Genomic DNA, 72089 nt, shown 5'->3' with positions numbered 1-72089 from the left:
TTCTATCTAGATATCCTTAGGTAGAGTCGAGGCCCTTCTGACTAACTATGTTTGATGAGGCCTTAATACTCTTTAGAAGAAAGGGTGGGATAGTCAGGGTTATGGTTTCCGATGCAGAGAATTATGGTGCCCATATCTAGGTTAGACTAGAGGGGTGTGTGAGCTCCGAGATGCTGAACCCTCAGCCCACCATGATGTGTACCATAGCATAGAGAGTGAGTATTCAAGAATACTAACTAAAGTAGTTTTAAAGCATACTAGCTTGGGCGCAAAGTCCAACACTCAATTAGTGGGCTACTAGAATAGATAGCAGTAGACTTGATAGCTTGAGCATGTCATGAACACTTTTTGTATGGCTTAGTTGTTAGTGTGGCACTGGGCTAGTTAGCTTAGTGTTTGGAATTTGTTTCCTTACGCATGTTAGTCGAGGAGCAGTCCAAGGACATTTTGTCAGTAGCGATCCAGACCCAGTTAGTGCAGAGTACATCTCGAGTTTATCTTTAGAGGGCATGTATATTTATGAACCCCAAATTTTATTTTTTTTTGTATAAGTTGTAACTCATTTTATATTATGGTATGTATGATTTAAACATCATTTTGGGAGCTCCTAATGTAAATTATTTTATTTAAATTGTAGTTGATTTATTTTAGTATGAGTGGTTACAATTGGTCATTTTAAAAGAAAAAAATTGGTTAGCCATTCCGGTGGTTCCGTGTGGCAGTTTGATTGGTCGATTGTGTGTCGTACTGGTTTAGGGTGTTACATACACTATATTATTAGGTGCAATTTCAGATGTATAGGGTAAAACTCATCAAGTGGTCTCAGTGGTAAAAGGGAATGTTATTCTTTCAAGTGGTCTTGAATTTGAACAGTTGTATCTACAGGGTATGTGTGTGTTGTCAATAGATTAAGAAAGTTTTGAATAAATATTACTTGTAATCATGTCAAATTATTCATAATCAGGTTGTACCAAAGCACAATTCAAGTAACGAAGAAAGAAAAAGAGTATACCAGAATATTATTAGTTGAATCAAAACTAAAACTGCCTCGGACATTTTTAGGGCTATGAGTAAAAACTTAGAAACACTCATATAGAATGAAAGTATATGCCATTACTTTAAATAATTAAATTAATATTTCATTAATAAATCACATAATACATAATTTGACTAAACGATAAGAATGTCGAACCAACATACAATAAAAGAAACAGATATACAACACACATCACCGAAAAAAGAAAGAAACAACAAAAAGATGGAACATAACCAGATTTATGAAATTCCATAGCTTGAACTCCAAGTAATTGAATTTAGATTGGAGGGATGGAGAAGGATCTTGATTTTGAAAGGAATACTATTCTCCTTCTCTAAGGAGGAAATATGATGATGCCAAGTGAACCAGCTGATTTCATCCATTCCTTGAGAAAACCCAAATTGAGTTCCCATTGTCCAAAACTCATCCATTCCAAGTAAAATGAATTTATTTTAGATAATTACCTTTTCTTTTTTAATTTAAATCGAATTATAAAAAATTATGTTTTTAAATCAAAATGAAACTGAAATGTAAAATAGGATTCAGATCAATTTTATGGTTTTATAGATTTCATTGCTCATCATATCCATTAGGGTTAAGGTCAAAAGGCAGTTGGTAGTTCATTAGGGTTGCAAGGATTGTAGCACTAGGCGCATGTGGCAATCTTATTGGCTTGGGTTTTGGTTTTGGTTTTGGTTTTATTTTATTGATTTGATATCATCTTTCTTTCTCTTTAATATAATTTACCTTAAAAAATCAATGATTGATTCTACCATAAAATGCGAACAAAATAGATCTTCTATTCTCAATTAAATTCTCTTAATTAAAATTTTAAGAAGTAGAGTTTAATATTGAAGGATTGCTTGGTTTTGCACCAGTGTTGAAGAACACTTTATTCGTAGATATGGAGTTAGGATTTTTTATTAAGGTGGATTTTTAGAATTTTAAAGGGGTAAATTTATAAATTTTTAGAGGAGATGAAACAAATTATCAATAGAAAATAAACAGAAAAAATCTAAAATATAGTAAAATTTGAAATTTTCAAGGGACGACTATCTCCCTTCCCACCCGCTCGATCCATCCCTGCTTAATTGGTCTAATAGTTTTACACTAGCAGAAGATGTTATATACGAGAATCTGAGTTAAATTTGGACTAATTTATAATCTAGTAAACGGTTAAGCGTATTCATACCATTCATAGATAAGTCATATAAGAAACAAAATAGAATAGGATGAATAAAATCATTTAATTGAAATGTGGTTGGGAGACTTTAGGACTAAATTGTATTTTTCAAAGTAATTAGGGGCTAAATTTTAAATTTTGACAAATTGGTAATTTATCTAAGGGTAAACTACGTATTTAGTCACCTAACAATCGCTTTGGTTCCGTTTTGGTCAATCAACTATTTTTTCCCTAAAATCATCATTAATATTACGTTTTAATTTCATTTTAATCACTAAGTTGAAAAATTAAAGAAGATTACATAGATATTGTTCAAAACCTAACTTTGACCTTGTTTATGCATTCTGGAATTCGATTTATCTAAACGAAATTCTAACCTTAAACTTGAAATAAATAACTCCAAATTGAAAGCCATTGTTTTAGAGTTCAAAGTTTAATTGTAAATTTCACTAACTCATAGAGAAATTGGTGACTCTTTATCTTTCTCTCTAAATTCTCAAAGGATTCATCTATGACTATCAAAATAAGTTTGAATGAGATAAAGCTTCTTCTTCTCTCTCTATATTATCCAAGTTTTAGGAAATCAAGTTCAAATTGTATTTGTAATATTTTAACAAAAATTACACTAGTTTTAGCTAATATTAGTGTTAAAGTTAGACTCGAATTCAAAATGACACAATTTAATTGGGAAAGTAATAAAACTCGTTTGATTAAAAGTATATAACTTTATTAAAGTAGAGTTACTTTATTTAGTTTCTTTTGTAATCAAGTATCTATCTCTATAAACAAATATTAAAGGTTAGGGTTAGAGATTGGGATGTCCATGAGGACTCCTCTTGTATTCTTTTTTTCTTGGCATTAGTAAATTTTCTCCTCCTCTGCCCGTGGGTTTTCTTGAAAGGGTTTTCTACATAAAACCTTGGTGTCCATTTTATTGGGCGGTTATTATGTATGTCGTTATCTTATAACAAATCAGTATCAGAGCGTACGTGTTGTTTGACTCTATTATAATAATGAAATATTCAAAGTATGAGAAGTCATTGTTGGATCGCAACACCAGATTCAAATTGTGGAAGGTAACAGTACGTAAATTTGTAATAGCTCTCTTATTATGATGAAAGGGCAGAGGAAGATTGCCAAGTTTTATATTATGCAGGATCCAAACAATTATAGAAGATGAATTATTATTTTTCCCTTCTTGGTAAAGGAAGATTTTGTGTTGAAAAAAATAATATTGGGCGTAACAATTTTGGGAGAATAAAAGTGTTCTATTCTATAGGCATAACGGATTTGAGAAGAAAAAGAGAGTTCATTCCTGTGAGCATAACAAATTTGAGAAGAAGAAAATTTAGTTTCGTGTATATAACAAAAAATATAGAATTGCCAATGATGATTGGGATAGTGATGTGCATGATATTCCTTGTAGTGAACAAGTTGCGAGCGAAGTTAGCCCATAGACCTTTTTTGTCTACATGAAGACCAAATCCAAGTTTCGACAAGCTTTGGATTTAATTGGAAATTATTGTTGAAGAATATCCCTCTAAAGGATTTCATGGAAGAAGTGAAGAATATACTCTCAAAGTGGAGAACTCGTTCTTTGAAGTGAAAATTAATTTTATTGAGCTTGATTGTCTCATCGAATTTGGGTGTTTTGTCTCGAATCCTTCGTACTTTCAGAATTCGTGTCAAGATGAAGATTTGTTAAAGTTTGGCTTGAATTCAAAGTGACTCAATTTAATTGAGAAAGTAATAAATTTGATTTGATTAAAAGTATAGAACTTTATTAAGGTAGCTTTTTATAAAGTAACTTTTTACTTTATTTAGTTTTCTTTGTGATCAAATATATATGTCCTTATAAATAGATACTAAAGTTTAGAGTTTGAGATTGGGTTGTTCATGAGGACACTTCTTGTATTCTTCTTTTCTTGACATTAGTGAATTTTCTCCTTTTTTACCCGTAGTTTTTCCCGAAAAGATCTTCCACGTAAAATCTTAGTGTCTATTTTATTGGACGATCATTATGCATGACGTTATCTTGTAACAATTAGTAATAAAATAAAAGCTTACATTTATCAATTTATTTAATAGTTCATGCAAACTCCAACTTCCATCTTCTTTTTAATTTAGTCCTTGAACAATCATTTTCTAAAAATTAATAATTTGCCTATAAAGTTTTAAAAATAAAAGTTTTAGTTTTTAGAGAAATGAATTTTTTGCAAAACCTTATAAAGACATTTCAATATAAATTTAAAGAAACAAATAACCCTATCATAAAACTCATAATAAACTTTAATTAAAGGTTAATGTTGACATTCCTAAACAATATGAATTTTGGTTTTGAGGAGCACCATATAATGTTGACATGGATAGGTTTCATTGAATAAAGAGGACAAGAGTCACATGCATGATCCTAGGGGTGCTTATCGAGCGAGTCGATCACGAGTTGGGTAGTGCTTGACTCGTTCTCGTTAAAAAATAATTTGTTGCTCGACTCAACTCGTAACAACTCGTTGGTCGTTAAGCTCGTTAAAATTGTGCGCGACTCGTGCTCATTAAAAAAACTTGTTGCTCCACTCGTGCTCTTTAATATCGTTGCTCATTAAGCCAATTGCTCAACTCGTTGCTCGATAAGCTCACTAAAATTTTTATCTTATTTTTTACTATAAGTAAAATCTACTAATACTATAAATTAATAGATTAGTCATTTATCATTTTTTTTATTATCTATTAGTTAATTATTAATTTTTGAATGAAATAATTTTTTAAAATAACTATTAAAAAATTATATAAAAAAGTCGAGTTGGAGCTGCTCACGAGGTGCTTAAGCACCCCTACATGATCCACTTCTCAATGCATTATGCAATAATAATAATAATAATAATAATAATAATAATAATAATAATAATGATAGTAATAATAATGATGTTGAAAACATTTTGATGTTTCGATATAACAAATTAAGTTAAATAAATTTTAAGATTTTACATAAGATTTTCTAAAGTATATTCGATATATTTATTCGAATATCAAAATATTACTCCAAGTCTTTCAAAGTTCAATTTCAATCCTTACTAAAGTGTAAAGTTGTGTTTTATACTTAAAATATTTATGAAGCAATTTTAACAAAGTATTTCGAACCAAAACCAAGCCAAAAATTCAATTTTCAAAGAGATGTACCGATGCTCTAGTCCATGCATCGATGCACTCTCAATTAAATTGAATTTCGAATGCATTTAGTGTATCGATGCACTCTATATGCATCGATGCACTCTTGAACAAATAGAAACATCGAATGCATTCAATGCACCGATGCACAAGCTATGCATCAATGCACTCAGGCTATTTTAAAACATCGAATGTGTTTTATGCATCGATGCACCCTCAATGTACCGATGCACTAAGTCTTCCAACGGTCGAAATATTTGAATTTTACACATAGTGTACTGATGCACTATCCTTATGCATCGATGCACACGCTCCTAACTGGTTTTATTAATTGTTTTCACACTTAAACGGCTCTATTGACTCCACTAATCATCCCCAATGTTCAGAATCAATTAAAGGAGTATTTAAACAAGCTTAGAATCCATTGATCAATAACAAGAAACTATGATCAACAAGAATCAAGAGAGAATCAAAGAGAAAGCATCAAACCTCAAGTTTGAGCATTTTCAAGCCTATTTCATTCAATATTCATTTTTGCTTTCAAGAACACTTATTGTGCTCAATTGTATTATTCTTGAGTGTTCTTTCTTTGTTCTAGAATTGTGCAAACATCTTGCCTTATGAGGAATTTCTTGTAAGTTTGCAAAATTTGTATTGTTCTCTTTGGGAGAGAGTATTATCAAGAATTTGGGGTATAATTCTTGAGGGATTTGTAAGGTTACTCTTTGTCCTCAAAAGAAAGACAAATTAGTGAATTTGTGGAAAATCCTTAGTGTGGATAGCTAAGGTAGTGGACGTAGACTTTGGTTGAGAAAGTCGAACCACTGTAAATCGTTTTGCAAATATTTTCAATTTTCTGTAAAAGCTTCCACCAAAATTTTAATTACCAATTCACCCCCCTCTTGGCCATATTTTCCGATCGATTAACTCAACAATTAGTATCAGTGCCTCACTCATTTGAAGGTTTAATCGCCTATTGAGTCGATTCGGGAAGAGTTACATCGATAATCAAGTCATCAATGGCCTCCACTTCAAACTCCAACTTCGGTCTTGATTCATTGCCTGTTAACAAGCCTCCTTTCTTCAATGGAGCTAATTATGCTTATTGGAAGAATATAATCATGTATTTCATTCAAGCAAGTGAGTGACATGGGAGCATGGAATATTATAGAAGATGGATACTTCAAACCTTCCACTCATCCAAGATTGTGGAGTGAAGGAGAAACAAGAATGTTCCAGCTCAACTCCAAAGCCATCCATATTATCTTTTGTGCTCTTGGACCGGATGAATACAAGAGAGTTTCATCTTGTACAACCGCCAAGGAAATATGGGACAAACTACAAGTCACTCATGAAGGCACTGACGAGGTAAAAGAATCTAAAATTAGTCTTCTAACTCATAGCTATCAAAATTTCATGATGAAACCGGATTAAGAGATCAAAGCTATGACGGATAGATTTTCCACGATTGTCAATGGTCTCAAATCATATGGAGAGATCATTCCAAATGAAAAGCTTGTGAGGAAGTTAGGTTACTCACTTCCAAAATCATGGCAATCAAAGAAGACGGATATCATCGAGGCTAAGAACTTAAAGTCCTTAACCCTTGAAGAACTAATCGGTTCACTCCTCACTCATGAAATGATGCTTCAAGATGAGGTAGACCTCGATAAGGCTGATGAGATACCAAAGAAAAAGGAGAAGAAGAAGAATGTTGGATTTTCTCTCAAATCCACAAAAGATAAAAGTGATTCGGATGAAGATGACGATGATGAGGATATGGCATTATTTTCCAAATGGTTCAGAAAATTAATGAGGCCCAACCGAGGAAGAAAATTCAAACGAAATGAAGGCTTCAAAACTGAACCAAAGGAGAATGACTCGATCATGAATAATTTTCAATATATGAGTTGCTAATACCACTAGAGCTAAATTATTTAGCATTTTAAGTGTTTAAAATGGATTTTTGACATTTTTATGCATAATGCATCGATAGACTATGAAGGTGCTTCGACGCATCCCTATAAATGTGCATCGATACATCATGAAGATGCACCGATGCACGCCTTGAATGTGCATCGATGCACAGAGCCATGCATCGATGCATCCGTCGGGTTTTTAGTTAAAAACCTTGTTTCTTCTTCATTTTCTCAAAACCCTTTAAAACGCTCTCAAGTCGTCGTTCATCCCTCTCTCACCCTATACTCTCTATTTTCCCAAAATCAACGTTTTAAAGTCGAAATCTTCAAGCATTACATCTCCAAATCCTGCTAACATCATTAAATCATGTAAAACAACATCTCATTCTCACAAATCCAAATTTTTTAAGGTATTTTTCTAAAAACCCCTATTTTATCAAATTTTGATTTTGGAACTAGTTTAGATTAGTTCTAGGATGAACATTATATCAGGCTTTGATGATATTATGATTCTAAACTATATTTCGCAATCAATTTCATCAAAAACAAACAATTTTCAAAATGTTCTTTGAATTTTGAAATTTTAAAAAAAATTAGTTTAAAAAATTATTGATTTTTGATTTAATTGTGTTGTTTTCATGAAAACTATACGTATTATGATTTTTCAAATAGTTTTCAATATCTTGCCCATTAGGATTCGGTTTAGAGAACCTTGAATTATTGCGGACTCAATTGAGTTTTGGGATTGATTATATTGCATACATGTTTTTCAATTTGCAGGTTACTTATCCCATTCCATTCCTTAAACCATGTCCAACCCTAAACGTCCTAGGTCATCTTCAAGCCATTCTAACAGACCTCCCAATCCTATTCCTCCTCAACCTCCAAATCCAAACGATCCCAATATGACCATTCTAAACTCATGTTTTAATATGCCTAGTCGTCATAGAGAAGAACTCTACCATATGTACATGGATTCTTTCCGAACATACAAAATCCGGGAAGAACATATTCCCTCTGTTCAAGCCATTGTAGATATCAACTTTGAATACCTACAGACTCTCAAATCCTGGAAGTTTGATAAATTGTTTCACCTTAAACCAATTTTCTATCATCAGTTGGTCCGCATTTTCTACTCTAATGCGGCATGTATCCAAAACGAGCGTCAAACTGAGACTATAGGAATCAGATCCTACCTTTTAGGAAAATATATTCATATTGATTCTGAAATGATAACTAAATAGTTTGGGCTAGATGAAAATGGTTTATATAATGAGAAAGACACTGTGGCATATCACTATCTTCCTAATGCTAGTGTTAGTACCTTACGTACACATCACGATCATTTTTGGCATTTAATGATCTCTTGGTGGTTTAGACCATCCGGAGGTAGGTACTCCACTCTTTGTGTTAGGGATTTATGGTGGATACATTCTATCCAACATAATAGAAAGATAAATTTACCATAAATCATTTTTAGTGAACTAGTAGATACTATAAATGTTAACCCCTCTAAACATGTCAAAACTTTAGTTTATGGGTGTCAACTTAGTAATATTTTTATCAAACTCAGTCTTAGAGTTTCTCTTGACAATCTCATCCCTCTCCAAAACCAAATCAATCTCACTTCCTTGAAGAAAGATGATTGGAAATAGGATGAGGAAACTGGTCAATGGGTCTTTCGACCCAATAAGCAAACTCCGGGAGCCAGTTCTTCATGAGCCCCTTCTGCTCCTAGCTCTTCTCGTGTTCCTCCTCCTCCGGCACCGGCTGCTGACGATGATCCCAAACTTCAACAACTAATGCAAGATATTGATGATCACGTACCCGACGACGAGCCAGAGTAGCATCAAGATCCGGCACAACAAGAAAATCAAACGCCACCATATTTTCGATCCTTCTTAGAGTCATTTGATCTGAGGTTTGCATCAATGGAATCTTAGATAACTGAGTTTCAACGGGATATACGTGAATGTATGGATGCTCTCACTCTTGAAGTGCGAGCACATTATCCTCCTCTTCCTGACCCTTCGATGGAGTAGATCCTTGTTTGTCATGCTTTCTTGGTTTTAGAACTTGGATTGATAAACATTTTGCTGTTATTTGATTGTTTTTATTTTGGATGATTATTTGTTTGGATTTATGTTTTGGATGCTTGGATATTTGAACTTAATGCATATTTGGTGTGTTTGAATTTTTTTTTTAATTATTGCATCATTTAGCATATGACCAATTCTTACCATTTCACATTTTTTATTATGAATATTGATGGAACTAATGGCTAACCTTTCTCTTGATTGTGATCTTAGCAGCTTAAGTTTTAAATTTCTAAATATCAATTGACTAATTTTTTAAAACCTTGTTTAAAAACGTTTTAGAGTCTTTTTGATTTAACAAAAAGGGGGACAAGTGTTAAGTGTTAAGGGGGAAAAGTAGTAATGGGGAGTAATTTCAAAACTTTATTTCAAAAATCTTAAAATTACTAAAATGTTTTGTTATATCAAAAAGGGGGAGATTGTTGAAAACATTTTGATGTTTCAATATAACAAATTAAGTTAAATTAATTTTAAGATTTTACATAAGATTTTCTAAAGTATATTCGATATATTTATTCGAATATCAAAATATTACTCCAAGTCTTTCAAAGTTCAATTTCAATCCTTACTAAAGTGTAAAGTTGTGTTTTCATATTGATTCTGAAATGATAACTAAATAGTTTGGGCTAGATGAAAATGGTTTATTTAATGAGAAAGAGATTGTGGCATATCCCTATCTTCCTAATGCTAGTGTTAGTACCTTACGTACACATCACGATCGTTTCCTGCATTTAATGATCTCTTGGTGGTTTAGACCATCCGGAGGTAGGTACTCCACTCTTCGTGTTAGGGATTTATGGTGGATATATTCTATCCATCATAATAGAAAGATAAATTTACCACAAATCATTTTTAGTGAACTATTAGATACTATAAATGTTATCCCCTCTAAACATGTCAAAACATTAGTTTATGGGTGTCAACTTAGTAATATTTTTATCAAACTCGGTCTTAGAGTTTCTCTTGACAATCTCATCCATCTCCAAAACCAAATCAATCTCACTTCCTTGAAGAAAGCTGATTGGAAATAGGATGAGGAAACTGGTCAATGGGCCTTTCGACCCAATAAGCAAACTTCGGGAGCCAGTTCTTCATGAGCCCCTTCTGCTCCTAGCTCTTCTCGTGTTCCTCCTCCTCCAGCACCGGTTGCTAACGATGATCCTGAACTTCTACAACTAATGCAAGATATTGACGATCATGTACCCGACGACGAGCCAGAGTAGCATAAAGATTCGGCACAGCAAGAAGATCAAACGCCACCATATTTTCGATCCTTCTTAGAGTCATTTGATCTGAGGTTTGCATCAATGGAATCTCAGATAACTGAGTTTCAATGGGAGATGCGTGAAAATATGGATGCTCTCACTCTTGAAGTGCGAGCACGTTATCCTCCTCCTCCTGACCCTCCGATGGAGTAGATCCTTGCTTGTCATGCTTTCTTGGTTTTAGAATTTGGATTGATAAACATTTTGCTGTTATTTGATTGTTTTTATTTTGGATGATTATTTGTTTGGATTTATGTTTTGGAAGCTTGGATATTTGAACTTAATGCATATTTGGTGTATTTGAATTTTTTTTTAATTATTGCATCATTTAGCATATGACCAATTCTTACCATTTCATATTTTTTATTATGAATATTGATGGAACTAATGGCTAACCTTTCTCTTGATTGTGATCTTAGCAGCTTAAGCTTTAAATTTCTAAATATCAATTGGCTAATTTTTCAAAACCTTGTTTAAAAACGTTTTAGAGTCTTTTTGATTTAATAAAAAAGGGGAGAAGTGTTAAGTGTTAAGGGGGAAAGTGTTAAAGTAAGGGGGAGTAATTTCAAAACTTTATTTCAAAAATCTTAAAATTACTAAAATGCTTTGTTATATCAAAAAGGGGGAGATTGTTGAAAACATTTTGATGTTTTGATATAACAAATTAAGTTAAATTAATTTTAAGATTTTACATAAGATTTTCTAAAGTATATTCGATATATTTATTCGAATATCAAAATATTACTCCAAGTCTTTCAAAGTTCAATTTCAATCCTTACTGAAGTGTAAAGTTGTGTTTTCATATTGATTCTGAAATGATAACTAAATAGTTTGGGCTAGATGAAAATGGTTTATATAATGAGAAAGAAATTGTGGCATATCCCTATCTTCCTAATGCTAGTGTTAGTACCTTACGTACACATCACGATCATTTTCTGCATTTAATGATCTCTTGGTGGTTTAGACCATCCGGAGATAGGTACTTCACTCTTCGTGTTAGGGATTTATGGTGGATACATTCTATCCATCATAATAGAAAGATAAATTTACCACAAATCATTTTTAGTGAACTAGTAGATACTATAAATGTTATCCCCTCTAAACATGTCAAAACTTTAGTGTATGGGTGTCAACTTAGTAATATTTTTATCAAAATCGGTCTTAGAGTTTCTCTTGACAATCTCATCCCTCTCCAAAACCAAATCAATCTCACTTCCTTGAAGAATGCTGATTGGAAACAGGATGAGGAAACTGGTCAATGGGTCTTTCGACCCAATAAGCAAACTCCGGGAGCCAGTTCTTCACGAGCCCCTTCTGCTCCTAGCTCTTCTCGTGTTCCTCCTCCTCCGGCACCGGCTGCTGACGATGATCCCAAACTTCAACAACTAATGCAAGATATTGACGATCACGTACCCGACGACGAGCCAGAGTAGCATCAAGATCTGGCACAGCAAGAAGATCAAACGCCACCATATTTTCGATCCTTCTTAAAGTCATTTGATCTGAGGTTTGCATCAATGGAATCTCAGATAACTGAGTTTCAATGAGAGATGCGTGAACGTATGGATGCTCTCACTCTTGAAGTGTGAGCACATTATCCTCCTCCTCCTGACCCTCCGATGGAGTAGATCCTTGCTTGTCATGCTTTCTTGGTTTTAGAACTTGGATTGATAAATATTTTGTTGTTATTTGATTGTTTTTATTTTGGATGATTATTTGTTTGGATTCATGTTTTGGATGCTTGAATATTTGAACATAATGCATATTTGGTGTGTTTGAATTTTTTTTTTAATTATTGCATCATTTAGCATATGATCAATTCTTACCATTTCACATTTTTTATTATGAATATTGATGGAATTAATGGCTAACCTTTCTCTTGATTGTGATCTTAGAAGCTTAAGCTTTAAATTTCTAAATATCAATTTGCTAATTTTTCAAAACCTTGTTTAAAAACGTTTTAGAGTCTTTTTGATTTAACAAAAAGTTGGAGAAGTGTTAAGTGTTAAGGGGGAAAAGTGTTAAAGCAAGGGGGAGTAATTTCAAAACTTTATTTCAAAAATCTTAAAATTACTAAAATGTTTTGTTATATCAAAAAGGGGGATATTGTTGAAAACATTTTGATGTTTCGATATAACAAATTAAGTTAAATTAATTTTAAGATTTTACATAAGATTTTCTAAAGTATATTCGATATATTTATTCGAATATCAAAATATTACTCCAAGTCTTTCAAAGTTCAATTTCAATCCTTACTAAAGTGTAAAGTTGTGTTTTATACTTAAAATATTTTTGAAACAATTTTAACAAAGTATTTCGAACCAAAACCAAGCAGAAAATTCAATTTTCAAAGAGATGTACCGATGCACTAGTCCATGCATCGATACACTCTCAATTAAATTGAATTTTGAATGCATTTAGTGTACCGATGCACTCTATATGCATCGATGCACTCTTGAACAAATAGAAACATCGATTGCATTCAATGCACGATGCACAAGCTATGCATCGATGCACTTAGGCTATTTTAAAACATCGAATGTGTTTTATGCATCGATGCACCCCCAATGTACCGATGCACTAAGTATTCCAACGGTCAAAATATTTGAATTTTACACATAGTGTACCGATGCACTAGCCTTATGCATCGATGCACACACGCTCCTAACTGGTTTTATTAATTGTTTTCACAGTTAAATGGCTCCATTGACTCCACTAATCATCCCCAACGTTTAGAATCAATTGAAGGAGTATTTAAACAAGCTTAGAAGTCATTGATCAATAACAAGAAACTATAATCAACAAGAATCAAGAGAGAATCAAAGAGAAAGCATCAAACCTCAAGTTTGAGCATTTTCAAGCCTATTTCATTCAATATTCATTTTTGCTTTCAAGAACACTTATTGTGCTCAATTGTATTATTCTTGAGTGTTCTTTCTTTGTTCTAGAATTGTGCAAACATCTTTCCTTGTGAGGATTTTCTTGTAAGTTTGCAAAATTTGTATTGTTCTCTTTGGGAGAGAGTGTTCTCAAGAATTTGGAGTATAATTCTTGAGGGATTTGTAAGGTTACTCTTTGTCCTCAAAAGAAAGACAAATTAGTGAATTTGTGGAAAATCCTTAGTGTGGATAGCTAAGGTTGTGGACGTAGACTTTGGTTGAGAAAGTCAAACCACTCTAAATCGATGTGCAAATATTTTCAATTTTCTGCAAAAGCTTCCATGGAAATTTTAATTGTCAATTCACCCCCTCTTGGCCATATTCGTCGATCGATTAACTCAACAAATAATAATAATAATAACATATTATATTTGAAAATTGGTTTAATAAAATTTATGTTATATTGAATATTTGTTAAATATATCAAACAATTATATATTGTAGTTAAATTGATAAATGAATAGAAAGATTATGAATAAATCAAAGGGATAAGTGAAAATAATTGCCTTTTAAAAACTTTAAATTATTATATATTATAAATATTTTTATTAATAATTTATATTAAATCATATTTATAAATTGGTTTAATAAAATTTATTATTATATTGAATATTTTTTAAAGGTCCGTTTGTTTTACGGAAAATAGTTTCCGAAAAATGAATTCCGTAAAATAAGTTAAATTTTCTGAAAATCATTTTACGGTGTTTGTATGATGTTGTGTAATTCATTTTCCACTGGTTTGTAAATTCTTTAAAAAATCTCTATTATAAACATCAAATGTAATAAATATTAAAAAAATAATAATATAATTTTTTAAAATATTAGAATAATTTATTTAATATTATTTATATTAATATTATTATTAAAATATTATATCTACAATTTTATAAATAACAATTTTATAATTATTATATTTTATAAAATAAAATAATTATAAATTATATAAATCATTTATTAAAATAAAATTATTATAAATTATATTATTTATTTATTAAAATAATAATATTATTAAAACATTAAAAATATAAAATTAAAATATGAATATTATTATATTATATTTTAAGGAGTATATATTAAATATTCAAATTAATTCAATAATATTTTTTTTATAAAATTAATAAATAATATTAATTTTATTAATAATGTATTATATATTATTAAAATAAAAGTATAATATTATATATTATAATAATATAATTATTAAAATTATCAATAAATATGATTTAATAATTAAATATTTTATTAATATGATACTAAAATAATATATTAATATTAAATATATAAAATAATAATGTGTTGAGTGTTTATGCTTTGAAGTGGAAAGTTCGTAAAATGACTTATGAAAAATTAGATAAGTCATTTTCCAAAAAATGCAAAAGAAATTCAGTTGATCAAGAAAATAAATTACATTGAACATCTGTTTTCCGCTAACCAAACACTGGAAAATGAGGAAAATATTTTTTGAAAATCCAATTATAAGGAAACAAACAGACCCTAAATATATCAAACAATTATATATTATAGATAAATTGATAAATGAATGAAAAGATTATGGATAAAGTACAAGTTAAAGTAATTCTCTTTAAAAAAAATAAATTGTATATATTTTAAATATATTTATTAATAATATATTTTCATCTTTAGTATTTATATTTTTTTATTAAATCTTTAGTATTTTATAAATGTACTTAAAACCTAAAAAATTACAATAAATCTCTTCACTATTAAAACCGTTGACTCGTAGTTCTAATATTGAATAATTTATACATAAGTAAAATTATATTAATAACTAGTTAAACACCAAACATAAACAACTATGGCCGCCCAAAATTGATGAAATTAAAAGCAAAAACCTAAATCAGCGTCCGTTTCCTACATCAAAAACAGGCATGCCCCGATAACATTAATTGTTGAGTGGGTTTCAACTTTAAATTTGATTTATGATTGATTTGATTTTCAATCAAATTTAATTTTGCAAATTTTCTTTTAAATTTGATATTATAGTGTATAAAAAAGTTATTTTTCTATATAAATATGGAGTTAATACAATATATCATTTGTTCATAGACTTTCAATAATTGGAAAATGAACACATATAATCCTTCATATGTGATGCTTAAACATGGTACTTTAAGAGATAACAAGAAATTCCTTAACCATTAACATCACTTGGTTCGTACAAAAAAAATTAAATTTAAATATTAATTTTGAAAAAAATAATATAAATATTACTTAAAATTAAAATTAAAGTCACTTATTATAACATACAAATTCTACAATCTGTATACTTTGTATCATATCTAAAATATTTTAATGTAAAAAATTAAGATAACTTTGAAATATTCTCTCTATGAGTATGATTAGAGATGGACACAGAACTCGAACTCTTTGGGTCAACCCGACATGACCCTATCAGGTCAGATTATTTTAAAAACTTATTGGGTTCAGGTCCGATTTTTTAAAGATTATGTTTCGGTCGAGTCGGATTCGACTTTAGGTTGAAAAATATCTGATTCGACCTAACTCGAAAAAATATAATTTTTTTTATATATTTAAGAATAATTGCAATAACACTCTTATATATAAATATATATGTACACACACAATTAAATTCATATTTTATTGAAAATAATAATATTTTTATAAATATATTATTTAGGGTCGGATCGAATCAGGTCTGAGTTTTATTTCAAAAATGCAGGTCAGATTTCGGTTAAGTAGAGTGTGTATTATCTTTAGACAGGTTCGGGTCGGATCGGATTGATCGAAACTCGACTCATACTCATCCCTAAGTATGATGGTGAAAATTTTCTAATGATGTTGTTTCTTAATTTTTAATTTTATATAGTAAATGATCATTAAAAATTATTGAATTGTTTTAAAATAATTTTTAGATTTATTAAATTATTATAAAATAATTTTTAAATTTATTAAAAATTATTGTTATTTGAACTTTACATAAGATCATTTTGTAACAATTTTAGAAGCTTAATGATAGTTTTGTAACATTTAAAAGATTGTTGACCAATGTTTTTTACATAACTTAGTGACCTTTAATATATTTCATTTTATAAATTTTTGAAGATAAGCTTAAAACTTCAATATAAAAATGATTAAATTAGATTATCACTATCCGGAGGGCCTTTTTCATTTAGAAGAAGGGGGGAAACTTAAAATAGAAAATTAATTTTAAAAAAGAGACAAATAGTACCATTGACAAGGCTTAAAATGTAGGATATTCATTTAATAAATGCTTAAATGGAACGAAATAATTAAAATAAATGCAAATAGTAAAATTGAAAAATGGTAAAAACACGGCAAGGCTTTATGGATGGACAAAGTCCTACGAATTTATAAAGGTGATGGAAGTGTTGGTGGGGGATTAGAGAGGCAATATACATGGGATAAACATTTGATTTAATTCGAGTCAAATTAAAAATTAAGTAAGTTAACAAGTCATATTTATGATTTAAATTTTATTTAATTTTTTAAAATTAAATCAAGTCGAATTGTTCGTGTTTTTGTTTTAATTTAATTATAAATATTTACAATATTATAGCACTATTTGATTTCAATTCAAACGGTTTACTATAATCATATATCATATATCATATATATATATATTTGTTGAAAAAATGGTTTCTTAGAAAATTTGAGGGATGCTTTCAAAGGATAAAGGTGAAGATTTGAATCATAAAATGAAGATTTTATATTCTACTTCATAAGTTACAACGGTATATCATATGTTCAAAATAGTTGAATGATGAATGAAAATTGATGCTCAAAGTAAGTTATTTGTGCATTATATTGAGAAATATGGAAAGCTTATAATCGACATTGGTGGGATATCAAGTGTGGGAGGTCTTTAATTCATACATTACTTTAGGTACTTGTTACCTTAATTCACAAGATAAGAATATACACATTAATAGCTCCTTAATTCTCAAATATTTATTGTTCTAATATTCGAACTTTTCAACAATTCTTCAATATGAATCTCCTATTTAAATTGTGTAAACCTTCTAGATAAGTACATACAAAAATATTTTCTCCTATTTCAAACATTTTCGGTGATTGAAAAAAAAACTCAGTTACAACTCGCTAATCAATGCAATTGTGCTACTATTATGTTCATCTTGTTATTGTATCATGGGAGACAGAACATTTTCCAGCACCGTAAGAGCATACAAATTTATTTTAAGAAAATTGTATAAATAGACCTCAACTATTCTTTCAATCTAATTCCATGACTACAAACGAGTAATCAATTTCTAATTTGTCTTTATTTTCATTTTTTTTGTTTGTTTCAGTTATATTTTATTTCGCTTATTATTATTGTTTATTTCTCAAATATTAACGTTTTGTCTAACAGTTTCTTTATGTTTTTATATGTGATATACATATATATCATACATAATTGAGAAATATTCGACTTAAACTTGAAAATCAATTCTCTAATTATTAAAAATTGAGTTATTCGAGTTTTATTCTATAACTTGACTCAAATTTTAAAAAAAACATTTCGAGTCAAATCGAGTTTATGAAATTACGAGTTGAGTCAAGTAAATTTTTTTTTAATTTGATTCAAATTTTGTTCACCTCTGCACTCGTCATACCATCATCAAAGAACTTACAAAGAGCCATTCCCTCTAAAAAAAGTTTTCTCTAGAGCCTTTTTTTCTTCTTTGGTTGGCAGGCAACGACACCTGCCTTGGTGCTGGACCTGCTGGTCATTAACCACCTTTGTTTTTTTTTACTTTCTTATATCATATCTTAATTTTTTTTTTAATTTTCAATAACTCTGTCTTTATGTGATACTTTCCTCTGTTTTTTGACACATTTATGGTCTTCTTTATCAGTCATTTGATCATTTTTTATTTTAATTTTTTAGTGTAAGATTTGTTGTCGCATCGACTGATCAATATGACACTTATCTGTTATCATGTTGATTTTCTCTGCTTTCGACTATCGTATTAGTTTTAAATACACGATTTATGTTTGAAGATAGTTTTCTCATGACGCCCGACTGTGATTTGCGATGGTTGGTGGTCTTTCAATAGTTTGATTCTCTATTGTGATCTATTTATCAATACAATCAGATATGTTTATATCTATCTTTTGTTTTTAGATGAATTTTTAACATTTTTCTTCTATGATCTTAAGTGGCTAGTTTTTATGTCAATTGTTATAAGAATAAGTACTAATTATGTGTTTAGTTTACATTTATGGTTCTAGATCTTTCTGGTTAGATATTTTTTTCTAATAAACTAACGGTTTCTATTTACATAAAAAATAAAAAAGTATGAATTCAATACTTCTTTTATCTTAACAAATTCTACTTGTTTGTTTTAATAATACAACTATTGATAGTCTAGCAGTTTGTTAATCCAATGGGAAATTGACATTGTTCTGGGAAATCTGGACTCAGTGGATGATGTTGAATTTGAGAGCGTTTATTTGCAGATACCATTGGTGAACGCCATGGTAGCTGCAATGATGGCTCATGCGTCGCACAAACCGCCACACGAATCGATTTATCAAGTTGGCTCCTCAGTCCAGGACCCCATCAAGTGCTCTCATCTCCAAGACAATGGCTTTCGTTACTGCTCAAGCAAACCATGGATCAACAAAGACGGATAGAAAATTTATTATGGTAGACAAAGGGTGGGGCTAAGTACGGGCAGTGCATGGGAACTCAAGGACAGGTAGGTGAGGGTCAGCCCCATGAAAATTGACTGCCTTTATTTCCAATTCTTATTGCAGCATTTGTTACATACATGTATATGTATTATTCGTGTTGTTTAATCTAATTGATTGTTTTTAATGACAAAAAGCGGAACAATACTTCACTGAGCGTGGAGCCCTAGTTTTCGTTTTCCATTTTCTATGTTCCGCTTGTTCTTTTTATCTTTTTATCTTTAACGGTGGGGTGATATTAGTTATCGATAGTCGATATTTATTAATTTTTATTTTTATACCGTATCTTTAGTTTTATCTTGTTTTTTCGGTTTATAATAATTTTATCTTTATGATAAGATTTATGTACTTTTAGGACACGTTTTCTTTTATCTTTTTGGCACATTTTCGACTGTGTGACCGTTGTTTTTGTTTATTATTTTTAGAATTGGATTTGATATAATCACAACTGATCAAGATTATACTTATTTGTTATCATACGGATCTTCTCTTCTTTGGACCCTCATATTGGATTTAGATATATGATTTATATTCGTGGATAGTTTTCTCAAGTAGCTCGACTCTGATTTATGATTTGCCGTTAGTCTTGGGGTAGTTTGATCCTCTTTTATGATATGTTTGTTGATGCAGTCAGATCTATTCGTATCTATCTTTGGTGGATTGTTTATTCATGTAGTTTACATTTATGGTTGTATACTTCATTGTATTATGAATATTTCATCTTTTTAATTAAACAAATCGCTTTTATAAAAAAATAATAAAAAGTATAAACTATGTATTTAGTCACTCATTTTTTCTTGCCTTTTCATTTTAATCAATTACCTTTTCTTTTTTTTAAATAAAACATATCTAATGTTATGTTTTAGTTATGTTTTTGTCATCCACTATTAAAAAAGTAAACAAAATTGCTGACATGTCAGCTTTTATTTTATTTTTTAATGATGATATGATATTATTTTATGATGAAATGTCAACATCATCGATAATCTTTTACGGTAGGTGACTGAAACAAAATCAAAATATAACGTTACGTATTATTTAAAACAAAATTATTGGATTACCAAAATGAAGCTTTGAAAATATGAGTGACTAAATATGTAGTTTATTCATTAATTAACCAAATAGTCAAATATATTTTTGTTTATATTATCTTACTTTATACGAGTTTGAATCGATATTTAGTTTGCAAATATAATATCTCTACTTAATTGGAAAAAGAGAGAAGCAAGAATCATGGAGAGCAATTACCTGTCCCAACTACTTTCGTGTACGGCATCACATAATCCCCCCCCCCCTTCTCTCTCTATATCTAATCCATCAAGTGAATGAGGCCCCTCATTAGATTTCCTTTAAAAGCCAGCCTCACTTAAATCACCCTCTTCTATACTTCGCTAATAATTTTCTTTATTCCATTCTTCTTCCTCTCCTTGTCCTTTGCCATGGAACTAGGAAGTGTTCTTCAGTTTCTTGACAACAAATCTATTCTGGTCACCGGTGGAACTGGGTTTTTGGCAAAGAGTGAGTAAACTTTTCATCTTAATTATTATACACGTATCGATGTCACATGAATGTTGTGTGTATATTGGTTTTGGATGCAGTTTTTGTGGAGAAAATACTTAGGGTTCAACCTAATGTGAAGAAACTATATCTACTCGTAAGAGCAGCGGACCATAAATCCGCCATCCATCGTCTGCACAATGAGGTTCTTATCTTTCGGAATATTTAAACTTACACAAGTGCACTATATTTTTAACAATACGGTGATTGGTTGTGCTAACAGATCATAGGGAAGGATTTGTTTAAAATTCTGAAGGAGAAGCATGGGAAAAACTTCACTTCGTTTATATCAGAAAAGATCGGTGTAATCCCCGGGGACATGTCCCGTCAGGATTTGGGTGTTGAAGATTCTGGTTTGGTTCAAGACATTTTCAAGGACGTGGATGTTCTCCTTAACCTTGCTGCAACTACCAACTTTGATGAAAGGTGCAAACAATAAACTCTTCATACATTTCCCAAAAAAAAATCATTTGTAATTTTGTTTTGGTCGGATGTAGATATGATGTGGCACTTGGCCTCAACACAATGGGAGTTAAATATGTTGTGGACTTTGCCAAACAATGTGTCAAACTACATGTGCTGGTTCATGTATCCACAGGTTGGTAACACAAATTAATCACCCCAAACTTAAGGGTTTTTTTTTAAAGGTTGATTATAAGTTAATATATGCAAACGCAACTGATTGAACTCGAGATCTTTAAAGAGAACGATACTTCTTTTAACTAATGAGATCATTTAATAGGTTCAATATGTAATCGATATGAAGATTTTGTCTTATATAATTACATTTATTTTGGGCAGCATATGTATCAGGAGAGAGGTCAGGGCTTATACTTGAGAATGGGTACAATATGGGAGAAGCACTGAATGGGGTGACAGGCTTAGACTTCGATATGGAGAGGAAAGTGGTTGACGAAAAGCTTAGTGATTTAAGATCACAAGGTGCTTCCGACAAGGATATCACTCTTGCCATGAAAGATTTGGGCATTCAAAGGTTCCTCCAATTCTATTTTCCCTTTTTTTAAGCTCTCAATACAAATCACTTATTAAGCATTAATTGAAATGAACCGTCGTTTTCTAAAAATTAATAATTTGTATACCAAGTTTTAAAAGTAAAACATTGTAGTCTTTAGAGAAATGATATTTTGCAAAGCAATTGAACTTTTATACAGATATATTCCATGTAAATTAAAAGACACAAATACCCCTGTCATACAAACTCATAATATGATTTTAAATTGAATTTCTGTCACGCAAATAAAACTTTGTATTATTATTATAATAAGCACTGTCCCGTGTTAGTCAATACAATAAAATAATGTTTACCAAAAACACATGATAAAATAATTTATAGTTTCTTTAAAAGAATATTTATGAGATATATCTAAACAATATATATTTTTGTTGTTGAAATAAAATGTTGTGTCATTGAATAAAGAGGATAAGACTCACATGCATGGTCCACCTCTCAATGGACTGTGTTCATTCATTAAAGCTTATAAAGTATCTATTTCTACACCGAAATAATAATATTTATATTATATTTGATTATTGGTTTAATAAAATGTGTATTATATTATGTATTTGTTAAGCATGTCATATGGTTTTTGTAGCTAAGCTGATAAATGAATGGAAAGACATTAATAAGTTGGTCAGTTGTACACCAAACACAAACAACCCTGGCCGTCCAAAATTGATGAAATTAAAAGCGAAAACTTAAAACAGCAGCCGTCTCCCTCCAATAACATTAATTGTTGAGTAGGTCTCAACTTTAAATTTGATTTGATTGCTCAACCCAATTGAATTCCTTTCATAGATTTATATTCCTAAAATTTATTTATCAACTAATTTAATTTCAGATTTAATTTTATATTTTTTTATTTTTACTTTCGATATTCAATTTGACGTTATAATGTAAAAGATAAGTTGAATTTAAATATAAATTTATATTTAAAAATTAAAATCGCGTATTGTATAACATAACAACAATACAATCTATATATCTAAAATATTTTGACATAACAAATTAAGATATATTCTCTCTGAGCAAGATGATGGTGAAAATTTTCTAATGGTGATGGATCATTAATTTTAGAAAAGAGACAGAGAGAACAATTGTTCCCCTAGAAGCATGGGGACAAGGCTTGAAATGTGCAATACTCATTTAATAAATGCTTAAATGGAATAAAAAAAATATGCAAATAGTAAAATTGAAAATGGTAAAAACAGGGCAAGGCTTTATGGATGGCCAAACACCTACGTATTTACAAAGGCGATGGGAGAAATGGTGTTGGGAGAGTTGAAAGGCATTGTTCCAGCACTCATCATTCGCCCTACCATCATCACCAGCACTTACAAAGAGCCCTTCCCTGGCTGGGCTGAAGGAATCAGGTATTTAATACTATTAAGGATAACCACTTTTGCTTCGTTTTGGTAATTTAACTACTTTTTAAATCATATATAAGATTTATTTTTAGTTTTATTTTGGTCACTATCCTTAAAAAATTAACAGAACTTACTATGTGATTTTTTTCCTTAATGATTACATGACATTTATTTACTTGTAGTAAACGTCAACATCACTGTTAAATTTTTAACGGTTGTTGATCAAAATGAAACAAAAAATAAATGTTATAAACAATTTAAAAAAAAGGTAGGTGACCAAAACGAAATTAAAGTGATATTTGAGGTACTAAACTTGTAGTTTACCTATTATTAACAACACATTTGGCTTTGAATCCCCCCTCCAAAAAAAACACTAATTATATTTGTTTGTTTTAATAATAGGACCATTGATAGCCTAGCAGTTGGTTATGCTAAAGGGAAATTGACATTCTTCCTGGGAAATCTGGACTCGGTAGTTGATGTGGTGAGTTAACCTCCACTTTTTACACTAAATAGCTCCCTCTAATGCATGTCCACTGGTCTAAAGCAGGATTGAATTCAAAAACGTTGTTTGCAGATACCAGCAGACATGGTGGTGAACGCCATGATAGCAGCAATGATGGCTCACGCGTCGCACGAACCACCACCCGAGACGATTTATCAAGTTGGTTCCTCGGTCCGGAACCCGATCAGGTACTCTCATCTACAAGACTATGGCTTCCGTTACTTTTCCCACAAACCATGGATCAACAAAGACGGGAAGCCTGTCGTTGTGGGCAAAGTCACAGTCCTCAACAGTATGGATAGCTTCCACAGATACATGGCTTTTCGTTACTTGCTTCTTCTCAAGGGACTAGAATTGGCAAATGCAGCATTCTGTCAATTCTTTCAAGGCGTTTACAGTAATCTAAACAGGAAGATCAACTTCGTTATGAGACTGATAGATATTTATAGACCTTACTTGTTCTTCAACGCTATGTAAGTCTCTCTCCATCTATCTGTTTATCTATCTAAAGATATGTTGGTCTTTAGTTTTCATAATCGACTCTCTTTGAGTACAGTTTCGATGATTTGAACACGGAGAAGTTGCGAATGGCAGCAAGAACAAGCCTGGTGGAGAAGGATATGTTGTATTTCGACCCCAAACGCATTGATTGGGAAGATTACTTCATGAACATTCATATTCCCGGCATCGTAAAATATATTTTCAAATGATTCGAAAACAAGGAATATTAATTTGGTTAATAAGGGTTGTATTTCCTAAATGCTTTATCAATTTCATGGTTTTGATTAGTGTAAGTCATGGCATGGCAGCATCTGAATGATTATGTTTAGCTGTCAACAAATTGTGTACCAAGAATACCTTATCATAAAACTATATTTCATCATACTATCGGCCTAATATACCTCAATCGTCATGAATATTTGTTCAAGTTTGTGGAGTTTCAGATGTTCAATTCCCGACTCGGAACGCCATTTTTCAAGATGTACCAAACCGGATAACAGAAAACCAATGGTGTTATAGGGGATGAAGTTGCTCATACGGAGGATTTGAAACAAAAAAATGGAAGTTTGTTTCGATTTGCAGATTCTACAAACCAAACTGCAAGAACTACTCCGGTCAGTTTGAAAAGGGTTTCAGGTTTGCCACTTGTAACAATAGTTTTTTAATCAGGGGGATCTCTCTTTTCTTTTACCTGTCATGGATGTGCTTTTATCATCGGACTTTTTCATGGTTTCCGTTCTCGCCTGCTTCTGATATGGGTGACTTACAGCAGGGTCCATCATCAATTTCACAGGTTTTACCTTCATCTTAACAAGCACCTGGCCTGGTAATGCAAAGCCAAGTTCTTGATATCTCCTCGTCGCTGTTGCATACAATGGGACATGCCATGATCCTTTCTCAGATTCCTGAAACAGAGATTCATTTCTTTTATATTCCAATGGAAAATACAAGGGCTAATTTACAAGCTGTTCGACAATGGCAAGAAATCATAACATTCTCCAATATGAAAATGCAACAGAAAATAACCATCGACTGCCTGAATGACGATAGAGTATGCGGGTGGCATCTGAAGTTTCAGGGTTCCTTTCAGAAAAGTATATCGAACCTGCAAATGAAACACAAGTCAATGTATAAAGTGAGATCCCCATTTAACAGTTATCACAAATAAATTCGAGCCTTCCCTCATGAAGTCAAACAAATGTAGAAATAGAAAGCCATGTCCAGAAAAAGAATTCGACCATTTTGCCTACTTTGCAGAATACAATGGACCGACACTCCGATAAGAAGAATGTCTAATGCAGAGTAATAGAGTAATTGAACCTACTAGTAAAGTTCAAAGTTTCAGCGTGTTACACATGATACAATCATGGGATAAAGAGGCATTTCTGGTTCAAAAACTTGATGAAGAAAAAAAATAAGAAAGTGCGACAAAAATAGGAACGATATTGCCATGTGTCAATTAGGATTTCAGACAGCACAAACCTGGTGTCTTTCCTTCCATTTGAGAAAGAAGCTGCTTCCTAGGAGTTCAAAAATGTGATCTCGCATTTAGTCATTTGTCACAAGCAGACATCTAAGTTTTACAGCAACATAAAGCCAATACCTGTAGATAGAATAATTTTGTGGTCGTGTTCAAATTGCAATGAGTGCTGACTGAAGCAAAACTGTAATATTAAACCAGATATCTCAAAGTAATAAATGAACCAAATTTTTTTCTCCAATGTCCATACCAGTCATCATTGGAACCATGAGGCGTTGTATAAAGAACACCATTAGCCATCTATTCTTCAACCAGCTTTCTAGAGGAAGGATTTTCCAAGAGGGCACGCACACGTTTATTAAGCAGAATGACAAGTGGTCATTTATTCCCACTTCTAGTATACATTTCTTTTACGACAGCATCAAGCTGTTCTATTGCAATTTTTACAAAAAATGTACAACAATTAGCAACACAAATTGAGAGACAGAAGATACAGTGCAATATAAATGCAAAGTAGACAAGCCAACTGTTGGATATACAACCTGAAGAACACTGAATCCGCCCTATGCAAAATTTTGTTGGTAGAGCCCAGCATTTGCTCCATCCATTATGGCTTCAAAATTGGCATTTTTTCCAACCAATCCTGTATTAATAATATATAAATTAAAAAGTAAGAAGAAAATAGAAAAACAGTAAGAATTAGGCTAAACGGGGTCCAGAAATATCAATATATAGTTTTAGTCAAAAATATGCCTCATTTATCTTCTGGCATTTTCTGGTTCTTCAAGCAGTGCATAAGTTATAGATTCACATCTGTTGTGCATGATTGATTATAAATTTTTTATCCTTTGCTCTACATTAATAAGCAAGGAAAGAAACATGTCACAACATGCATAAACGTCTGCCAACAAGAGACTTTTCTAACAAGTTATAGGAAAGTCGAGAAATGATTAATTTCGGCAAGTTTTTCCCACAGATAATGATCGAAAGCAAATTCCCAAGGATGCTCTAAAAAAAATTAAAACATAGCCATTGGAATTTGCATAGTACAAAGAAATTTTAGTAATTGCATTTGCATATATTGTTCACTTAGCAACAAGCCTAAAACATTAAACATTTATAACAGGTTGATTGTATAGAACTGGTACAGATTGATTGTATATGGAAGATCAAGCGAGACTAGTGCGGACAGTCTTAAATCCGAAATCTAATTATACAAATACAAAAGTAAAAGAAGATTTTTAAAAAACCTACAAATTATAATAACTACAAACACCAAGCCTTCACAAATTATATCTTGCAGATTGATCAAAATAAAAAACAAAAGTCTCAACCTACAAGGGTCTACACCTATCAATCTTCAAACCTGTTATTGAAGTTTCATTCATTCAATGTGCTAGCTATCATACAAGTGATAATAAAAAGCGAAATAACATTGCCAATGTGTTCCTCACCTGAAACTCCCTAAAGTTAGCCTTAACCTCCCTCTCCATAGCCAAGCCAGCAACCGAAAGGCAAACTTCTCTGTCTCGACATCATCGATATCAACACAATCCAGCTTCTCTCCACAGCAGCAACATTGACCATTCGGCTCAACATTCCCTTTCCTCAACACCCACTTCCCTTCCCCAATCAACCCCAACCCATGCCACCCTCCACCATTCCTAAAAATCGATTCTTTCACCGAACCACGTCATATTTCGCTCCCTCGGAACCAATCTCACTCGTTTTAGACAAAAACCAATCCTCTAAAATCTTCCCTGTTTCCTTACTGATCCACCTCACGCTCCTCCTCAGCTTATGCAAATAATTGTAACCCTCTCTTCTCTCCCCGTATCCGCACTAAGTTTCAACAAAGCAGCAATTTGAGGTTCCTCCAAGCTCAATCCCATGTTATTTATTTCCTCCTCAACTTGATAAGCCTTGTCAGCTTCCAACTTCTGACAAAAACAAAACAACGTAGGCTCATAAGTACGAAGCCGAGGAGGAACCTGATAATCACCCAACGTTTTAACAATTTCAAAAGCGTAATCCCCATCGCCTTTGGCCGCGGCTAAACGGGCAATGGCGGTAACAGAAGCTCCGTTAGGATGGATATTTAAGGCCGACATATGCTCAGAAACCCGAAACTCATATTGTAAAGCGAGATCTTTGGAGTCGGGGTCGGTGGCAAAAGTGGAGCAAAGGTAAAGCAGTGCGTTGAAATGGTTTTGGTTGAGGCGAGTTTCGTTGGAAATGGCAGACCCGTAAAGCGAAATTGCTGCTTTGAGGTCCTTGGATTTGGAGCAAGAATGGAGTTCATATAGAAAATTGGCTTCTGGGTTTTTCAGGGTTTTCTTTTTTCTGGTTGGATTAGTTGTATTTTGGTGATGGCTTGGGGTAGCCATGGATGTTAGCTTCCCTGATATTAAACCCTAAAGAATTCCAAATTCAGAAACGGGAACAACCCTAGCTTCCACTTCGGTTGCCGGGATTTTCCTGAAGTTGCCGTTAAGTATTTATAAGTTAGAGCAGCTGGGCTTTCAAGTAATTTACATCGGCCTTTTAACTCTAAACTTCCAAATTATTATGCCTAGCATTGAGGTTTCAAGTTTCGACAGATGATCAAACTAGGATTTACTTTCATGTTTTGAAAAAGAAAAACTGATTATTGGGTAAACGACCATTCAGGTCAGTTTTATATTAATTTTATTCAATTTTTATGATCAAACTTTAAAAAAATATACTTCAATTACTTACATTATCGATTTGTTACAATTTTTCATTGAGTTATTAACTCTCGTCATTTTAATAAAGTGGCACGTTAAAATATTGTCAATTTCTAATTTGACATTTAAACTTTAGACCAAATATCAATTTAGCTAATAAATTTTGTTTTCATTTATTTTGAGTAAACTACACAAATGATTCCTTATGTTTTCTATTCGTCTGATTTTGGTCACCGACTCAAAAAAAGATAGTCTAGGTCTCTTACTTTATCGGCACGTCCACTTTTAATCTCTCAGTCATCAACTTCGGTTAACCCATTAATAAAAGGAAGAGGAGGAGGAAATAACATAAAGGACCACTCGTGTAGTTTATCCATTTATTTTTCATGTCCTTTGAAAACCCTAAAAACTCATCCAACCGAAAAATCTAGCTAAACAGTCATATGCTACCACTATCTATGGTTGTTGGACACAAAATCTCCATTCGTATTTGACCTCATAAATGAGAATGCGATGTTTGTTTCGCTAGAAAATACCTCAAATTCCATAATCCGCAACCAGATCATGTTGATTTCAAAATATATAGCTCTACTTCTCAAGATCCTTCAATCCATCATTAGGATTGGTCCAAATGTAATTGGAGTTTGTCACATCCAATTCTAGGGTTAGAAGTTTTACGAAACAATGTGAAACTGTTTAAGTGAAATTCAAACTATAGTATACAAATTGGAAGAAATGCAAGTTTTAAAGGGTTTAATTGAATAAAGTGTGAAATTTAGAAGGATAAATTTAGATGACAATATGATTTGGAAGGATTAATTACCATAATGCTAAAGTATAGGGACCCCATTGCATAAAATTTGAATGATTAAATATTAAACCAAATAAAACTTGGAACTTGATGTCTAAATTAAAAGTTTAAATACTAAAATGGATACAAAATAAAACTATAAAACAATTCCGTAAATCCTAAAAAGTCCAGGATCACACCTTACAAATTAACCCAAATAAGGTCATATATATATATATATATATAGATATATATCTTTTACTGCAACAATCTGGAGATAGGTTATTCAGTTGGCGAGCTAAATCTTTATCTTTAGTCGGTCGAATTATCAAGGTTAAATATGTATTAATTTTTTTGCCTTCACATACGATGCAAGCATGTCATCTATTTAAAGATATTTGTGATGATATCAAAAGTCTGATTTATATTTTTATTTAGGGTCACACTAAGGATAAACATTGGGTTAATCTTGTACGGTGAGAGGGCGTATGTCAACCAGTGAATAAGGGTGGATTAGGATTTAGGAGTGAGGAAAATGCAAGCTCAAATTAAACTTTCCTCATGAAATTGGCGTTTTATTTGGTTTCAAATAAATATTAATATGAATTCGGGTGTTGCAATTCAAATATAAAATCTGGAACTCTCTCCCAAAGTCAACCCTGCTTCATCTTGTTGTAGTAAAATCACTATTGAGCTCTAGTGGGGCGGATAGGCCAAGTTGAAAGTGGGATAGATTTTTTTTAATTACCAACAGGGAGAGGGTTCAGCAGCACTTGTCAGATGATATTAGCTGTGGCTATTTTGAGACTCTTTTAGAGTCTACATCGTATGTTTTTCATGAATGTGTGATCGCTCAAACTCTTTGAAATAAGCTTGTCAAGCCATAGTTATTTGATGAGTTTATCCACACGAATATCGTGAACTCAATTTGAACATCTCAACAATCGAGTTGTTTTCCATGGTTTACGAGGATTGAGACTTTTTATTTGGTTTGGTTTTATGGTGTCTTTAGATACAATGAAATAAAACAGTGTTTGAATCCAAGTTTATGGAAATGAAGAGTGTCTTACAGAGTAGCCATAAGTTAACAATAGAGGTTATTCATACTCTAGCGCTGCACACTACTGATCGTCAAAGGTGTTTTGGACGCTTAATTAGGTGGGAGCCTTCACCTATTGGGTGGTGTAAGCTCAACCCCAATGGCCTAAGAAAATTTATATCGGGATTGGTAATTTGTAGAGGTGTATTATGCGACATTGGTGGTGGCCGGATTGGGGGGCTTACGAAAGATATTGGTTGTTGCTCAATCTTAGATGTAGAACTCCGAGTGTGTTTTAGTGGTTAGGTTTTGCATGGAGAATGTAGAGGAGGATCGTTGTAGAAACCATTAGTAAGGGTATTTGATCTTTGCATCAGCAAGGTGAGGTAATACAAATTGTTTCCCCTATAATTTCACATATTGTTGCATTCTTGAAACGTGAGTGGCAGTTAACGTTCAACTATGTATCTCAAGAAGAAAATATGGTCGCGTACAACGTGATAAAACAATCGTAGAATCTTCCATTTGCAACTCGAACAGAGCCTATTAACCCAAAACTTTCAATATTTTGTACATTTTTTCATCACTTCAAAAGTAGGGTGACAACATTACTGAGAGCTTTCCTATGTGAGCATGTGTGTGCATAGATGAAAGAAATAAACTTTCATAAGTATACTAGCTATATAATACCGATTACATAAATAGATATACATGCACGATATTCATTCCCATAACAATTCCACTAAATACTGTTTTGGAACATATAGCTACTCGGCTATATACATGCACAACATGCTATTCAAGCATGTTGATTAACCGACAATGGGAGGTCAAATTCGAGCATGTTCTTCGACGGGAGACTTGAAAGAAATAATTCTCTCGAAATCTCTCCCTTCAAAGCTAACAGACCCCTTCAATATCATATTTCTAGAGCCTAACAACTTCAATATCGTTGGCTCCGAATCGGAACCTTTGAAACTGATGGATCTAACAGATGTTATGACTCTATCATCACCAAAGCTAATGGACTTCACAGTGATTGTTAGTTTAGGGTAGAAGTAACACTGATGGGTAGCGGCCTGAAAATGGCGGTGACCCTTGTGGTCCTCCGAGCTGGAGCCATGTGTTCTGTGATGAAGAGTCCCGGGTCACGCCAGATTCAAGCTTGTTTCTTCTTGGTCCGATAATGAGCCTTGCAATTGGGTGGGAATTGCATGGAATGGTGGAAAAGTTTCAATTATAAATTTGCACCATTATAATCTTTTTAGTATTTTGAGTCCTTCTATTGCAAAGTTGGACTCCCTTTCTCAGATTAGGCTACAATCTAACGATCTAAGTGGTTCGATTCCGAATAACTAGACGAGTTTGAAAGCTCTGGAAACTTTGGATCTGAGTGACAATAACATATCTGGTCCATTGCCAAAATTTAATAGCACCGTGAGTCTTGTACTAGCTGGTAATATTATGTTGAATGGTGATAAGGAGGCCCCTTCCACCGAGGACAATGCACCGGCCAAGAATTCGGATAATCCTACCGATGGCCAATGTACCTCATCAAAAGGTCCAGGTTCAGTCCGACTGATTCTTCGGTGGACTCAACGAAAACTAAAGGTTTCAAACGGAACACATTTGTTTCGATTGTTGCTCCGGTTGTGAGTTTTGTTGTTCTTGCCGTTCTTTGTTCCTCTATGTCTTTACTGTTGTAAGAAGATGCAAGGCAGTAAGTTGGCTCCTTATATGGTGGTTCATCCAAGGGATATGTTTCATTCGGACAATGTGGTTAAGGTTGTAGTTGTGAGTAACACAAATGGAAGTGCTTCTGCGCAAACCCGGAGTGGTTCTGCAAGTAGAAACAGTAACAACATTGGGGAGTGGTTCTGCCCAAAACCAGATAGTTTAATTGAGAGAGTGTGTGAGGAGGATGAGGAGGAGAAGAAGAAGAAAGGAAGGAAGGAAGGAAAAAGAAGAAGAAGAAGTTGTTGCTGCCACATCATAAAGTTAATGGATGCGTTAGCAAAAACTAACAGGAACAACGATAAGACTAAAATGAAAATGAACTACAGGTTTGATGATTTTATTGTGAGTTTCAAAAGTTAGGTAATCAAAATGAAATATCTCTAAAAGTTTGGGTACTATTTTTACCCTTTACCTTTTTTGTTTTTAAGAAAAGGAAAAAAACGCGTTTTTAGCTGTGTGTTCTCATTTGACATTTCTATCACTTCAGTTCTCACCAAACAGTCTTCACTCACTCAGCTCAAGCATGCCCTTTTATCATCTCTGCCTTTATTTGTACGAAAATGTCTAAACTGAGCTCATATCCTGTATCTCACCGCACACCCAAAACAAACCATTCTTCTTCTTCTTCTCTGTGAACATCTCTTCCTAATACCCTAAAATAATCACAGCTTTCTTTCTTCCTTTTCTTTTCAAAAGCCAGATCTCTAATATTCATCCCCATCCTTAAAAGCTATGACCCACTAACAGTTTCTCGCCTTTTTTTCTTTTCTAATGTCTACTTCTGACCCCGAAACCCGACCCAAACCTTCAACTGTGCCTCCAGCTCCCGATGCGACTCCCATTCCGCCTTCTTCTTGGGCCCAGCGAACTGGGTTTAAGCCCAAGTTCTCCGGGAAAACAAATGCCAGTGACTCCGGTCAAATAGCACTGCCTCCCAGGGCTAGAGAAAACAATGACCAGCCTGATCTTGAAGCGGGTGGGGTTCGGCCAGCACCACCGGCCGAAAATGGGAAGCAGCCGGCGAGTGATAGGGCCCGGCGGATAAGAAGAGGAGGGAGGCTGATGGGTCGAATAAAGGGAGCTCCGCTTCCGTTTCCGCTGCTGACGGGCATACAGTTAATAATGGGCAGCCGCCACAGCCGCCGCAGCCGGCTAGGAGGCCGTCTAGGAATGAGGAAGTGGTGGATGTTTTGCCACAGAATGTAGGTGATGAAGGATTCGTGGGAAGGCACTTACATATGAAATATGAGCTGAGAGATATTACTGGTCTTGGTAATTTTCACTGTTGTTTTTTCGTTTCTCTATTTTTATTTTCATTTCTTAAAGTTGGTTGAGAATGAAAGACTTATCGTATTTTTTAATCGTTTTTGGAAATGGGAAAGAATATATTGCGATTGGCTTGTACATTGATGACAATTAGATTCTATTAGAACTTTAAAATACTGTGATTTTTGGTGATTTGAAAATATTCATGTTTCATCTGTTTCTTTTTCTTTTCAGTTCCTATTGGTCTTTACGGATTCCAGCATTACCTTTCAATGTTGGGTTCATTGATTCTTATCCCGCTCGTTATAGTTCCGGCAATGGGTGGCACTTATGTGTGTGGTTAAATTTTGTTTTTATTTCAATTCGAAGGACATTCATATTGGAATGTAGGCTCTGGATGTGGACTGCTTGTCTGATTGGATTTAGTGGTTGTAGGAAGAAACTGCAAACTTGGTGTCGACAGTACTCTTTGTGTCTGGAGTGACCACACTATTGCATTCGTACTTTGGGTCACGGTTGCCTCTGATACAAGGTTCATCATTTGTTTTCCTGGCTCCTGCATTAGCGATAATCAACTCTCCGGAGTTCCGAGGACTAGATGGAAATGTATGCTTCTATTTTCTGGTCATAGATATGTTGGTAAAAGTGTTACTGTTTTTCATTTATCCACTCATTTCAACTTGGCAGAACTTCAAGCATATTATGAAGGAGTTGCAAGGGCCAATTATTATAGCTTCAGATAGTGGACTAATGTCATTATGCTTGAGGTATATTTCATTTGCTATTCTTCAAAGTCAAATTCAGCACTACTATATTATTATCAGTCTTTTTACTGTTGAGAATTGGGAATACTGGAAATATGAGTAATTGGATAGAGTAGCTAGGCTGACCATGAGTGTTATAATATCAGCAGTGAAGGGTTCTTTAGAAAAAAATTCTATTGTGAAATATTATTGTAGAATGCCTCTTCGTATTGTCTTTTCATCCTTAAAAGCTTTGAAATTTATCTTTCTTTTATTTAGATTTTTTAATTTTAAATTATTTGGAATTATTTATCAAATTTTCTTTCTTTTTCTTTTGAAACTTTTAAAGGGGTTTTCCTTTTTTAAAATCATATTGATGGTTAGGACATTTTTCCACACGTCTATTTTATTGGGTGTTCTTGGGCTTGATGGAATGAATGTTTAGGTACTTAATAATTAATTGCAAATTTTAGCTTTTTAGATATCAAACTGACAGAAACAGAATATAGGTGCCGGCTCTGTTTTTAATCCTTCTTTATATATTTTTTCTTCAATAAATCTCAAATTTCAGCATAAAAGTTGACAATGAAGTCCTACTATAAAATGCATATGATGGTAATGACAACCTGTGGTAAAATACTTTGTAACAGTTATTTGCATTTGTTCTTTGGGTTTGAACATATAAATGGTTGAAATAATCGCAACCCTTACTTATTTGAACATTCATTTACTCTGATTAACTTTGCTTTGATTTTGAAATGATGAGATTAGCTTCGCCAAAGCAGACATAGGTCAATAGCTACCCTCTACCTCTATTCCAAGTTCTGCAACTTTAAAGTGGCATTAGAGCAACTTTATCAAGGCTACAAATAGGATGAATCAACAGAAAACTTAATGCAAACCTGATTATGAAGCAGCATATATTGTAACTTTTTGGCAAAAAATCAGAATAACCTTCTTTAAACATCACATCAAATGACTTATATTAATTTAGCTGTTCGATCATAACATACTAATTCTGCATGCACTAAAATCTGTCCATTGAATGGTAAGTATAAACCAAGTTCATTTGTGTTTCTTTTTTCAGGTTAATTAACCCGGTAGTCGTTGCACCTACTATTGCTTCTGTTGGACTTTCTTTTTATAGTTATGGTTTCCCCATAGTGGGGAATTGTCTTGAGATTGGTGTCATTCAGATGTTGTTGGTTATCATATTTCTCTTGTAAGTTTCTGAAGCTGTTTTACCTTTTCTAAGTTTTTGTTCCTTTCTAATTACTATCGATCATTTTACTGCTGACTGAATACCTAAATAATTACAATCTGGACATTTTGTTTCTTATTCGTGAGATAAAAACATCTGAAAATGTCTCCATTTTGCAGTATCTTCGTAAGATATCTGTTCTCGGCCATCCCATATTTCTAATCTAGGCTGTAAGTTTGCAACATCATAAATCGGCAGGCTTTGTTTAAGCTTTTTAATGCATTGGCGCATGTATTTTCTGACCATGATATCTATTTTTGCTCACTGCCAGGTCCCGTTGGGTCTTTTAATCACGTGGGGAGTTGCTTTCCTTCTTACTGAAGCAGGAGCCTATAGCTATAAAGGCTGTGATTCCAATATACCTGCCTCAAATATAATATCTGAGCATTGCAGAAAACATGTCTCGAGGATGAACCACTGTCGGGTTGATACATCTCATGCTTTCAAATCTTCCCCATGGTTTAGGTTTCCTTATCCATTACAATGGGGAACTCCTATCTTCCACTGGAAGATGACCATTGTTATGTGCGTGGTTTCAATAATTGCCTCAGTAGATTCGGTTAGTTTCCTATCATCTATAACACTGATACATCTGTCGTAGATTCATAAATTTGTTGCAGTTTGAACCCATGTCATAGATTCTAATTCGTTTTTCCTGAGTTGCATCTGCATTACTGGTGGATTCATGTTATTTGTTGTGGGTTAACATTGGTTACTTGGTTTTGAAAGATCCTGGAATTTTGACGCATATAAAAGTGTGAAATAATTTTGGTTCAGACCTATCAAGAGAGATGGGAAAAGAAAAAAGAAAAACTCCTTTAACCATGGTGCTGGAAATAGAGCAGAGTCTGAAACATATGCTATGATTGCTGAATTCTTTATAAGATCAATTTGAATTGTGTTGTGATCTATATCTAGTGTTAAGGTGGTAATTTAAAGGCAGAAAGGTATTAAAATATTCATGAGGAAATATCTAATTGTTGTAATTTCATCTGTTGATTGAGATGTCAGTTCCCTGTTATCGCATTGAAGTGCTAATCTAATTGCATAAGTTCTTATTTTAATCTTATTCCCAAATGTAATCTTATATTCAGTGAACCGAATGCTCGTCAGGGTTTCAATCACCTTTGGTTTAGTTTGTTTAGTTTATCTAACTCTTTATTTTATCAGACGACTGTCAAGTCCTATGACCTAGTATAGACCTAGTGTCTGCATTAGCCAAACTGATTACATGAGGGGACCATCGTACCATAAAAGAATTCAGTTGACCTCAAGTTGCAAAAGATTGAACTATAGAAACACATATTTCTTGGAAGCTTGCAGACGATTAAATTACCAAATATCTCGCATATTCTTGCATGTATATCCCTTTGCATGCCTTTGTATATTCAGTTCTTGAAGTGCCCTGGGGTTGAACTGATTCCTATATTAATCTAACTGACTCTTATCTAGCAGCCAATAACCATAAAAGAATTCATGTCTACCTCAAGTTGCAATAGTTTAAATTATTTTCCCAGATTTTGTAGAAAGACTTTATGTGATTTCAGCCTTTACTTATCTTTGTTTCCATGTTTGACGTTTCTTATGACCCTGACATTATCTGGGTTGCTGAATTTCTTAGGTTGGTTCATATCATGCATCATCACTGCTGGTGTCATCCAGGCCTCCAACTCCTGGTGTTGTTAGCAGAGGAATTGGTCTTGAGGGTCTGTCCAGTATATTAGCTGGTCTATGGGGCACGGGAACAGGATCCACAACACTTACCGAAAATGTGCATACAATTGCAGTGACTAAGATGGGAAGCCGCAGGGCTGTTGAATTGGGTGCATGTGTTTTGATAGTTTTATCCCTCATAGGTATGTTTTATTCATGTTACCTTTTGAACTTTTACGATTGTTTCATGAGCTAAAACTTGTAATAACCTTGTTAATCTATCAAAGCTGATAATATATCCTTGTTTGCATAGATCAAATAGTTATGAGAATTCAAATTAACTTTTAAGACTGCTATGAAGATTCTCTTCTGGTTCATAGTTCATTAGGTCAAATATCGTGGATTTCATATCATAATTGTTAAGCTACAAAACCTTGCTTTTTTATTCTTATGTATCTTGCATGCATTGGTACTTTTAGGATAAAACCCAAGCACATAATGAAATGGGGTTATTTCTAGGAATGTTTCTCAATTTCTTGCATTTGATTGCTAAGTACTTTCTTTTCTTATACCATCATATAATGATAGCCTATTATACATTGATGGTGTTAAGCAAACAATATGGAGAAAAATGTTATTGCATGGGGATAAATCGTGATTACCGCTAGTATGAGGAGCTGGTTAACAGTGTGGTTTTGTTTCTTGGTGGGTAATGTAAGGGAAAGGTGAAGGAAGTCGCCTCATGTGAGAGATGAAACGTGAGCCTCTCTTAGACCAATAGGCCCTGAGTTGATATGAAATGCTTTAATTAAAATTTGGAAATCTATATGCAAGGGTTTGAGGATGAAGGTTAGGGACTTTGAACTCAATTTGGCCTTATTGTAACCCTGCCCTATATTAAAGAAAAAAGATATACTATTGGCAAATATAAATGTTGTCTCATGAATTTGCAATGCCTTAAAAGTTGTAAGTATGTAGCATTCATGGGGAAAAATAAATGCACATGGATACAATGGTTCAGATTTGAAGTTTTTTCCCTCTAAATGATTTTTCTGCCATAATACAGGTAAAGTTGGAGGGTTTATTGCTTCCATTCCTGAAGTCATGGTTGCTGCTCTCCTGTGCTTCATGTGGGCAATGCTTACGGCTTTGGGTTTGTCAAATCTACGTTACAGTGAGGCTGGAAGCTCTCGGAATATCATAATAGTTGGATTATCTTTATTTTTTTCCCTATCGATACCAGCTTACTTTCAACAATATGGTATCTCTCCAAATTCCAACTTGTCTGTTCCAAGTTATTTTCAACCGTATATCGTGACGTCTCATGGGCCTTTCCGAACTAAATATGAATGGGTACGCTTTTTTTAACTTGATTCGACTGTAAATTCGATATTTCATTTTCTATCAGTTTTGTGTACTTGGTGAAAACCAGCAAGCGAACCTTCTACATTTCTTCTCTCTGTCTTTGTAGTTAGCTGCCAAATTTTACCTAGAATCAAGTGCTCTATTCATTAATCTTATTTGCAGGTAAATTACATTATGAACACATTACTATCGTTAAACATGGTAATAGCCTTCATTGTGGCTGTTATACTTGACAACACCGTACCCGGAAGCCGGCTAGAATGGGGAGTTTATATTTGGTCCAAATCTGAGGCAGCAAGAAGGGAATCAGCAGTCGTCAAAGACTACGAGCTGCCTTTTTGGGTTGGTCGGATTTTCAGATGGGTAAAATGGGTCGGTCTTTGAGAATTCATTTTTCTTTTTTGCAGAGGGTATGTAAGTCTAAGTTCATCAGTAGCCATTCTTGGGGATGACAGGTAATAACATAGGTAAATAAATGTCTGAACTGTTCCCTCACACGATGGAACTGTTTTTTGGGGGGCTATTCTGTGTACATTGAAAAGATCAGGGATCAAAGTTGTGTTGTGATTTTAGAATTATTAAGAAGAAAACCCCATTGTATCTAATTTTTGTTCACTGGAAACCACACTTTTGCGTAATCTATTTTCTATTCATATTATTATTTGATCAGCTACTTTCCATGGTATTGCAGGATGATGAATGCTTCAAATAGATTACGGAACTAACATGAAAAAGGGATAATTGCAGAGGAAATGAACTCAAGGTAAAGAAATATAAGCCGTTGTACATAAAAGAATTGACCTAAACCTTCTCTGGAATTTAATCCTTTTGCCATTGTACGTTGTCTTAAAGAATGTAGGTGATTCTGTTATGCCGCAGTTAAAAAACTGCATGACTGATTATTGATCAAGCGAAAAATTTAATAAAGTATCAATCTAAAATGTTAGGTTAATCTAAAAAATTATATGCTTCGATAATATTTTCGGTTACAATTTAAAATATTACATGAGTTTTAAAAATTGATTCAAACTTAATATTGAGGATAATACTTTAGATTACTATCAAAGATGTTACACCTTTTACATAATTTTTTATGATTTTGGTAATATTTTAGGTTGCAATCTAAAATGTTATATGTTTTTGGTAACATTTCAGGTTACAACTTAAAATGTTATGTGAATTTTTAAATTAATTCAAATTTAACATTTTAAGTTGCACCTAAATATATAGTTAGTTTTTAATATTTATATATTCTATTAACTTGGCAACGGTTTTAACTTTTAATTCAGTTTAATAAATTTAATCTATAATTTGGTCAGAATTAGAGATTAAATTTATGAAATTGAGTTAAAAATATGATCAAATTAATAAAATATATAAATATCAAGGATTAAATACATAATTATAAAATATTAATAGCCACGCCATATCTTCCGTTAAATGTTAACGACAAGTGGTTTGATTAACTACAATTAAATAGTCAAATGATTGATTGAAAAAAAATTGAAAGATCAATGACCAAAGTGAAAAAGGACAATAATTAAGTGGTAATTGATCTAGTTTACCCTTTAAAATATAAACCCAATAAGTTTACATTTTTAAGTCAAAATAATATGAGTCAAACTTATCGATTCCCTGCAAAACAGATAGACGCATACAAAGCAATTTTTTATCATTTATTATATTGACATTATCCATTCTTAACTAAACAATTGCATTTTCCAACTGATTTAATATCTAATCCCTTGCATTGGAATTTTGTGGCTGCCAACGAGTTTACCGAAGTTGGCTTTTTTTTAACACATCCATAAGAGTGATGATTTTAATTTAGTTTGTTTAATTCATAAATATCATGATTTAAATTTTTAATTTTATTAAAAATTAAAAAATTTAATTAATAAATTAACTAGTTTTTCATTTTTTTCCTTAAAAATAGGTGACTAACATTTTTTCTGTTAACTTTTAGGTGCATACCATTATATTTTTTTATTTTCTAATTGTCGAAACAATTTTTTCTTAAAATGTGAGATTTTGAAAACCACATCATTTTTTAATTTATCTCTTTCAATTGATTTTTAATTTAAAAACAAATGCAATTTAAAAAATCTATCGTTTCGAAAAATTTGGGATTCGTTTACAATAGAAAAATATGGTTCGAAGTGTCGCCACCAATATTTGATTTGGGTGTGATTGGGCACCCAAAAATATTTTTGTTATTTTAAATAAAAATTAATTTTAATTAAAACAACAAGTTAAAGTATGCGTTACCAAAATCGAGTTCGGGAGTCGGTTACGAGTAAGGAAGGATTAGCACCCCCACAACGCCCTAAATCGGTACCTAGTCGATTAATTAATGTCTTTGCAATGAACTTTACAAATTCAAACTTAATTTGATTTTTGATCCCATAAAACAAAGATGTGAATTTAATAACATTCAAAAGCACCCAAATAAATTAAATTAAAATTACCAAGTCATTTTAGAAAGATAAAGAATGGGTCAATTATTTACAAATATTGAGACCAGATCTTAAAAGCTATAACAACATTTTCTCGATAAATTTAAATAGCCGAACATTTCTTTTTCTTCCATTCCCAAATTTTAAAGTGATAGATCAATTTTTAGGCGTCACTAATGGGATACACTTTTATTTTAAAATCATTAAAAACAGACCTCAAATGCATTATGACAACCCACTTAAAACAATTTTAAATTAAAAGTGTATTACCCTTAATCCAATTATACAATATGTCGAGTTATGCACATGAGGATATCATACAAATTGTGCAAAAAAAGGATGTCATGTCAAAATTAACTAAACAAAATTAAAAATAACATACAACGTGACATACAAAAATTTATATACGTATAATTTAATTAACAGCCATAAATTATGATATTAACATATAATGTACACATGTGACCTAAATATATAAAAAAATAAAAACATGATACGCTAAACTACAAATTTTAAAAAATATGTATATAAAAAAATGACCAAATTTAAATAAATATAAAATTCAGCATACAAATCAAAAATAAACCAAAGACTTAAATAAAAACACACACATAAATAAGGGACCTACACGTGAATAATCGAACAAAATTATAACTAAAATTAAAACTGGAAAAACAACAAAATTAGGACAAACACAAAAGATTAAATTCTAAAGTAATCCTAAAGGTGACTAAAGTGTAAATATACGGCTACAGTACAAGGGCATGAGAGAAAATTATCTTAAAGTTTCGATGGCTAAATACTAATTTACCCAAAAGCTATGATATAAAACTAATTTTACACAACCTAAACTAAATCCAATTCACGTGTACACCCTGCCTCACGCTTCACTCTTCTTCTCCAACCCCCCTCTCATTCTTACACTGCAGACCAGAAAAGGAGACCGGCTACCGCTTCTCTCCTTCAACCATCATCGCCGCCCTGACACCCTAAACCATACACTCCGATCGTCACTTTCGACTACCGGTTAACCTAGAAACGAACCTAACTCGGCCTTAAACTCTCTAATTTTCACCATTATAAAAACCCCTAAACACTAAGACCACGTGCACCTTCAAACTTCTAAGGCCGACAAGTTCAACTCCAAACAACGACGCACTGCGAGGTAAACTATCAAGACCCTTCTCTTCTTATTTTATTTTGGTTTTGTTTCGGAAATTTTACGAAGATTAATTTCACTCTTCTTTCGACATTAGAACACGCACCAAGAGGGGAAAAAATGGAGTCAATACGCCCCCACTTGCGTTCGAACAGCCCAGGTAAATCCCTATCTTATTTCTTTATTATTTATTTCAAATGAAAACCTAAAGCCATGATTCCTAAGAAACTTTTAGACATGAAAAATATAATTTATTTACTGATTTATTCGGAAAAAAATGAAAATTAGCTAAGGAAATGCTACTGTACATAATGATAAAGAAAATAAACCTTGAAAGAATTTGCCTCGAATTACTTTGGTTCGTTGAAACAAGTGAACTCTTATGTTTCCTTTGATCTCCAAAATAGGAGGAAAATCCAGTACAATGTTCTTTTTGTTTTTCTATTTTCTGTAAAGGTAAACAAAAAAAAATGGAGTTTTTTTTCTGCTTTTGCTCTCAGATAATTCTCGATGCCTCTAGGCTATCTCCCCTCTTTGTTTTTGTCTGTGTAATCTATCTAAAGAAAACTCCCCCTTTACAGTTTTTCTTTCTTGCTCCTATATCCCTCCCCGATTGTTTTAATTAACTGCTGATAACTGACCAATTACCATACGTGGCTGAAAGTCCTTTTTTTTTATTGCAGTACATCAAAGCAGTTGCATGGTTAGGCAGCTCCATCCAACCGATCCATTGGTCCGGGCTTGCTCCCAAACCAGGTCTTTATTTGGGTTATGCACGGGTTGGGTTCTTCTTTAGGTCTGCCATTGATTCGAGTCTGCTCTGACATGGCCCCGGACAAATTGAGCATCTACAACTATCCCTCTTTGTTCATTGTCGTATAACGAGAATAGAGCAAAGATCAAAAGATGATCGAGTTTGTCCGGTCATGAAAAACTTCAAAAGGTTAAACCACTCACTGTTACTTTGGCATAAATGAGACTTGAAAATCTTCGAATGATGGGTCCGCTCCTCATTCCTTCAGAGAGTATAAGACTCGAACAATCTTCAGCAAACGTGTCTGCTCCCTATTCGTTCAGGGAGTATAAGACTCGAACAATCTTCAATAAACGGGTACGCTCCCTATTCGTTCAGGGAGTATAGAACTCGAACAATCTTCATAAAACGAGTCCACACTCTATTCCTTCAGAGAGTATAGAACTCGAACAATCTTCAAAAAACGGGCTCGCTCCCTCTTCTATCAGAGAGTATAGAACTCGAACAATCTTCAACAAACGGGTCCACTCCCTATTCTATCAGAGAGTATAGGACTCGATCTTCATAAAATGAGTTTGCTTCACTACTCTTCCGTGAAGGCATATAGATGATTTGCTTCACTACTCTTCCGTGAAGACTTAAGATTAAATTGTTTCGAAGGTCAAACCTGAAAATCAAACATTATCAATCATGAACATATGCTTGAAAATATTATATTTAAAAATTTATAATTTGAGAAAATTTCTAAAAATCCATCTCCATCATGAAAACTTGTCCAAAAGCCATTGGATATTTGAATATGATTTGGCTCAGTTTTCGTATAAACATCAATCTTGTTAAGATCTCAAAACCAGATATCTTCTTCTCGATGCTTCAATATCTTCAATCTTCAACTATCCCTGTGAAACCTGTAGATATTTAAGTCATCATGCAATTATGAATGCCATGATCCTATTCATGCCTAAAATGTATGCAATTATGCAATTTGATGCGTTTTCTTCTTCGAAGGAACTCTATCTCCTTTTGATCTCAATGGAACTCAGTTTCGTCTTGGGCACAGAACATTTGATTAGTTCACCCCAGCTAACAATCTCAATTCCTTATCTAGTTCACCCCAGCTAACAACTTTTGATCAATGACAATCTCTTTGGGTCTTCTTATCATGGCTGTGATTTTCTATTAATTCCAAGGTTTTAGCTTCCTGTAACCACACAAGCTTACATGTTAAAACCATTATCAGCTTCAGAATACCTGCATTTTCCAAAACCTTTTGCACAATAATACAAAATGATCTCATGTACTTCAAGTTAAGCTATATGTTTTAACTTTTCAAAATAAGATGCTTGCAAAAAGGAAACTAACAAGAAAATACATCTCTTTATTTATATAAATGCAGAGAATTTTTAGGTAACCACATGGCAAACTTTTAACTGGAAAAAGTAAATGAACAAAAGAGTAGGCGTCTTCAAATATCAATAATGAAAATGTTTTTGAACTAGCACGCTGTTAGGATGTCTCGAGTATAGCTTCTGTCGAAAGGATCTCCAACATTGTGATGATGCTTAAGAGTGTGAAGCTCGTTCTGAATTCCCAAATCTCCCATTATTGGATGCCCTAAACCAATATTGAATCTCATGTGCATTCAATTTCTCTCCTGGTTGTTTTCATCGAGACTCATTAATCTTTAGTCTCAACCCTGCTCGCCAACTGTCATTGTTACTACCCATATCAGGAGCTCATTCTACTTCCAAAATCAATTCAAAACCCCCACCATGCACGAATTCTGAACTTAAACAAAACTCAAGTCGCCCTTTGCGGGTTTCAACTTGAGACCTCCTTTGGTTTCAAGACACCTTTTGTGGATTTTCATCTTGAACCCCCCTTTATTTCTTTTTCTTTTTCTTTTTTCATCATTTTTCTTTTCTTTTTTCTTCTATTTTCCCATTTTCCCATTTTCTCCTTTTTTCTCCTTTTCATTTTTTTTCATAATTTTTCATTTTTCTTTTCTTCTTTTTTCTTCTTTTTTCATTTTTCATTTTATCATTTTTCTTCAAGCGAAATATCTCTTAACAGCGTCAGAATTTACTGGATAGGGTAATTCCGATCCATCCATTTTAGTTAAGACTAGAGCTCCCCCAGAAAAGGCTTTCTTGACAACATAAGGTCCTTCCCAGTTGGGCTTCCACTTTCCTCAGAAATCTTTCTGAGTAGACAAAATCCTTCTAAGCACCAAATCTCCTTCATGGAATTCTCGAAGGTGAACTTTCTTACCATGTGCTCGTATCATACGTTTCTGGTATTTCTGACCATGACAAATAGCTTTCAATCTCTTTTCTTCAATCAAATTCAATTGGTCATACCTAGCATGTACCCATTCTGCCTCATTTAGCTTCACCTCTAACAAAATCTGAAGTGAGAGAATTTCCACCTCATTAGGTAAAACAGCTTCCATCCCATATACCAGAGAAAAGGGAGTTATCCCACTCAAGCTCGTCATCCACTTTTCCACCAATTTCTCTGACAGCGCCCCATTTTCCACAAACATCTCTATCTCTTTTAAAAGCGGCCTACAATTTCCCGTAGAATGTTCCAATGCCCCCAAGTGGAAATCACATACACTATCTTGATCATAGCTGTTAGCATAAGGGTTTGGTTGCACTTTTACTGGCCTCGGTGTGAGGTATTGACCTTTAATCAAATGGGGATACAGATCTAAGATAGGAGTTTGGAACACTTTCAAAGCATTTTTCGATCTTGGGACTTTCTTTGGACATCTCGAGTAACCCGTTACCCCTTTTCTTTTACGGCTGTGAGAGCTATGGACCTAACATTCATTCACCTCATCAGCTTGTTCCTTTTGATCGGTTGGGTTTTTAGAAGTGTCTTTCAAGTTTCCTTTGTTGATTGCATCCTCAATTAACTCCCCAGCTATCATAAGATCCTTGAAGTTATTCGTCGACTTTCCTAGCATTAACTCAAAGAAAGGAGTTGGAAGAGAATCGTGAAACATATATGATATTTCTTCTTCTAACAAAGGAGGTTGAACTTGTGCCGCCACTCCTCTCCATCTTAGGGCATATTCTTTAAAGCTCTCAGTAGCTTTCATTCTTATCCTTTGAAGGTCATGATGTTTTGGGGCTAAGCCTTTAACATATTGATATTGCCCTAGAAAAGCATCAGCTAGGTTGACCCATATCTTGATCTTCTCTTTGTTCAAACAGTTATACCACACTACAGCTGGCCCATCAAGACTATCATAGAAGTAATGAATTAACAGATTTTCATTATTTAGGTACCCTTCCATCTTTCTACAAAACATCTTCAGATGAATTATGGGACAACTAGTGCCATCATATTTCTCAAAATTAGGCACCCTAAATTCATGTGGGATGACCAAATCAGGGACCAAACTGAGTTCTCTAGCTTCTAACTCCTTGTGAGGGGCATTAACAACCTTCATATCTTTAATGGATTCATTCAACCACTTGAATTTGTCTTCAAATTGCTCATAATTGACGGGGATCTTCCATTGGTTTGAGTTAGATGCTCCAGGGTAGGTTATGATTCTCGTCGTAATAGTCTGATGAGACTGGTATCCTTTATCAACGATTTCCTCTCTATCAGCAGCCTTAGTTGCCAACACCTGGGTCATTTGATTTGATACCCCTTGTAGAGAACCCGATGCTTGATTCTTCATATCTTGTTGTGACCCGGATAACTTTTCTTGAAGATGATCTTGTAATTTCTCATTAGATTGTTCCATTGCTTCTATTTGTTTGTTCATGACGATGAGGAATAGTATGAATAAATGATCTTGTTATTACTGTCACATAACCTTCCATAAGTTATTTCCATATTTTTATAATTAATGCATGTAAAATACTTAAATAAATACATGCAATGCAAACGAAAATGCCAAATGCAAATACAAAAGGTGTCATTCCAGAGTGATCATCTTAAAATAAATTTCATTGAACACAAAGGTCTCGATACATCAAATAAACTTTACATATAATGGATAGCTTTCACTCCTAACTTTTCTATCTCCTTTAAAAGCCACTTTAACTTCTACTCATGCTCGGGGGTTGAGTTGCTAATCTTCTTTAATTCTCTTGCAAAGCCAGCTAAATCAACCCATTTCTAAGACACATTGCTTGCTTGGGTCATAGCTTCTTTCATGACATTGTCTCTTTTCACTATCTTGAGTGCCGATTCTCGGAGCTGTAGACACTACTGTTGAATCTCCCTTATAAGAAAGTCATTGTGGTTATGAATCTCTTGTATAAGATCACTACAATCATCCACAATCTTCATCAACTTCTTATTCTTGGCTCTAACTACTTCTAGCTCAGCGTCATTCTCTCGCTTGTGGCATTGATATGACATTTCCATATTGGCAATGGACCTATTCAACATCTGATTTTTGACCTGATATCTTCCCAAATTATCAACAATTATATTGCGTCTTTTTTCTGTAATTTGTAAATCATGAGAAAACTTCTCAGCTCGACCTTCTTGCACCTTACAATTCTTTCTCAATTGTTCAATATCATTCTTAAGTTTAGTGACCCCTATTATCCACTCATCTGGGACATTTCCTATACCAGCAAATTTAAAAGCTTGACTCATCCTTTGAAAAGCATCATGCATAGCTTCTATCTCTCTACTCAATTTATCATTTTCACTCCTTAAATGGCGAATCAGAGTTTCGTATTTTGGCAAACAATTTTCTTCCTAAATGTCCTCACTGATACCCTTACATTTGGTCACTTTTGGTTCAAACTCAACAGGATAATCTGTTTTCAAACTGGGTTTTCCTTTCAATTCAAACTCCAATACTCCATGATCTAGAAGAAGTTGGACTCGACGTTTGAAGGTAAAACAATTCTCAATAGAATTTCCTTGAATTCCAGCATGGTATTCACAATGAACGTTAACATCATACCAACTTAGATATGGAGGTCGTAAAGGTTTCACATAATGCGGTGCCACTTCTCGGGCTTCTAACAGTTCATCATACAACTCCTTATATGATATTTGGATGGAATCACAACGAGAGCCACCTCTCAACTTAGGTTGAACTAGAGTTTCCAATTTTATTTCCCCTGTTGTTTGAAGTAAACTAGCAAACACCAACGAGTTCTGACTGCATGTCTTCTTTTCATCCTTCTGAACTTCTATAGTTTCCACTATTTCCTTGGCATTTCCAAACAACTTGTTGATACGAACAATGATTGTGCGTGATTTCTCATACTGACTAGAATCAACAGGTTCTAAAGTAGTCCCTTGCGTATCTGACACCTCGAGATTGTTTTCATTGAGTTCTTTCTTTTCTTTTGTAGAAGTCTCTCTTCCTTTGGACAAAACATCTATTTTATCCATCATCTTGGACATTTGCTCTTTTATCTTTTTTATCTCCTTGTGCTCTTCGTCAGACATATGATCTTTATTTGCACAACTCTCCACTATTTTCGAAGCTTTCTCAGGATGCCATTTCTTGACTGTGTTATTATCTGTTTGATCACGAAACCCCTTTTCCATCATGAAAACCTTTTACTATGATGACCACTCACAAATCAACACCTTTTGAATATGTCATGATCATGCAATACGAACAAAGAGAAAAAACAACATAGAAACAAGTTAGTACAAATGAGATAACAAAATGACAAAAAGCAACAATAGCAAAATAAATAAATTAATGCTAATAAGAATACAAATGCAAATGAAAAGGCACAAGGTGTTAATTCCAAAAGTGACCACCATAGAACAACCTTCATTTAGACAACAAGAATCCAGTATACCATGTAGTCAAAATATAAATGTGATTATTCATTTCTTCATTTCCTTGAGCAGTACTCTTCATGGAATCTAATATTGCACCCAAAGTTATCGGCATACTTTATCACCTTTGATGACGCCAGATGTCCTTAAATTGAATCTTAAGGTCTCCATTTTTACTTTCAATACGAAGTGATCTTCATGTCTTTGTGAAGGGTCTTCTTGTCATTGGTATAACTGTATCTATCTTCTGAGGGAATATCTTGGCCTTCACTCCTTTAAAGGAAGTCTTCAATCAACTTCAGATTTATTCATTCATCGGATGTCCTTTTCATGGATCATTTGAACATCTTTGAATCTTCTGATTTTGACTACATGGTTAAGAATTTTTTGTCTCATTATAACCAACATTCTTATTAGTCAATCACTTGCGAATTAACACCTTTGGATGACATGAAGATGCAAATGCAATAAAATCAAAATAAAATAGACATATAACAAAATGGGTTAGTACACATAATATCAGCAACAAAATAATAAATATCATAATCATTAAATAAAACCTACCCTTATATGTTGGCTACCTAATCATGCTTTAGTAGATCCTACCCAACATGATATCTACCATATGCTTTGTTATTCACAAAAATCCTAACCGCATGATATCTAATTCGCATGCTTGTTTGAGAAAAATAAACCTACCCGCATGATTTCTAGTTCGCATGCATTTATTCGAAAAGCGAAAATAAATGACTCAAAAAGCTTTTCCTCGTGTACCCTCCCCACGGGACTCTTAAGATTCGGGTTAGGCTCGACCTATGCTCGGGCTCTATGTTCACTATATGCTAGGTTCGGTTCTAAAGTAATAGGTTCTCGAATTGTCCTTGCTAGTACCCCATTGGGCTGCCGAACCCTCAATCCTGGCTCATCACAGGCTTTAGGGGATCGAGTTCAATTTCCAGGGAACACACCTCCTTATGTCCATGCGGAGGTGAATACCATCACGAGGACCATAAGGCGTGAGCTCCAAGAGCGATCCACTATCCCATGCGAAGGTGAAAACCACACGAGGGCATAGTCTCTCACTCCTACTTAATTTGGATGGAGTGAGGTTTTAGCTCATGTCATGACAATGCAGCTGTGCAGTGTGTAAGGAAAAGCGAAAAAACTCACAATAAAAAACTCAAAACCAATTCCCAAAACACACAATTATTCTGAAACCATCAGCAAACAAATCAGTACAACTATTTATTAGTTAATCGAATTAAATTAAAAAAAATCAAAATACAAACAAAACTTATTAAAAACCAAACAAGGGATCAAAAACCAAATTAAAACGAATTTATAATTTTCAATTGCAAATATAATTAATTAATCGACTATCGACCTGACTCTTTAAAAAAGTCCCCGACAGAGTCGCCAAGTTGTCAAAACGATTTTTCCTTAAATGGTGAGATTTTGAAAACCACATCAATTTTTAATTTATCTCTTTCAATTGATTTTTAATTTAAAAACAAATGTAATTTAAAAAACCTCTCGTTTCGAAAAATTTGGGATTTTATTTACAATAGAAAAATATGGTTCAAAGAGACGCCACCAATCTTTGATTAGGGTGTGATTGGGCACCCAAAAATATTTTTGTTATTTTAAATAAAAATTAATTTTAATTAAAACAACAAGTTAAAGTATGCGTTACCAAAATCGAGTTCGGGAGTCGGTTATGAATAAGAAATGATTAGCCACCACCACAATGCCCTAAATCGGTACCTAGTCGATTAATTAACGTCTTTGCAATGAACTTTACAAATTCGAACTTAATTTGATTTTTGATCTCATAAAACAAATATGTGAATTTAATAACATTCAAAAGCACCCAAATAAATTAAATTAAAATTACCAAGTCGTTTTAGAAAGATAAAGAATGTTCGATTATTTACAAATATCAAGACCATATCTTAAAAGCTATAACAACCTTTTCTCGATAAATTTAAATAGCCGAACATTTCTTTTTCTTCCATTCCCAAATTTTAAAGTGATGGATCAATTTTTAGGCGCCACTAATGGGATACACTTTTATTTTAAAATCATTAAAAGCAGACCTCAAATGCATTATGACAACCCACTTAAAATAATTTTAAATTAAAAGTGTATTATCCTTAATCCAATTATGTAATATGTCGAGTTATGCACATGAGAATATCAAACAAATTGTGCAAAAAAAGGATGTCATGCCAAAATTAACTAAACAAAATTAAAAATAGCATACAACGTGACATACAAAAAATTATATACGTATATTTTATAACGTATTCATTAATTAATAATATAAATAACATATAATGTACACATACACATGACCTAAATATAAAAAAAATAAAAACATGATAAGCTAAACTACAAATTCTAAAAAATATTTATATACAAAAAATGACCAAATTTAAATAAATATAAAATTCAGCATACAAATAAAAATAAACCAAGGACTTAAATAAAAACACACGCATAAACAAGGGACCTACACATGAATAATCGAACAAAATTATAACTAAAATTAAAACTGGAAAAACAAAAAAATTAGGACAAACACAAAAGATTTAATTCTAAAGTAATCCTAAAGGTGACTAAAGTGTAAATATACGGCTACAATACAAGGGCATGAGAGAAAATTATCCTAAAGTTTCGACGGCTAAATACTAATTTACCCAAAAGCTATGATATAAAACCTATTTTACACAACCTAAACTAAACCCAATTCACGTGTACACCCTGCCTCACGCTTCACTCTTCTTCTCTAACCCCCCTCTCATTCTTACACGCACTGCAGACCAGAAAAGGAGACCGGCTGCCGCTCCTCTCCTTCAACCATCATCGCCGCCCTGACACCCTAAACCATACACTTCGATTATCATTTTCGACTACCGGTTAACCCAGAAACGAACCTAACTCGACCTTAAACTCTCTTATTTTCACCATTATAAAAACCCCTAAACACTAAGACCACGTACACCTTCAAACTTCTAAGGCCGACAAGTTCAACTCCAAACAACGACGCACTACGAGGTAAACTATCAAGACCCTTCTCTTCTTATTTTATTTTGGTTTTGTTTCAAAAATTTTACGAAGCTTAATTTCACTCTTTTTTCGACATTAGAACACACACCAATGGGGGGAATAGAGTCAATACGCCCTCACTTGCATTCGAACAACCCAGGTAAATCCCTACCTTTTTTCTTTATTATTTATTTCGAATCAAAACCTAAAGTCATGATTCCTAAGAAACTTTTAGACATGTAAAATATAATTTATTTACTGATTTATTCGAAAAAATAAAAAAAATTAAAATTAGCGAAGGAAATGCTACTGCACACAATGATAAAGAAAATAAACCTTGAAAGAATTTGCCTTGAATTGCTTTGGTTCGTTGAAACAAGTGAACTCTTCTGTTTCATTTGATCTCCAAAATAGGAGGAAAATCTAGTACAATGTTCTTTCTATTTTTCTATTTTCTGTAAAGGTAAACAAAAAAATAGAGGTTTTTTCTACTTTTGCTCTCAGTTAATTCCCGATGCCTCTAGGCTCTCTCCCCTCTTTTTTTTTGTCTGTGTAATCTATCTAAAGAAAAATCCCCCTTTACAGTTTTTCTTCCTTGCTCCTATATCCCTCCCCGATTGTTTTAATTAACTACTGATAACTGACTAGTTACCATACGTGGCTGAAAGTCCTTTTTTTATTGCAGTATATCAAAGTAGTTGCATGGTTAGAAAGCTCCATCCAACCGATCCATTGGTTCGGGCTTGCTCCCAAACCAGGTCTTTATTTGGGTTATGCACGGGTTGGGTTCTTCTTTAGGCCTGCCATTGATTCGGGTCTGCTCTGACTTGGCCCCGGACAAATCGAGCATCTACACTAATAATAAAAATAATATTTAAAAAATTAAAAATTAAAAAAAGAAGCAAATTCCCTCGCGTCGTCCCTCTCCCTCTCATCCCCCACCTTCGATGACAACGAAGGGTCACCACCGACTGAGATTCACGATGAATGGGAGACTGGGTTTTGGTCCTGGTGGTGAGACAGTTCTGATGATGTAAACGGTGACAGTCACTGACTGACGGTGGCCAATCGATGATGTAATTTTAGAGTTTTTTTAAAAAAATTTAAAATTATAATATTAAGTATGTCATACTCCAATTTAGGGACTAATATTTTCAATTAGTTAAATTCATAGATTAAATTGAATTTTTAATTAAATTCGAACCAAATTTGTATATAAAAAAAACTCGAGGATCTCGGACATAATTTTACCATTTTCCCCAACTGGGTTGTTTTTAAAAGCCTTGAGGTTTCCCATTTTAGAAACCCTCAAAACCTTTCTCTCCCCACCTTTCTCTTTTTTCCCTCTTTTAGCTATTCTTCTCCAAGATTATTTAAACCCCATTTTGTCACTGATCGTTGCTCTATTTAGTACACCGCCCATACCATCGCGATCTTTGTGTTGTCCTAAGTCGACCAATAGTCTAAAATTTATTATAGTAGTCGATATATGAGGGGGTAAAAAACAAGCTTTTGATGTTTTAAAGTTGAGCTCTCTATCGCTCACCATCGTGAACCAAGCTTGGTAAGTGACTCAAAACTCAATTTTTAGAAGTCTAGAAATTTTTTCGTATCTTTCCGACCACCCATGCCCCATGCATGTGCGTAGGGCTTCTCCACCACCCAATAAAGGGTTTTGGAATAGGATCCACTGACCCGCTGACCAACCTGCACTCATCTGGTCTAAACCCTTCGACTCAACTGAACTGACCTAAATCCCAAACGGTCTAACCCAATCAAACTAGACTGAATCAATCCAACCAAAGTGGACCGAACCAGTCCAACCGAGCTGAGTCGCGTTGCATAGAGCTAAGTTGTTCCAAGCAGAGCTGAGAGCACTAAACTATTGACCGCCATCGTTGATCGTTAACCGCCACCAATGACCGTTGATTGTAATCGTTGACCTTTGATCGTCACTATTGACTGTCGTTGACTTTTTTTGAAAACCTCTCTCTTAACGTTTTTCATATTCTTGAGTCCAATTTTAAGGTCTGTATTGCCAAACTATAATACGAAAGCCCCAAAATAAGCTCGTTAACCCAAATATGCCTTAGAATTCTTAGAATATTTTCATGTTTATTGGGTGTCAAATTTATAATTAATTTGGGATTATATTTTTATGAAGACACTTGTGTTTCCCTTGATCGAGGATTGACTAGATCCAATACTTTTCGTCTGGTAGATCTGCATGATCTGCGTACTTCGAATGTTACTTGTAGTTTCTATAAATTGTCTAAATAAAGTTTTTTATTTATTATATTATGTTAGTGATTTAATTTCTCCCGATTCATAGGATCTAGCATTGCCGTTGATCGTGATAGATATACCCAATAGTAGGTTATCTTATCAAACTTCTCAAATCGATACTGGTGTGTTCATAATGGTGTTACATTATTGTTTTGATTGATTTATCTGAATTGCTCTAGATTTTTGGTGATGTTAAATATTTTAAATGACATGATTTCTCAATTTCTGTATACCGGTCGTTGGATTTTTAATTTAATTTATATTTCTGACAAGATTTTTGGTTACCATATTTTTCTGAATATGATATTAAACTTTTGTTTTCACTTAAAATACATGCATGTTATTACTGTCATGGGGTATTGTTGAAGGAAGTATTTTAGGCCTAGTATATGACTTGTAAGACCTTACCGCAAGCTCATTTGCTTTGTGTATAGGGTAAGTCCTTACCACATGTTCTAATGCTATAAGTATGAGGTTCTTACTAGGTGTACATATGGGTGTAATGTTCAAGTAAACCTACACATTTGAGTGTTCAACTGGGTGTAGTGTTCATACTTTAAAGCAATTTTATATAAATTAATTTTTATTGAAGTATTTTATCTATATTTTTTTTTCTGTATACATCGCAAGGAGCATACTAAGCTTTTTAGCTCAAGCTTTAATTTTAATATTTGAGATATTATTAGACAGTAGGCTAGCAAACTTGGCATCAGGAGGATCGACCGTCTCTTTTTTTTGTACCCACTGTATATCTCTACATACCCTTTTTGTTATATTTTTGTGACACGAGTTTTTGTTACTATCTGTATATATTTGTAATATCAATATTTTGTTTCAGACATATTATACATTTTCTGATGTTGGTATTTTTATCATGTTTACCATATGAACTATACTTGTTGAATATTTTCGTATTATACTGTAATATGTATTTTATTTACTCAAATGGATTTTTACTACGTTTAAAATATGAAAGGTTTTCTAGATATGATATGTGACCATCTAGATTCAGTTGTAACATCTGAACCGGGTCTAGGGGTTACATTTTTTGGTATCAGAGCCTTTGGTTTTAAACAATCGAACTGTAGATGAGTCCTAACTACTATATTTTCAAAAGATATTTATTGATATCATGAAAAATAAATTAGGAAAGGGGGATTATTTTATCATAACACAATGTCACATTGTTTGATTAGTTTTAAATAAATTCAAGATTTCTAATGTTAGTCTAACTTAGGTTTAAATCCTTTCATGTAGAGCCTTATAGACCAATCAAATAAGCACCAGTTGAGGTCGTAGGTCAGATTGTGGTCGTGTTTATGGACGAACAACTCGACCTACTAATTTCTATAGATGATTCGATGTTAGCCAAAGAACTTCTTGTTTCACGTGTAGATCTGTTAACTTCTCGAGACAATCTAATTACACATGCGAGAGACCATCCGATCACTGAGGACGAGGATACCGAGATGACTGATGACACCATAAATAGACTTTTCTTTCACATGTTTCAAAGTGCAACTAGTGCTTCTAGTAATATGTCTGTCATTGAGATATCGAAATCTCTAGTGGTCGCTAGGGTAGTCCCATTTAAGGGTATCATTGGGGGACCTCTATGTTGAGTATTAGTTGGATGATACTAAGCAAATTATGGATGAGATATACCTAAGACCAGAGCAAAATTAAAGGGGCACTCGCTTTACTGAAGAATAAATGTTATAGATGGTGGTACTTGATTGCGATGAATATTTCAGAGGGTCATCTGACTTGGGACCTTTTCAAGGAACATTTTCAGAGTTGATATGCTAGAGAGAGATACATATAGGAGAGATGTCAAAAGTTTCAGAATTTAGAGCATGATGATAATATTTATTACTAATTATGAGATTGAGTTTATTAGATTGAGTCGTTATGCTACTAGGCTTGTCAATACTAAGTTGGACCAATGTTTGAAATTCGAGAGGGAACTTCGATATGAGATTAAAAGTTGGGTTGATATCCATACGGAAAAGAATTTTGATGCTCTATTAAAGATAGCCAAGATCATTGAGGAGATTGACCGAGAAGATATGAAGCGTAGGAGGGATAAAGATCGAGATTGATTCATGAGGCATTCTGGTTCTTTCTGCGTGTCCTAGCAAAAAGAGTAGAGGTGAGTCTTCTCAAAGGGGTGGTATAATTACGAATCTTGTAACGTTATTTTCTTTAATTTTTCCAGCTTGTAGTCTGGGTGGTTCTTCTAGGTTACCCCACCTTTTCCTGTTTGTGAACACTATGGGAGACATCACTTTGGTGAGTGTAAGAATAAACTATGTGCTTATTTCAGATGTGGGTTCGATGACCATTTCTTGAAGGAGTGTTCGGAGCCAGCTCCTATCACTCAAACACTAATTCAAACACCTACTCAGACACATAATTCAGTTTAGGCTCCAACTAGGGTTGTAGTTAGGAGAGAACGTATGGGTCTACTAGTAGATCTCGATTTTATCATATTAGGGGTTCATCCTAGGCTAAGGTCAGACAACTTTCTTTGGTTTATGATGTTAGATGTCGATAGGATCGTGTTGAGCCTGATGTGATTGTATGTACTTGTTGAAAACATTTTGATATTTCGATATAACAAATTAAGTTAAATGAATTTTAAGATTTTCCAAAATGATTTTCTAAGTATATTCGATATAATTATTCGAATATCAAAACATTACTCAAAATATTTCAAAAATCATTTTTAATCCTTACTTAAGTGTAAAATTAAGTTTTAATCTTAAAACAATTTCAAAATAATCTTTCAAAGTATTTCGAACCATTTCAAAGCCAAAAATTCCATATTGCTCAGAGGGGAACCGATTCCCCCCCAAGGGGGTACCGATTCCCCCCTGAATGGTTTGGCTCCGAGATTTCTAGAATGCTCGGAGGGAACCGATTCCCCCATAGGGGGTACCGATTCCCCCATGTTCAACGGTCGAAATATTTGAATTTTACACTTAGGGAACCGATTCCCCATAGGGGGTACCGATTCCCCCCACGCTCCAAATTGTTTTATTAATTGTTTTCACACTAAAACGGCTATATGATCTTCACTAATCATCCCCAACGTTCAGAAGAGATTCAAGGTGTATTTAAACAAGTTCTGAAGCCCTTGATCAACAAGAAATCATAGAGAAACAAGAGAGAAAGCATCAAACACCAAGTTTGTGCAAATCAAGCCAATTTTCCTTTCAATATTCATTTTGCTTTCAAAGAACACCATTTGTGCTCATTTGTAATTATCTTTGAGTGTTCTTTTATTGTTCTAGAATTGTGCAAACATCTTACCTTGTGAGTTTTCTTGTAAGTTTGCAAATTTGTAATCTTCTTTGGAAAAAGAGTGTTCTCAAGAGTTGGGGTATACTCTTGAGGGATTTGTAAGGTTATCTCTTTGGCCTCAAAAGAAAGAACAAATTAGTGAATTTGTTGGAAAATCCTTAGTGTGGATAGCTAAGGTAGTGGACGTAGACTTTGTTTGAGAAAGTCGAACCACTGTAAATCGCTGTGCAATTACTTTCAATTTTTCTGCAAAAGCTTCCACGAAATTTTTAATTGCCAATTCACCCCCCTCTTGGCCGATTCCGTCGATCGATTAACTCAACAATTGGTATCAGAGCCTAACTCATTTGAAGGTTTAATCGCCTCTTGAGTCGATTCGGGAAGAGTTATATCAATTATTAAAGTCATCAATGGCCTCCGCTTCAAACTTTGACTCCAGTCTCGATTCGATGCCCGTCAACAAGCCTCCTTTCTTCATGGAGCTAACTATGCCTATTGGAAGAATAGAATGATGTACTTCATTCAAGCAAGTGACATGGGAGCATGGAATGCTGTAGAAGAAGGATACATCAAACCTCTCACTCATCCAAGGTTGTGGAGTGAAGGAGAGACAAGAATGTTCCAGCTCAACTCCAAAGCCATCCATATTATTTTTTGTGCTCTTGGACCAGATGAATACGGAAGAGTTTCATCATGTACAACCGCCAAAGAAATATGGGACAAGCTTCAAGTCACACATGAAGGTACAGATGAGGTAAAGAAATCAAAAATTAGTATTCTAACGCATAGCTATGAAAATTTCAGGATAAAACCAAATGAAGACATCAAAGCTATGACGGATAGATTTTCAACGATTGTCAATGGTCTCAAATCATATGGAGAGATCATCTCAAATGAAAAGCTTGTGAGGAAGTTAGTCTACTCCCTCCCAAAATCGTGGCAATCAAAGAAGACGTCAATCATCGAGTCTAAGGACCTATCGTCCTTAACTCTTGAAGAACTTATCGGTTCACTCCTCACTCATGAGATGATGCTTGAAGATGAGGTGGACCTTGATAAAGTTGAAGAGACACCAAAGGAAAAGGAGAGAAGAAAAAAATATTGGAGTTACTATCAAATCCACAAAAGATGAGAGTGATTCTAATAATGATGATGATGACGAGGAAATGGCATTGTTTGCCAACGGTTCAGAAAAATGATGAGACTTACCAAGGAAAAAAATTCAAACGAAACGAAGGCCTCAAAATGAACCAAAAGAGAAGGACCCAATCATTTGCTATGAATGCAAAAAGCCGGGGCATGTCAAATATGATTGCCCATAATTGAAGAAAAAGGGTCAATCAAAGAATAAGCACAAGGCTCATGTGGCTACATGGAGCGATGAAGAAAGTTCCGATGAAGAGGAACAAGAAGTAGCAAACTTGTGCTTGATGGCATTCGGGGAAGATTCTAAGGTAACCTCTAACTCATCCGATTTTGATGATTTATCTTATGATGAGTTATTTGAGGAGTACAATGGGTTGGCTTCGGATTATGAGAAATTATTTTTAAAATATAAAAATGATGTTTCAAAATTGAAAAATGAAACAAACTCATATCCAAAACCAACAACGATCTTGAAAGTAAAATCAAAGACTTGCAAATCAAACTAGAAGAGTTTGAAAAGAAAATTTAGATTTGCAAAATTTACTTTCAAAGATCAATGATGATCATCAAAAGAAAATTGATGATCTTAAAACTTCTTTTGATAAAGTTGGAACAAAACATTTTGAAAAAGGTGAAAATTCAAAATCCAACTTTGTTAGAAAAAGTTTTAGAAACTACAATCATAGAGGTCCCCAAAGAACCTCTAATGGAAAAATCGTTAGAAGTATGTGGGTTCCTAAAGAACTCATTACTACTAAAGATAAAAATATCCTACATAAATGGATACCTAAGGGGACTAGGATTTTGGAAACTAATGAATATGGACCCAAAAGAATTTGGGTACCAAAAATAAAAAATTAATCTATGTTTGTAGGGAAAGGAGCATTGCTACAAGGCACGGGAAACAAATTCAAATTCATGGTACCTTGATAGTGGATGCTCAAGACATATGACCGGAGACAAAAGCCGGTTCATTGAGCTTAACGCCAAAAATGGAGGAGAAGTGACTTTTGGAGACAATTCAAAAGGTCACATTGAAGGTATTGGTACAATAGGTAATACCTCTTCCATACAAATTAAGAATGTTTTATATGTGAATGGATTAAAGCATAATCTATTGAGTATTAGTCAATTATGCGATAAAGGATTCAATGTCTTATTTGAAATTAATGGTTGTAAAGTCATTGACATTGCATCTAATCGGATTATGCTTGTTGGTCATAGAATATGGAACATTTACATGGTGCATTTAGATTATATTGATATGACTAATTTATGCCTAGTTGCTAAGGATGAGCATGATAGTTGGTTATGGCATAGGAGACTAGGACATGCTAGTATGAGTGTTTTGCAACGGTTAATTCAAGGAGACTTAGTAAGAGGGTTGTCTAAGCTTAAATTTGATAATGATAAAATCTGTGATGCTTGTGCTAAAGGAAAACAAAAACGAGTTTCTTTTAAATCTATTAATGATGTATCAACTAGTAGAGTATTACAACTGATCCATTTAGATCTTTTTGGGCCAACTAGAACTACTAGCTTGGGAGGAAAACAATATGCATTTGTCTTGGTAGATGACTATTCTAGATACACTTGGGTTCTATTCTTAAGTACTAAAGATGAAGCATTAGAACATTTCATCACATTTTCAAAAATAATCCAAAATGAAAAAGGTTACTCTATAACTAGTGTTAGGAGTGATCATGGAACTGAATTTGAAAATCTTGGATTTATTGAGTTTTGTAATTCTAATGGTATTAGCCATAATTTTTCAGCACCTAGAACCCCTCAACAAAATGGAGTTGTTGAGAGGAAAAATCAAACTTTAGAAGAAATGGCTAGAACCATGCTTTGTGAAAATAATTTGCCAAAATATTTTTGGGCGGAAGACACAAATACCGCTTGTTATGTTGTAAATCGAGTAATGATTAGGCCAATTTTAAAGAAAACTCCATATGAAATTCTCAAAAATAAAAAGCCTAACATTAGCTATTTCATCCTTTTGGATGTAAATGTTTTGTTTTAAACAACGGTAAAGAAAACCTTGGCAAATTTGATGCTAAAAGTGATGAAGGAATTTTTCTGGGTTATTCCTTAAATTTTAAAGCTTATCGTGTATTTAATAAAAGAACTTTAGTTGTAGAAGAGTCTATACATGTTGTTTTCGATGATAATCCCCTTCCGAGAAAGGATTCTTCTGTTAATGATGATGTAGGTATTGTACAAGCAATGACGTTAGACATGACGTTGGAGAATCATCATCAAAGGAAGAAAAAAAGATGAGGAAACTCATGATCCCCTCGAGAATCCAACCATTGAAGAAAGGGAAGTATCTTTTCCAAGAGAGTACAACTATGTCAAGGATGGTGAAATTATAGGTGATCCATCAAAGGGGTAACTACTCAATCTTCTCTTAGAAATATCTATAATTATGTTGCATTTATTCATGCATAGAGCCTAAGAACATCAAAGAAGCATTAAAAGATGAACATTGGATTATGGCTATGCAAGAAGAATTAAATCAATTTGAGAGAAGTAAAGTATGGACATTAGTTGAAAGGCCTAGTAATAAATCTACTGTGGGTACTAGATGGGTTTTTAGAAATAAACTTGATGAAAGTGGTAATATAGTGAGGAACAAGGCTAGACTTGTTGCTCAAGGCTATACTCAAGAAGAAGACATAGACTATGATGAAACATACGCTCCCGTAGCTAGGATGGAAGCAATTAGAATGTTATTAGCATTTGCATGTTTTAATGAATTTAAATTATATCAAATGGATGTTAAAAGTGCATTTTTAAATGGTTTATAAAGGAAGAAGTGTACGTGGAACAACCTCCAGGTTTTGAAGATTCAAATTTTCCGGATCATGTTTTAAAATTGACAAAAGCTCTTTATGGTTTAAAACAAGCTCCTAGAGCTTGGTATGAAAGATTGTCAAATTTTTTAATTGAAAAAGGTTTTTCAAAAGGAAAGGTTGACACTACATTGTTTTTAAAGAGAAAAGGTAAAGATTTATTAGTAGTTCAAATTTATGTTGTGATATATATTTGGTTCTACTAATGATGTTCTTTGCCAGAATTTTCTAAGCAAATGCAAAGTGAGTTCAAGTGAGCATGATGGGGGAGCTCTCATTTTTCTTGGGACTCCAATCAAGCAAAGAAAAGATGGGCATCTTCATTAATCAAGCTAAGTACGTCAAAGATATGCTCAAGAAGTTTGGACTGGAAAATGGGAAACCTCAGACCAATGAGCTCTTCAACAAAGCTTGACTTAGATGAATGAGGTAAATGTAGATGTTAAATTATATAGGTCAATGATTGGCTCTTTGCTTTATCTAACTGCAAGTAGACCAGACATTATGTTTAGTGTTTGCTTATGTGCTAGATTTCAATCATGTCCTAAGGAATCACATTTACTAGCTGTTAAGAGAATCTTAGATACCTTAAGGACCTCCTAGTTTAGGACTTGGTATCCTAGAGACTCTAGCTTTAGCTTGCATGCCTTTTCTGATGCGGATTATGGAGGATGCAAATTAGATAGGAAAGCACCTCCGGTACTTGTCAATTCCTTGGAAATATGCTGATTTCTTGGTTTTCAAAGAAGTAAAATTGTGTTGCATTATCTACCACTGAAGCAGAATACATTTCAGCCGGTAGTTGTTGTGCACAAGTTTTATGGATGAAACAACAACTTTTTGATATGGAATTGAAGTAGGTACCATTCCTATCAAGTGTGACAATACTAGTGCTATTTGTCTCACTAAAAATCCCATCCACACTCTAGAACTAAGCACATTGAAATAAGACATCACTTCATTAGAGACCATATCCACTAAGGAAGATGTAGTTCTAGAATATGTTGATACTTTGCATCAATTAGCGGTATTTTTACAAAAACCCTTAGATAAGGAAAGGTTTTGGACACTTAGGAGAGAATTAGGTTTAACTGACTATCTTCACTTAGTGTTTAAAATAATTCAGCACTTTTAATAAATACTGAAAATGCTCATAATAGTAATTTTTGATGCATCATTGCTATTAGTTAGGGGGAGTTTATGATTCTTGATGAAAAATTAATTTATGTTCAAATATCGATTAAAGATTAATTTAATTTTTGAACATAATATTTTTCAATATATGAGTTGCCTATACCACTAGAGAAGATTAATTTAGCATTTTATGTGCTAAAGTCGGATTTTAGCATTTTGGTGCAGAGGGAATCGATCCCCCATGAGGGATCCGATTCCCCCTTTGAAGGGGAACCGATTCCCCCACAGGGGAATCGATACCCCCTGGGGTTCTGTTAAAATCGAGCAAGAACACCCCAAAACCCCAAAACCTATTCCGCCGTTTCTCTCCCTCAAACACTCAAATCTCCATTCTTGCCTCAAATCATTGATTTTAATCGGAAATCACTTCAAATATCATCTCCTAAACTTGCAATCATCATTAAAATCGTGCAAACAACATCTAAATCCCCTCAATCTTCATCTTTCAAGGTAAATTTTTCTAAACTCTCTATTTCATTGTTTTTGAACATATGATAGTTTTAATTAGTTCTAGGTGAAATAGTGATCGGGCATTGATTGTTTAGTGATTAGAACTAGATGTTACAACTAATTTCAAAAACACAAGAATTTTCCAAAATTTTAAATTTTCGAAATTAAAAAAAAAATGTTGTTTCAAATCATTGTGTTTTGATTAAATTATGTTGTTGTATGAAAACTATACATATATTATTTCTCAAAACCATTTTTCAAAAAATTTCAAAAACTTTGCCCATTAGGATTGATTTAGAGAACCTTAAAATATTGAGGACTCAATTGAGTTTTGGATTAATTGAATTGCATACATTTGTTTTTAAAATTGCAGGTTATCCAATCTATTCTGATTTCCTTCACCATGTATAATCCTAAACGTGCTAGGTCTTCATCTAGTCGTTCACACCGACAACCAAATCCACCTCCAAATCCTCCACCTATCCAATTTCTAACCTATCCTATTGATCCTAATTTGACTATCAAAATTCGTGTTTCAATCATCCTGGTCCTAGAAATCATCATTTTAGTATTATCAATTTTGACTCTTACAAATCCGGGAAGAACGTATTCCTTCTCAACAAGCTATGTAGCTATCAATTTAATATCTTCCTCTTTTACAAGAGTGGAAATTTGATAAACTCTTTGACCTTGAACCCATCGTTTACCATCAACTTGTCGTATTTTCTATTCTAATGCCGTTTGTGTTAAAGACCAAACGAAACCGAAACCATAGGAATTCATTCCTACCTTCTAGGACAATTCTTATATAACTCGGCTTACATAGCCAATACATTCGGATTAGATAATGAAGGGATTTCAAATGAAAAATAGGTTTTAGGATCTCGTTATAAAAGAAGGGATAGTGCAAGTGTCCTAGAACTTCATGAACGTTTTCTCATCTAATGATTTCTTGGTGGTTTCGACCATCTGGAGGTCGTTATTCTACTCTTAGAGCCTTAGATATTGGTGGTTACATTGTTTCGAAAACAATATTAAAATCAACCTACCTCAGATTATTTTTGCTGAAATTGTTGAAACCGTAAATCTTGTTCCTAATAAAAACTTTGTTCATCTCTTGTTTACGGTTGTATTTTGGTAATCTGTTTTCCAAAGTTGGTTTTTCCTCTTAAGAAACAAATTAACCTTCTTTCCTTAACGAGAGCGAGATGGATTAAGGATAAGGAAACCGGGGAATGGGTTCGAACTTCTGCAACTACTCCGGGAGCTAGTTCTTCACAAGCTCCACCCGAAGCTGACGAAGATCTCGAGCTTGAGCAACTAATGCGAGACATCGATGAAGCTGAAGCTGAACCTGAGCAGCCGAGGAGCAGCCCGAAGAGCAAGCACAACAATCGACTCAAATGCCTCCATATTTTCACCGAGGAGCAGCCCGAAGAGCAAGCACAACAATCGACTCAAATGCCTCCATATTTTCAATCTTTATGGGACATTGATTACCGATATACGACCATGGATTCGCGCTTTATTTCTATAGAGTCCCATTTATCCACAATGGGAGCTCAACAATTAGAATTCTTCGGGAAATGCGTGCAAATAATGAAGCAACCAACGCACGTATTAATGACCTCACTAACGAAATGGCCGCTATGCGAGCTCGTTTTCCTCCTCCTAATCCGGATATATGATTAAATGTTTACTTTGTTTTCCAAACTTATTGTTTTAAAATTTTGAATATTTTGGGATGTTTGAATTTGAGGATTGTGAATTGTTTGGATTTATGGATGGTTTGAACTTATATGTTTGGTGTGATTTATTTATTATGCATCATTTACATCATTATTAGCAATATGACCAATTTTGCCATATCACATTATTTATGAATATTGATTACGGACTAATGGCTAATGTTTCTCTTAATTGTGATCTTAGCAGCTTGCATACATATACCTAATCAATTGGCTTAATATTTTTCACGTTTATTTGAATCTTTTTGATTTAACAAAAGGGGGAGAAGTGTGTTTTAAGTGTGTTTTTAAAATGAAATGGGAGAAGTGTTAAAGTAAGGGGCGTAATTCAAACTTGATTTCAAAATCTTAAAATTACTAAAATGTTTGTTATATCAAAAGGGGAGATTGTTGAAAACATTTTGATATTTCGATATAACAAATTAAGTTAAATGAATTTTAAGATTTTCCAAATGATTTTCTAAGTATATTCGATATAATTATTCGAATATCAAAACATTACTCAAAATATTTCAAAAATCATTTTAATCCTTACTTAAGTGTAAAATTAAGTTTTAATCTTAAAACAATTTCAAAATAATCTTTCAAAGTATTTCGAACCATTTCAAAGCCAAAAATTCCATATTGCTCAGAGGGAACCGATTCCCCCCCCCAAGGGGGTACCGATTCCCCCCTTAATGGTTTGGCTCCGAGATTTCAAGAATGCTCGGAGGGAACCGATTCCCCCATAGGGGGTACCGATTCCCCCTATTCAACGGTCGAAATATTTGAATTTTACACTTAGGGAACCGATTCCCCATAGGGGGTACCGATTTCCCCCACGCTCCAAACTGTTTTATTAATTGTTTTCACACTAAAACGGCTATATGATCTTCACTAATCATCCCCAACGTTCAGAAGAGATTCAATGTGTATTTAAACAAGTTCTGAAGCCCTTGATCAACAAGAAATCATAGAGAAACAAGAGAGAAAGCATCAAACACCAAGTTTGTGCAAATCAAGCCAATTTTCCTTTCAATATTCATTTTGCTTTCAAGAACACATTTGTGCTCATTTGTAATTATCTTTGAGTTGTTTTGTTCTAGAATTGTGCAAACATCTTACCTTGTGAGGTTTCTTGTAAGTTTGCAAATTGTAATCTTCTCTTTGGGAAAAGAGTGTTCTCAAGAGTTGGGTATACTCTTGAGGGATTTTGTAAGGTTATCTCTTTGGCCTCAAAAGAAAGAACAAATTAGTGAATTTGTTGGAAAATACTTAGTGTGGATAGCTAAGGTAGTGGACGTAGACTTTGTTTGAGAAAGTCGAACCACTGTAAATCGCTGTGCAATTATAGCTAAGGTAGTGGACGTAGACTTTGTTTGAGAAAGTCGAACCACTGTAAATCGCTGTGCAATTACTTTCAATTTTTCTGCAAAAGCTTCCACGAAATTTTTAATTGCCAATTCACCCTCCTCTTGGTCGATTCCGTCGATCGATTAACTCAACAGTACTGTTACAATTTATTCAATTCTATAAATTGCATAATTTGATAGTGGTTTTACCCATTTCATATCTCAAGGTTTTAATATTTCGGTTGAGAATATCGATAGTGTCGTGTCTGTTCAAGTCACGTGGATCAATCCATAGTATTGGACAAAATTTATAGAGGGTGTCCTATAGAGATTCATGGGAAGATCTTCTTGTCTGGTCTAATGGAATTTCTTTAGGAAGAGTTTGATATAAGGCATTCCTCGCTTATATTTTGGTATTGGGAGTTCCCGATCCAATAAGTGGCAATTCGAATCCTTAGGGAATTTTTTTATGTCTTCCCTGAAGAGTTGTCTAGTTTACCACAAGATAGAGCGGTTGAGTTTAAAATTGAAGTCTATTCTTGTTCGATACCAATTTTAATGGCTCCTTACGTATGGCCCCTAAAGAGCTTAAAGAATCGAAGGTTTAACTATAGAAGTTGTTGGATAGGGGTTTTATTCAACCCAATATTTCACCGTGGGGAGATCTAGTTCTATTTGTTAAGAAGAAAAGATGGGACATGAGACTCTGTATTAACTACCGAAAGTTGAACAAGCTCAAGGTCAAAAACAAATATCCTCTTCCCAAGATTGATGATCTGTTGATCAGTTTTGAGGGGCTATTGCCTTTTCAAATATAGACTTCAGGTTTAGTTATTATCTGCTCAAAGTGAAAGATTTCAACATACCAAATACATTTTTAGTACTCGATATGGGCATTATAAGTTTTTACTAATTCTATTTGGGTTAACTAATACCCTACTACCTTTATGGATATGGTGAATCGAGTGTTTCAACCATATCTGAACAGTTACAGTTGTGTTCATCGATGATATATTGGTTTTCTCAGACTGAAGCAGAGCATGATGAGCATTTGATTATTAGCTACAAACTTTAAGGGAGCATAAGTTATATGCCAAGTTGAACAAGTGTGAGTTCTGGCTTAGTGAGGTAACTTTTCTGGGTATATTTTATCAACTGAAGGTATTGAGTGGATCCAAGTAAGGTAGAGGCTATTTGAATCAAAAAACAACCCAATAGTATCTTAAAGATCCATATCTCTTGGGCTTAGTTGGTTATTATTGTAGTTTGTGGAAGGTTTCTCCATCATTTCAGTTCTCTGACAAAGCTGTTGAGGAAGGGCATTCTATTTGTCTGACCTGAAGATCAACAATCTAGTTTGAGAAACTGAAGATTGTTCTACTTAACGCCATAGAGTTGCTCATATTGAGTTTGGGAAGGATTTTCAGTATAGTGATGTTCTCATCTAGACTAGATGTGTTCTAATGTAGGATGAGAAACTTGTAGCTTATGTGTCCCATCAATTAAAGCGCATGAACGCAACTATCCCACCCATGATCTGGAGTTAGCTACAAAGATTTGATTTGAAGATGTGGAGACACTATCTCTATGGAGAGAAGTGTTGTAACACCCCCAAAAATTCTAGATTTTTTTTATTTGATAATCGAGAAATTTTATTATTTTTATTGAAAGAAGTTTCAAATAAACAAGTTTAAATTTGGAATGTGAGTAAAGTTGAAAGCTCTTCTTTTGCATGTTAAAGTTCAGGGACTAAGGTATTAATTATCCCAAAATATTTTTTAGAGATGGCTCATCAAATAAGTGTCAAATTATGGAATTTTTGGTATTTCTTTTAATTAAGAAAATTCCTAAATTGTGCCAATTTTTTGGCTTTCACCTTAAAACCAACTAGAAGGGAGAAAAGATTTTTTTCTCTCTCTTCAACATTTTCCTCTTTACTCCATTAAAGACCATTCTTCAAACATTCTTATGTTTTAAAAATTGAATCCTTCAAATCAAGCCGTTAACTTTCAAATCCAAGTACATATTTGTTAAGCCCATGATTGTTTATCAATACCAATTTTGTTAGTTTATAGCCTAAGTGTCTTGAGTCATAAACCTTAAAAATGATAGTTTATGTAAATTAGTGGTTCTCTTTTGTAATAGAAGTGATTTTAAGCCTCATGGTGATTTTCCATGATTTTTAGGGCTTGGAACATCAAAGCCTAACACCTTAAGATTAAGGTTTCCATGTTCATTTGTAAATTGTTATAATGTGTTTCAAATGATTGATTGATAAATTCTATGTTTGATTATATTCTTGATATGCAATAGACTGAAGAACTCATATTTGGAAGAGAGAATCAAGCTTTCGATATTGGTATGATGATCTGAGATATACAGTGAGTGTAGTTTACGTGTTCGAGTGACTCGTTGTTATTCCGATTCTATGTTTTAACTACTGTTATAAGTGAATTCAATTGATATATCTTAGGCTCATATAGAGCATTGAATGGCAAAGTAAATATCAAGATAAATTTCACAAGATTACTAAGTTTATTTTTTAAGGGGGAGAGTTGTCACACCCCAATTTATGGGCTAATATTTATAATTAGTTAAATGTAGGGATTAAATTGAATTTTTAATTAAATTCAAACCAAATTCATATATCATGAAAGACATAAAGACCTGAGGCATAATTTTACCATTTTCCCCAAGTGGTTGTGTTAAAAAACCTCATTTATTGAGGTTTCTTATTTTAGAAACACAATAACCTTTCCTCTTTTAGTTTTTTCCAAGATTATTCAAACGTTGTTTCATCATTTACAGTAGGTCTGTTTAGTACACCGATCATGCCAATGATCTTGGTGTTGTCTTGAGTCTATTGGTGGTCTTGGAATTGTTGTAGCCGTCGAAATGTGACGGGGAGAAGGAAAACAAGTTTTCAATGATACAAAATCAAGCTTTTTGTCGTTCATACTCATGAACAGGGCTTGGCAAGTGACTAAAAACTCCATCTTTGGAATTTTAGAACTTTTTTCATATTCTTTCGACCATCATGCTGTCGCATGTGCCACCCATGCGCGCAGGGCTTCTCCACCACTTAAGGGGAGTGTTCTAGAATTCGGTCGACCCGACTCTCTGACTGACCGCACCCGTCTGGCCCAAACTAGCATGGTCTAAACCCTTTGTCCCAATTGTGTTTACCTCAAAAGTTGGTCCAAATCTCAACCAATCCAACCTAACTGAACAAGATACAACCGATCTAATCGAATCGGACTGAATTGATTCAGCCGAATCAGATTGAACCAATCCAACCAAGCTGAGTTGAGTAGTGTCACGTAGAGTCCAACTATGTCGCACCGAGCTATTGACCACCTCTACTGACCATTTATTGTATTTGTTGACCATTGACTGCCACCAATGACAGTTAATTACGGTCATTCATTGGCGTCATTAAATGGAGTTGACTTTTTTGAAAACCTCTCTCATAACGTTTTTCAATGTCTTGAGTCTTATTTTACAGTTTGTTTTTCCAAATTCTGATATGAAAGCCCCTAAATATGCTCGTTAACCCAAAATTAGCTTAGAATTCTTACTATTTTTGCATGTTTATTGGGTATTGAATTTATAATTGATTGAGATTATATTTTATAAAGTATCCGTGTTTCCCCTGATCAAAAATTGATTAGATATGGTGCTTTTCGTCCAACAGAATCTCACAATTCATGTACTTTGAGAGTTACTATTAGTTCTTCGTAAATTGTTTAAATAGTTTATTATTATTATATTAGGTTAGTGATATGATTTCGCAAGATTTAACAATACCGCTGATCGTGATAGGCAGACCCAACAATAGGCTATCATATCTAACTTTTCAGATCGATACAGGTGTACTCCTATAGTATATATATTGTTTGATTGATTTATCTGAACTGCTATAGATTTTTTGTGAAGCTAGATATTTTAAATGACATGATTTCTGAATTTATATATTGTGGTTGGATTTCAGATTTGTATATTTCTGACATGAACTATGGTTACGTTTTTTTGATATGTTTTTACATCATGGATTGTTTCATTTTGATATAAACTTTTGATTCACTTAAAATACATGCATTATTAGTGTCACGGTGTATTGTTAGAGGAAGTATTTCTAGCATAGTCTATGACTTGTAAGACCTTACCACAAACTCTTCTGCTTTGTGCACATGGTATGTCCTTACTGTAGGTCCTTATGCTAAAAGTATAAGGTCTTACTTAGTGTATGGTTCAGGGGAACCTACACATTTTGGTGTTTGGATGGGGTAGTGTTCATGTATGAAAGTATTTTTTATAAATTAATTTTTATTGAATCATTTTATTTGTATTTCTTTCCATGTACACCGCAAGGAGCACCCTAAGCTTTTTAGCTCACTCTTAATTTTAACCTTTCAGATATTATCAAACAGTAACCTAGCAGATTTGACATTAGAATGATCAATCATCTTTCCTTTTTGTACTCATTGTATCACTACATGCCTTTTTATATTTTGGGTAGCGGATTTTGCTACTATCTTTTATATAAAAGATAGTAGCAAAAATCCGCTACACCAAAATATAAAAAAGGCTTGTAGATATATATATCAATATTTTGTTCTAGCATTTTATATGGTTTTCTGACATTGGTATTTGTATTAGTTTATCATATGAACTATACTGTATATTTCATATATACTGTTATATGTATTTTATTTTCTGAAATAAATTTTGACTACGTTTGAAATGCGAAGGGATTTATGGATATGATATGTGACTGTCTAGATTCGGTCGTAACATTTAGGTCGGGTCTGGGGGTTACAAAATCATTTTTTTTAATTTTTTTTAATTTTTTTTAATTTTATATGTCTAAAATATGTCAGATAACGATCATATTTAACGGTTGTTACGGTCTAGACACTTAAATGAGTAACGTTGGAAACAATAGATATTTTTAACGAAAAAATTTTTAAACACTAAATATCAATTTGAAATATAATTTAGGCACCTAAAGTGTTTTAAGCCTTCTTAACATGGTGTTTTCAATTTGTTATTACCTGAAGAAATTGAAGACAGTTCTTCGTTCTTAATTATTTTTGTAGATAGGGCTCATCTTATTCATTTATTCAGCGCATTTCGTTTTTGTTTTACTCAGGGACTCGGGTAAAGAAGTACTAATATTTATGGGTTATACCAAAATTATTTTTCTTTTGAAATGTTATAATAAATTAGTAAAACTATTAAGTATGTGAATTGAATGTATATAATATTTTCCTTTCGATGATGTGCTTACCTTCTAAAATGAAGACTTAAAAAATATGCGGGTGAAGTGTATTGCTCATCTCTTTCTTTTTTTCATTTTATTGATCAACGGCGGTACTAGTTTTAATGTTAGTATCAATCGACAATTATTTATTTATTATTTATATATCATATCTTATTTTTTCGACCCCTTTATGGTTCATTTGTTGATGCGACCATATTGTTTGTATTATCTTTGTTCGAGTTTTTTAGTTAGATTTTTAATCTTCCTTGTATGGTCTATCTGATCTTAAGTTGTTAGTTTTGGTTCAATTATTATAGAAAATTTTCTTAATTATGTGTTTAATTTACGATTGTGATTATAAATCTTTATTGTAGTTTGAAATGTTTATTATTTTGCACAAAATTAATTGATTCTATAGAAAAAATGTGTGTCAAGTTTGAATCAGAACGAAATTAATGTTTAAAATGGTAAATTATGTTTCATCATTCAACTTTGACATATTTTATTTTATCGATATACTTAAAAAATTAATTGATTATTCAATTTGAATAGCTGGAATTATATCATTTAGATGTTAAATTATAAATAAAGGGTGACATGACTTATTTTTTTGCTTAAGTGGAAAGTGGGTTATTTTTGGTGTTATGAAGCCAACTTATTTTTTAATCAATTTTGTATTACGTTTCCGTCACCACCATCACTCTTCGGTAACTTCTATCCTCACTCTAGATATTGACGAACTCGACTTATCGCCATCTATCATTTTATTAATTTTAATTTTTTATAAGATCTCTTTAATATTCGTAAAACTTCAATCCTATTTCAAGAGAAAAAATGAGTAATACATATACCCATTATCCAATTGTCATAGACCGTGACTGATCCAAAATCATTTTTCAGGGTGGACACATATATGTTAACAATATAAAATTTTTAAATGGGATAGATATAAATAAAATTTCAGGGTGAGCCCCGTCCGTAAAATAAGCAACTATTGAGAAAACTCATATTTCTAA

The 72089-nt window shown here is 33.3% G+C and overlaps 1 protein-coding gene and 2 pseudogenes across 2 annotated transcripts; 2 read left to right on the top strand and 1 right to left on the bottom strand.

Moving 5' to 3' along the window:
* Window positions 1-20671: 20671 nt before the first annotated feature.
* On the top strand, window positions 20672-24648 carry LOC120134823 (fatty acyl-CoA reductase 3-like). Of its 2 annotated transcripts, XM_039151214.1 has the most exons (9): window positions 20672-20818; window positions 20899-21002; window positions 21081-21283; window positions 21355-21455; window positions 21659-21851; window positions 23087-23248; window positions 23645-23726; window positions 23820-24220; window positions 24304-24648. In XM_039151214.1, exons 1-9 carry the CDS (start codon window positions 20740-20742, stop codon window positions 24455-24457), a joined length of 1479 nt encoding a protein of 492 aa, XP_039007145.1. In that variant the 5' UTR covers window positions 20672-20739; the 3' UTR covers window positions 24458-24648. The 2 variants fall into 2 exon arrangements, with proteins under 2 accessions (XP_039007145.1, XP_039007151.1); XM_039151220.1 differs by lacking the exon at window positions 23645-23726 and having other exon boundaries at window positions 23087-23168.
* LOC120134840 lies at window positions 24635-28218 on the bottom strand (annotated as a pseudogene).
* A 4325-nt stretch (window positions 28219-32543) lies between these two features.
* LOC120134811 lies at window positions 32544-38863 on the top strand (annotated as a pseudogene).
* Window positions 38864-72089: the final 33226 nt, after the last annotated feature.

Source organism: Hibiscus syriacus, unplaced genomic scaffold, assembly GCF_006381635.1.
Source record: "Hibiscus syriacus cultivar Baekdansim isolate YM2019G1 unplaced genomic scaffold, ASM638163v2 tig00001818_pilon, whole genome shotgun sequence".
NCBI classification, from domain to species: domain Eukaryota; kingdom Viridiplantae; phylum Streptophyta; class Magnoliopsida; order Malvales; family Malvaceae; genus Hibiscus; species Hibiscus syriacus.
This window is presented reverse-complemented; position numbering and strand designations above follow the sequence as displayed.

Bases quoted from the DNA above. Each gene is read 5' to 3' on its own strand.
- LOC120134823 (XM_039151214.1), top strand. From the start codon at position 20,740: ATGGAACTAGGAAGTGTTCTTCAGTTTCTTGACAACAAATCTATTCTG. The intron at 23,249-23,644 runs GTATTTAATACT...TTTTAATAATAG, and splicing joins GGCTGGGCTGAAGGAATCAG to GACCATTGATAGCCTAGCAG. The intron at 24,221-24,303 runs GTAAGTCTCTCT...CTTTGAGTACAG, and splicing joins TACTTGTTCTTCAACGCTAT to TTTCGATGATTTGAACACGG.